This window comes from Salvia splendens, chromosome 4 (genome assembly GCF_004379255.2).
Source record: "Salvia splendens isolate huo1 chromosome 4, SspV2, whole genome shotgun sequence".
NCBI lineage: Eukaryota > Viridiplantae > Streptophyta > Magnoliopsida > Lamiales > Lamiaceae > Salvia > Salvia splendens.
The window spans coordinates 33,274,891-33,346,813 of record NC_056035.1 but is presented as its reverse complement, the minus strand read 5'-3'; the positions used below and the strand labels follow the sequence as shown (position 1 = coordinate 33,346,813).

The window sequence follows — 71,923 nt, the reverse complement described above, 5'->3', positions numbered from 1 at the left end:
AGTAGATGCAATCATAATATATGAAAGCACCAGATGATACGACCTTCAACGTATCGAATTAGAACCCCCTTTAACACAATCGCAGGTGCTGAATCGAGATTATGAGCTCCTGTGCTGATTCGTGAGATCGAGGGATTTGCATATCAAGCAACAAAAAAAAAATAGGGATCAGGAAAACCCTAGCAGGAGAGAAAATAATTGTATGTATTAAATTTCTTAATGTTTAAAGAAAAAAAACGTGCTTATTTATAACCTATTAAACGGCTCAACTCAATTATAAAAATAAATTACAAAAAGAATTACTCGTAAGAAAACTGAGGATATATAGCTTTTGGGTATGCGTAGTCTTGTAGATACTTGGGTCTTTGGGTGCGGCGATGTGTTCAGAGGGTTATTGGTTCTTCCCACTCCGATGGCGTCTAAAGAAAGGTCCAACTCTTCCTCTTCTTTTGAGTCCAAAGCTTCAATTATCTATTTCTCCCTCTTCTTTTGAAAATACAGATTAAAATTGATGTTTAAAGATTAAAATGGTCAGAGAATAATATGATAGAAAATCAATAAAATAAAGTTTATTCCTAAAATAAATTTAACTATATTAGGACTGAAAAATAATATGACTTCATTATTTTGGAATGAAGGGTGGGAGTAGATGATTCCTTCTATAAACAAAAATATAGGAATACAATGAAAAGATTTGTATCCAACTCTACACATATTTAATTAATTTATATAATAAATCGAACCAAACCATGAAAAGGAAACGAATTCGTTGGACCCCTACTAAGTTGTCCTGCCCACCTTATACCGGCCCAACTATATATGTAAGAATATTTTTATTCTTGTGTGACATATGTATCTATTGATTTAATATTATGAATTAAGTTCATATTAAAAGTTAAGAATTCTAATATAAAAGATGATACCGTGATGGATCGGTGTCAATTAAAGAATTAGAATTCGGGTGTATTGATAACCCTCTTCTCTTACCTCTAATTATTTAATATAATAGTATCAATGTATATATGTATGCATAATGTTTCATTACAATTATAATACGAGAGTATTATAATACTTATATATGAAAAGTATTGATTACGTGTATACATATGTGTAAGTATGTTAGCATGTGAGATTGTTATACACATATATATATAATATTATATATATTAATGTGTATGTATGGTACGCATGAAATTATGAAGACAACTTAATAGTAAACTAATTCATAAACTATCAACCGATGCATCTCTTTGTGGGAGTCGGTTGTAGTGAATAAAGTGCATGGCAGCAGTTTTGTGCTAAACGACGCAATCTTACAGAAACGGTGTATAATGCCTATATAAGAAGAATGTTTTCAGTCATATAAAGAGATAGACAATTACCGAAAACATATGCACATAAAAGGCATACTTACGGTATATACATATATTATATTATAGAAGATTTTGATTCTTTATCCATCAAAAGAATCAATAAAGACTTGAGGTCAAAAGGGAATAAAATCAATTGGAGAATCCAGTTAAAGAAGATAAACATCAAAAGATGAAGTATGTAACTATTCCAATGGGACGATAGCAATGACTGGTATTTGCAATAAAAGGCAAACAATCATGATATAATCTTTTTAGCCTAAAAGCAATCCTATGACTGACTCTAAGAATTACTAATTCCTTAATTAAGAAAACAGAGGGGCGTTGTATTGCTAACTATTTATTATGATTTTTCCAAAACACGTATGAAAAACGAAAGGGGTCATCTTAACTGGGACAGAGGGAGTATTTAAGTTGCTAACTCTGCTAACTCATCAATATAATGTATTAAAAATGTTAATACGGTGACATTAAAATGTCAACACATAATATCAACACAGTATATTGAAGTTCAACAAAATTAGGTGTTGACATTTTTAAAACACTACTGTGTTAATGAGTTAATAGAGTTAGCAACTTAATTAATTAGCAATTGATCACATTTCTAAGAAGAAAACATGTATTTAGGTTGAGGTGATTAAGATGATTTAAGTGACTATTCTCATTCTTATCTTAGTCCACATAAGCATATAATACTATTCACATATTACTATAACGTCATATCTTGACATTAATTATCACACTTCATATTATATATTCATATCATATACGCTCAGAGAATATCATATAGCAATATAGGACTCTAAGTTATGTCAGATAATACCACTTACCATCAGAGGATATTATTAAGCACTTGTTGCACCACTAATATGTTCAGTCTCAAAACGGAAACACAGACGATAATCAGAGTCATAATACAAATAATGCAGAGGCTCCGAAGAGCAAATCATGTCAGAGGCTCCGAAGAGCAAATCAGAGGCCTCAAAAGGGCAGTAATCTTATTGATTTCCCCGCGTGGGGACCGATCGACATTCATATTCTATTTCCGCCGCGTGCGGACCGATCGAAATATTTTGATGCACCAACATACTTATCAAGTTGCCACCGCGTGTGGCCCACTCAAACATATCATACACTATTTCCCCCGTGTGGGGACCGATCGAACCCAAGTATAATCTTAGGCATGTACCATGGTACACAAATATTTCCATCGCGTGTGGACCGATCGGACTCGAGTATAAAATTCGAGCCTGCATCATAATGCACTACTTATTTCTCCCGCGTGAGACCGATCGGGTCCGAGTAGAACTCGGGACTACACCATGCTGTACAATCATCCTATTAACTTGCCATCCGTACTTACTAAACCTTCTCATTACCCCTCCTTATATTTACTTTTAACTTATTTTATTCAGATACCACTTCCAAGTGCCATGTACCACTTATATTATATATGTCGTATTACACATATTCATATTCCACATAATTACATTTTTTATTATTCTTATAACAAATTATTTTCTTAACATGTTAATAATTATTGTCACTTCTCGCATCTATTCAATGTTACTACTATTCACAACATATTTTCATCAAGTTAGATAGTCTCAGTATCATAATCAAATGATCTCTAATAACTCCCAACTTAATATTATACTCTTGTCTATCATTAATTCGCCCAATTACTATTCACCGCTTCCATCTAGACTCATTTAAAAGGAAATATCCATAATTAATTCCACGATTAATTATGTAAATCCCATGAGTCCTTATTTCATTCACTCCAAGATTTCATTATTATCAAATCATTAAGTGACCCTCATAAATTCATTAACCTTATTATTACTATTCTCAATGTATATGTTTAGTTAGATTAATTTTACTAAAACCACTAATCTTATTTAGATAATTTTCGTATAGTCACAATCTCACTTATACTACTTGTTTCAAATCCTAATTTCATGATCAAATAGTAGAACTTAAGCATATTAGTTATTTATCCATAATTTACTAATTAACTCACATAAATTAAGCAATGTAACATATCAATGTAATTAAAACATAATCCCTTAATTAGACGAAGGGGGCCAAGCCGCCCATGCTAAAAAGGGGTGGGAGTCGAAGTGTCTCATAATTATCATAATAAAACTCTATAACATAATTATCATTGACAATTCAAACATGATATTAGAGAAGAAGACTCAAGACTCAAGATGCTGCCATGCAACGACGTGAGGATGACTTAGCTCGTGAGACTTAGCCGTCTATACAGCTGTCACTGAGCTGTAATTAGTCGTTGGTTAGTTAGTTAGGAAGTTGAGTTAGTTAGTATGGAGTTGTAATCGTGTGTTCCAGTTGCACCTACACCACCGTTGTCATAGTATATAAGGTGGTGCTTTTAGTTGTAATCATTCAATTCAATAAGAGAAAAGAATTCAAATTCTCCAAAATATCTTCTTTCTTTTTTAAATGCAGCAATGCTGCATTCATAACTTTGTTATGGTACCAGAGCAATAACTTCTGCTACTTCTCTCTGATCTATCTCTTATCATCTTGTTTCCTCAATTTTAATCGATCAAAATGAATGCTCGCGGTGGTCGTGGTGCTCAACCTCCACCTGAAGACACCTCTAGCCCATACTTTCTACATCCAAGCGATAATCCTAGTGTTATCCTTGTTCCACAGCAGCTCATTGGCTCCAATTACACTACTTGGAGTCGATCGTTCACAACTGCTCTGCTTGCTAATAACAAGTTAGTTTTTGTCGATGGATCTATTCCCAGGCCTAACCGAGAGGATCTACTATATCAACCGTGGATTCGCTGCAATAGCATGGTTGTAGCTTGGCTGCGAAACTCGGTTTCTTCTCAAATATGCTCAAGCATCATGTACTTGGATGATGCCTATGAGATTTGGTCAAATCTTAAGGAGCGTTTCTCTATTGGAGATTCAGCTCGATTGTATCAATTGAGGCAACAACTCATGTCTCTATCACAAGGAAATTCTGATGTTAGCAGTTATTTTACAAATTTGAGGATCGTTTGGGATGAATTCAAAAATTCTCAGCCAATCTCGTGGTGTACTTGTGCTAGATGCACTTGTAATAGTACATCACGTTGGCATCAACACCAGGAAAATGACTGCACCATGCAGTTTTTAATCGGTTTGAATCCTTCATTTTCTCAGATTAGATCTCAAATTTTTTCTATAACTCATCTGCCTTCACTTTCAAAGGTGTTTGCCTTGGTGATTCAAGAGGAGAGGCAGCGACATATTGAAGGAAATCAATCCACACCTCCAGTTCCTAGTGAGCAACCGTTTGCAAATGCTACTTCAAACTATGGCAGGGGTTTAAGCAAGTTCCTTTGCACTCACTGTGGAAGAACAAATCACAGTGTGGATAGATACTTTTATTTGCATGGTTTTCCCCCTGGTTTTGGCCGAGGGAAGAACAAACCATCAAATACAACTGGCTCTGGATTTTCTGGTGTTGCTGGCTATGGTGGTGCTAGTGGTGGATCTAGTTTTTCAAAACTACAACAACACAAATCAGTGAATTTTGTTGAAGAGAGTTCGTCTAATTCTGATTTGAAGATGTCTCCTCTTACTGCTATGAATCTACCTAGCATGGATCAGTATCAACAACTTATAAGCCTCTTGCAGAGCCAATTGCACACTCAAAACCCCACTTCTACACCTGAGCCTGCAGCACAACCTCCTAATACTTTTTTTGGTACAATCTCTTTCTCATCTACTGTTAATTCCATTAAATCATCATGTGCCAGATCATCTACTTGGATTTTAGATACAGGTGCTACTCACCATGTATGCTATGACCAATCTCTTTTCTCATCTGTAACTCCAATCTCTAATGCTTCTGTGAATCTTCTAAATGGCCAAACAACACCTGTCACACACATAGGTACTGTCAAATTGACTCCTCTTATCACCCTATCTTCTGCTCTATATGTTCCTTCATTCTCTTTCAATTTGATCTCGGTAAGTGCACTCACCAAAACCTCTTCATGCACTGTCTCTTTTACTCACAATCAATTCCAAGTCCAGGAAGCTTTACAAGGGACTCTGATTGGGATGGGTAATCGTGTTGGAAACCTATACATTCTTGAGCTTCCAACTTCATCATCTGCTGTTGATCACAATCTGAAACACACTTCAAGTAATGCTCTAGAAAACTCTTCTTTCACTCAATTGGCTTCTGTAAATGTTGTAGTAAGTGTTGATATATGGCACCAACGTTTGGGCCTTCCATCTCTCTAAATAAACTCAAGTTGATATCAGACACTTTATCTCCATCAAACACACATCTATCTACATGTCAAATATGTCCTCTAGCTAAACAAAAAAAGCTGTCTTTTCCCTTATCCACATATAGCTCATCAGCTATCTTTGATATGATTCATTGCGATGTTTGGGGACCTTTCTCCACCCCACACACACTGGACACAAATACTTCCTCACTATAGTGGATGACTATTCTAGATTTGTATGGACTTTCCTTCTCTCTCAAAAATCAGAAGTTCCATCCATAATGACACAGTTTTTCTCTACTGTGCTTACTCAGTTCTCTAAGAAAATCAAAATCTTGAGGAGTGACAATGCACCCGAATTTAACCTCACTTCTTTACTCTCAAAATATGGAACTATGACTCACCATTCATGTGTGGAAACACCTCAGCAAAATGCGAGAGTTGAGAGAAAACACCAGCACCTTTTGAATGTTGCAAGAAGTTTGTTGTTCCAATCCCATCTTTCTTTGGAATTCTGGGGGGAGTGTATACTCACAGCATCTTTTCTCATAAATAGACTGCCCTTTTCTGTTCTCCCACATAATACAACCCCTTTTCAAATGTTATTCCACAAACCTGCAGTCTACTCCAATCTCAGGGTGTTTGGGTGCCTTTGTTTTGCTTCAACATTAGATAAGAGCAAAAACAAATTCTCTCCAAGAGCTATAAAATGCATATTCATTGGATATCCCTCTGGATATAAGGGGTACAAAATCATGGATTTGGAGACTCATCACATTTTCATCAGTAGAAATGTGATCTTCCATGAGACTGATTTTCCTTTATCACATCAGTCACCATCCTCTTTCCCTGAACAACATTCTGCTACTTCTTCCCACACTGAAATTTCACACCCCATTCTGCCGCAGCATAACACTCCTCAAACCACACCTCTTCAATCTACCTCTGGAAGAACTATCAAAACTCCTTCTCATCTTGCAGACTACATATGCAATTTAGTAGTCTCATCTTCAAAATATCCCATCTCTTCCTACTTCTCTTTGGATAAACTCTCTGAGCCTTATCAAAAGTTCATCATACTTCTTTCAATTCTCACTGAGTCATCTTCCTATAAACAAGCCGCACAACACCATGAGTGGGTTTTGGCTATGCAAGAGGAACTGCAAGCTTTGGTGAGAACCGATGCATGGCTCATTACTACTCTACCACCAGGCAAGATTCCTATATCTTGTAAATGGGTTTACAAGATCAAATTCAAAGCAGATGCAACGGTGGAGAGATACGAAGCGTGGCTAGTTGCTAAAGGGTTCACACAACTGGCAGGGGTGGACTTTCATGACACATTCTCACCCGTTGCTAAACTCACTACAGTCAAAATGCTACTAGTCTTAGCTGTTGTAAATGGTTGGCATCTTGCTCATATGGATATTAATAATGCCTTTTTATATGGTGAACTTAATGAGGAGATATACATGACATTGCCCACTGGATTAGAAGTTCCACAATCAACTCCAGAATCTGGAAGACTTGTTTGCCGCTTAAAGAAATCACTCTATGGCTTAAAGCAAGCCTCTAGGCAGTGGTATTTGAAGTTCTCTCAAGTGCTATCTGGTTTTGGTTTATCACAGTCCGCATCAGATCATTCTTACTTCTTCAAGAGATCTAAGGATTGGAATTTCTTTAGAGTAGTGATCTATGTGGATGACATCCTTATTGCTAGCAGTGACACCACACTTATTACCAGCTTTAAGGAATTCCTTGCAGATCATTTTAAGTTCAAGGATCTGGGTAATCCCAAATATTTTTTGGGGATTGAAATTGCAAGAAATAAGAGCGGTATATTCGTTTCACAGCATAAATATGCTCTAGATCTTGTCACTGATGCTGGCCTTCTTGGCTGCAAACCTTCCACTACACCTATGGATTCAAGCAAACAATTGCAGCAAGAAGAAGGTGAGCCTCTTGCTGATCCAACTGCTTACAGAAGACTGATAGGTCACCTTGTGTATCTGTGTATAACTCGGCCAGATATTACCTTTGTTGTTAACAAACTTAGTCAATTTCTATCAAAACCTCACACTGGACACATGCTTGTTGGTGAACGAGTCCTGAAATATTTGAAGGGAACCATTGGTCATGGCCTTTATTACTCGGCCAAATCTGATATATCTGTGAGTATATTTTCTGATGCTGATTGGGCTGCTTGCCCCGATACTAGAAGAAGCATATGTGGTTTTTGTTTGTTCCTTGGCACTTCACTAATATGTTGGCGCTCCAAGAAACAACACACTATGTCCAGATCCTCAGCAGAGGCTGAGTATAGAGCCATGGCTCTTGCTTGTTGTGAGGTGGTGTGGATAGTGGCTTTACTTAATGATTTCGGCATAGAGGTGAAACAACCGGTGCCTCTTTACTGTGATAATCAAGCTGCCGTTTACATTAGCTCCAATCCAGTCTTCCACTAACGCACTAAACACATTGAAATTGACTGCCATGTTGTTAGAGAGAAGCTTACCGAAGGAGTGATCAAGCCTTTACATGTGTGCAATGATCTACAACTTGCAGACATATTCACGAAGCCTTTGGCAACGGGACCCTTCTGTGACATGTTGTTCAAGATGGACTTCAAATCTGTTTATAGTCCATCTTGAGGGGGGACTATTAGAGAAGAAGAATCAAGACTCAAGATGCTGCCATGCAACTACGCGAGGATGACTTAGCTCATGAGACTTAGTCGTCTATACAGCTGTCACTTAGCTGTAATTAGTCGTTGGTTAGTTAGTTAGGAAGTTGAGTTAGTTAGTATGGAGTTGTAATCGTGTATTCCAGTTGCACCTACACCACCGTTGTCATAGTATATACGATGGTGCTTTTAGTTGTAATCATTCAATTCAATCAATAAGAAAAAGATTCAAATTCTCCAAAATATCTTCTTTCCTTTTTCAAACGCAGCAATGCTGCATTCATAACTTTGTTACATGATTTATTAAAAACATGAATTAAACTATAATAACACTCATAATTAGACGAAGGGGGCCGAGCCTCCCATGCTAATTTAGGAGTGGAGCCCTACAACCTTTTTAAATATCACATTAAAATTCTATCACATGACTAACATTAATTTATAAATCATAATTTATTAATTAAATTAACCAAATTAACTTAAATAACACTCCTTAAGGTGGCCAAGCCAACCATGCTAAGAAAGGAATGGGTGCCAAAGCCACCGAAAAAATGAGGGTGTTGGGCTATTTATAGCTAACTCCAACTATTCTAGAAAATTCCATTTTTCTTAATTCTTTATTAATCTCTAGAATACTCTAGTTTTATATGGGGTGTTCGGTTTGCAGAATTATATCCCGAGATTAAATATGTAGTGTGTTTAGTTCATGAGATTCAATACCACAACTCAATGCTAGATGAATAATCCTGGGATAATTAGTCATAGCTAATCCACTATGACTAAAATAATATCACAACTCAATTTTAGATTATATCTTGATATTATTTTATCGTGGAAATCGAACACCATCTATGTACATAATTAAATAATTAGAGAACAAAAATTAGATCACATGTGCAATAAATTTCCGTACAATGCTTCTTCCAGAAGGAATATTTTTATATTATTTGTAAAGTTGCTAATTTGCTACTTATTAATATTTACAAAATAGTTATAATTGTCATAATCCATATTATACGATTTTATTTCTTTTTCTCATATATAATATTTATGTATACAGCATTTGTACCTACATTCCAGTTTAATAATAAATTACTGTTAAAACACTACTTATCTTTTATTCTATCGTTTTTCTAACACGTTCTATTTAATTATTAATTTTTTATATATAATTCTTATTTAATTTAACACTCATTTATACTTTTTCTTACCTCCGTGATCTCATAAAATCTTATTGAATCATACTAATTAATTCCATGCAATATTTCCAAGAGTTTTGCCCTAAATCGCCGAATTTCGTGTCAGAAAATAATTTCTGACTAGGCCCTGCCCTACTTCAGAATGTTACATGGAGTATCTTGGAGCTAATCGAAAAACTGATAGTTCATTATTAGAGGAAATCCTATCCTTCGAGCTAACGGTGAAGGAATACTAGATAACAAGCATCCTATAGGATTCCATAAAGAAATGACAAAACAAAGAGAGTAACACATGAAAATTGTATCTTCAAAATCCTTCACTTCACTAAAAGAACTAGCACAAACATAAACACAATCATAGCATACCTTCAACTAGAGTCACTTCATGAGTTCTGTGCCTTGGCGTTATAATAGCCACAAAACCACTTTACCTAAACAAGTTAGTCAAACTAAAAATACCGGTTCAAGATGATATAACAGCATTGGGTGAATACACACACATATATATTCTCCCAACCTTAGCACACGGTGAAACTAACCAGGGATAATATGGATGCTGATGAACAAGATGCATGGTCGTCTCCCTCTCTCCCGTGCGAGCACACAACACGCAACAGACAACCCATAACACATGCATCCACATAATTGAAATTGAATGTCCAGAACAAGCTTACTCAGAAGGTGGTGTATTGGCCAATCAGATTATTCAAATGGTATAGGCTTGCAATTGTCCAAAAGTTATTGATTCAACATTTACATTCGCTTGTTTCTCCGAAAACAACTCAAACAAGACACTTGCAATAAAAATGAGAGACAATATCTGTACAGAGCAGCAAAGAAGAACCTCAGACCAAAGTAATATGAAGCTCCACATACACTTGGAAACCACGAGGCTTTGCATCATCAAAACCTCCATATGGAGAACTGGACTGAAATAAATGATGATAACATTTTGTTATGACCACCTAACAAAATGTACTTATTAGCTTCCTACTTACAATGTTCTTGGAGCTGAATATCTTATTATATACTACATTTACACGTAGATCTATATAAACAAAATAATAGTAGCAAAACAAACCCACAAAAGGAAAATGAATTTATGGCCATGTAAATCCAATCATCCCATGAGTCACCCGACTAGAATATATGCCCAGGGATACTGTATGGTTTGGTAACATATATGCCTCAAGTGAGAGCCATTGTTTTCTCATCCAAATGAATCTTGTAGTATCACATAGTTTCAAAACTCTTTTTTATCAAAATTGTAATCATGTCTTTTTTTTAGAAACTGAAGAGAGTGTAGTAGAAGACCTTTTGCCTTCATTTTCCACAAGTAGAAACATAAGAAAGATCAGAAAAGGAAATTAAACCTTGTACATCCCACCAACTTGTCAATAAATATCAGATAATGCTAGCATAATCACTTTCTCATGCACCTCCCGATGAGAATGTACCTCTTTTCTTCTGTCAAGGAAGACACTGCACTTCAGGATTTCCATGTACACCTTCAGCTCATGCTTGAGAATTAGACTACAAACAAACCCTCAACTTGTTGTGATCTTAGTTTTTGGCCCTTCCTCCTTAGATTATCTAGATCTTCCTCTACCCTTTTTCTCAAAAACCTAATAAAAAGAAACAGCCGCAAGAAGTAAGAAAATAGTTTTCCTATGTAAACTGAAATAAGATCTATATTAACCCTGAACACCTTTCTTTCGCTTGATCTATATGCATCTCAGAACGAAACACTCACTCCTATCGACTTGGGCCTGTGCTTCTTCAACTATTACCCTGTCTCTGATCTGAAAAGCCCTTCAACTGCAGCCAAAAGATCATTAGTACATTCAACTAGAGTGATTGACACTGTTTGTGCCACTCATACTACATGATCTACAATTCGGCCTGCCTTGAAGATATACTCCCTCCGTCCCACCACATGTGATTTCTTTTCTGCATGGGATTTAAGAAATGATAAAGAGGATAAAGCAAGAACGAGTAAGAGAGAATAAAGTATGAGAGAGGGTAAAATAAGAGAGATTAGATGTTTTGTTTTTAGCTAAAAGTGGAAATCAATCACTTGTAGTGGGACAACCAAAAAAGCAAAAATCATTCACTTGCAGTGAAACAGAGGGAGTACAAATCTATGGTTTTCTTTGTATGTACTCCTTTTGTCTCAAATAATTATCCCCTATTATTAATACACTTGTTACCAAAAAAAATAACACAACGTTAAACCATTCAAGCAAGCATATGGTAGCCTTCCGAAGTCCCAAAATTACATAGTTTTCATACCTTGATTACTTCACATACACGGATCTACCTCAGTGGTGCAACCCCCATGACTGAGAGCACATCGAAGGCATACTGTGGTGTTATTGCATGAAAGTATGCCAGCAGAAGAACAAATGTGTTGAATGCCTGCTTGTTGTGTATTTCGGTGTTTATGTGCATGCATATGTTGGATTGCAAGACTTTTGAATATGTGTAGTTATTATAATATGTTAAAAATATTGCATTCTTTACAAGACCATCATAATTTTACAGCATCATAATCCATCAAAGCAAAATATACAGCAGCACAGCGTAAGCATCAGTTTAAGTCTTAACATTTTACAGGTGATCATACCACCCTTATGTAGGATGCTTCATTCTGCACGCCGATAATAATATCTGCACAGAGAAATATATTACTTCAATGAGAATCTAACTACCAGAATCATTTATGAGTAAGATCATCAAATCCTGAAAATGAGACACTAATTTATTATCCAGTCATGTCAATATATATGTATGCAGCAGGAAATACAATGTAATACTGTATGGATGTATTCTTATAGATTTTTGACATGCCAATATATCCTTATTTTAATTTCAAAGGAAGAATTTATATATTTGTAAGCTACGAATCCTTTTATATGTAAAAGTCTTTCAAATATGAATCTATTTTGAGATGCACTCCATTATCTATATCTAATTTCAATCCATAACTTTACTATGAAACTAGTAGTCAAAAAAATCAATTACTGAATTGGGATTTGGGAGACTAAATATCAGCAATGAGAAAACGTGAACTAGAGGAAATTTGATTGATCCTCCTTCACCCACCATTGTAATCCATGAAACGCTCCAAACAAAGGAAACAGAAAAAAAAAATCAACCAAAACCAGACCTGCAGAAAGAGAAACTTACACATAAATATTTATGCCATGCATCGCTGCATATTTTCGTAGCAGGCGCTCAACAGTATACCATTCTGAGCGATCCGTACCATGCTGATAATTAATCCGGGGCATGTGGATTGAAGCTGCCAAGTTTTTTAAAGAAAAGGAAAAAGACATCAAAATGCACGTTTATAGATTTTGCACATTAGATTAGAACTTAGAAGAGAAATGAAACCAAATATTAGAGCATCTACAACACTACAGAAATATAAAAAAAAAGAAGTCACTACCATCATGAGCTGTTAACAACATTTGACTGACATTCTTATAGAACCAGAAGGAACTAGTAACACAGGAGTACTTAGATGGCAAGCAACATTGCAATGTGTTAAAACATGAATTGAAAAATCGATAGTTGACTTTGTTTGTATTGCTTGCTTATTCACCTGTTACACTCACCCCTTTATAGGGTGCCATGCAAGGAAAAAGTATGTCTATCTGTTACAAGATGTGATTGAAACTATTTCTAGTATGGATTTGCCTCAATATTTGCTTAGATTTCTTTAATTCCTTTCCCTCATTCTAACAATATGCAATCCATCCACCTTTTAGGAGTAATTTTTATGACTAGTTCCAAAAATTAATCAGATCATTTTCTGTCTAAATACCAACTAAAATACAGATAAAAGGTTTATGTGTTTGATTATATTTTAGCTTCATTGTCTCACTCCCCGTAAGAAAATTTAGGCATCTACCTGTCAAATTGATAATCTGCATATCCAAATTTTAGGTAGAAAATTGTAGCTCATAAATGCAATTTGACAATCACTTAAAAAAAGTTTAGAGAATGGGAAAATCAGTCTAGTCTCCTGATATTCTTACTCATTCTCTAATCCAAGAAAAATAGGAACCAGTTCTTTCATTCTGAGAGACTTGGATTGGTACTCCTACACTCAAACATCAATTCAGTGGCCACTTTACAGTCCATTACTACTAAAGAACGCAAACCACAAACAATGATTTTCAAAAAGAAACCAACATTCTACCTGAATATTGAGCGGCTGAAAACGATGCTTTTGCAAGGCAAACTTCCAAATCAGCCGTAGAGATATCACCGCGAGGGACTTTACGCCTCAGATTATATGATTGCACAACAGCTAAACCGACCCATTGACGTGGATCAGTACCAGTACCCCGGTCACCGTGGTCCTCTGCAGAAAATGAGTGAGAAGTCAAAATTATAAACAGATATCTGCGAATAGAGATGATTGACAATTTTGCATTCTACTTGGAAGAACTTAACCCCTGTTGACTCAATAATAGAAAAAACCCTTTAGCGTGAAAAACACGAGATGATGAAAAAGTGGTAATGTGAAGTATAGGAAAAACTTTGAGAAACAGAATGAATCTATCTTAACCAACGTTTAAGTCATTGAACAGAAGTTCAACACTTTAAAGATCTTTTAAAGAGAAACTCAGTTAGAATACAGGGCTCAGCTCACCGGTAACTTCTATGAGATGTAAATCACCCAGATGGATATCTCCAAATTCTGAAGCCCGCTGATACGCATTGGGAATAGATGCTGACAGCCTAGCCAGTGCATCAAACAGACCCCCATGCCCCCAATTGCCAGAATCATCAACACAACTGCCAGAAAGATTTCAACCGGTAATTTTTTTAATCACAAGTATATTTTAAAGGCAAGCTATTACACACTAAAATAGCACCAGATATATATACATAAATACATATATAAAGGTTAGAGAAAATCAATGAGTAAATGTAGGTGATCAGTCCTCAACTCTTTGTCTTATGTTCTTCAAAATCCTTCTTCATTGGTCATAGTGATCGGTCCTCAACTATTTGTTCACTTAAGATTCTCAAGATGGAATATATATGAGGTCAATATCTATGGTGCCGTAGGCTAAAGATTAGTACAAATATGTTCAGACCTCACAAATTTGTTTAGAAGAACATATGATATAAGATCATATCCAGAAATATAAATGGTTAATATGTTTTGGGGAAAAAATTATAAGTGCTTACAATAATTATTTTATGGTTGTGTGGGTAGGTTTACACTAAAAAGAATACGTAAAAGCTGAAGTTTCTATCTTTTTTAAGTGTTCAATTTCACTTTTTACCGTATTTTGATTTTCTTGAGGCTCAAAATGTCAAAGTATGTACTATAGTCTATAGATCTAATAAGCTCTAATTTTTTAATGAATTGTACATATAGAACATAAGCCAAGCCAAACTAGAGTTATATCAAATTGCATTTAACAGCTGTAAACATGAGAGGCTCTATTGGGTAAGAGAAGAAAAGATTGTGAAGCCACACAAATCCAAACAGTAAATTTATTGATCAGATAGTGAAGCACTTCACATCAAGCATGCACCAAGAGCAAAAAATTGTAAGGGCTACATGATACGAATGATTTACCTGAATATAATTGTGGACTCGGAAGGGGTAACTGCTGCAGCAGTTGTGCAGTCTCCATAAACAAAATGAACTGAGCCAGCATCTGACACCTCATCCTGATTGACTGGACTGACATGATTGCTGACAGCAAGTGAGTGATATCCTAGTGTTTCCCATTTGGACATTTTTTTCTCCTCTGCCTTCCTTCGAGCAGCTTCCGCTTTGAGATGCTTCTCATCAGGTAAGCATCTCTTATTTCCTGATTCCAGTATGTCACTGTCTTGTTCTGGAGATGCTTGCTTAAACTTCTCGACCCATGCCATGTATGAAGCTTCATCGAGGTCTGGATCAAAGTCAATAGACTCAGAAGCATCTTGCTTCATTAAATTTTGATCATTCGCCCGATCCATTGAATTGATTTCAAGCTTCCCATCCCACACATCTGATTGTAACTCATGGCGGGACACAATGACCTTATCAGCTAAAACAGCTAGTTCGCTCTTATCTAATTGGTTATCTGATTTATCTATATTCATCTCCATGGGATCAAAGATATGCAAACCAAATATGACAGATTTCAAATCACCAGCTTCAGTTCCTCCATTACTTCCCTCACAATCCAGCATTCCAGCTCCTATAACATTATGACTGAGTTGTAGCTTCCTTCTTGCTCTATTGACAATAACCTGCACCGTTCTTAATCAGCATCTGAGAAATGTGATTACAAGAAAAATTAATAACCTTACCTCCTCAACTGTACGCCCAGTAACCAAATTAATAGATAGCACATGATTGCTCTGGCCAATTCTATGTGCACGCTGCAAAGCCTGCTTATCCACTTGGGGATTCCAGTCTTGCTCGTAAAATATGACCTACAAAACACAGAATATTCATCTGTTACAACTTACAAGCACACAAGCCAATCAATGCATGACAACCCTTCGCGTCAACAAAAATATAGGGCTTTTGTAATTGCAAAATCTTTGAAGGTTGAGGTTCTAATTAAGATTATTAAAAAGTCCTGCTCTAATTTCTCAGTAGCATAAAAGTTACTATGGATTTTAAGGCACTCAACCCTTCAACTTTTAATCTTTTTAAATTCTTCGACAAAGATTTTCTACTTTTTATAGTAGTTCATCAGTGATTCATTAACATATTTACTTTTAAGCCTCCACAAATAAATATGAAAAAGTTACAGTGCTAACATTCAATACTATAAAGTAAAATATGCTAAAACTACTATAATGATAGTCGTTATTCATTACAATGATAGTCGTCGATGCCTAGAACTAATGGTAAGGAGTTGATGAGGTGAGGTCCATCCATTAATGGTGTGTAGCTAGCAGTTGTTAGCAGAGGGGCCTTGAGGCCCTGGTTTTAAATTCCAAAATTGTTTGAGTATCTATACGAGCCATGAATGTTAAGGATAATAGTAATGGACCAAAATGATTCTCACTGCAAAAATAAATTTAATGCATAAAAACACAACAAAAATCCGAAAATTAACAGACCCTTGTTTTCATTAAAAGCTAACAAATAGTAGTTTTCTTGTTCTCATCAAGTGCCAACTCCAAAGGCTACAACTACAAGCCTACCCAAGCAATTAAATCACCACCAATTCCAAATAACAATTCTCCAATTACGGAATAAATATCAAAGGTGAAGAAGTATAAACATCTATCAAAACTTAACAGTTCATTATCCAAAGTTGACGGCCACCTTAAAATAATAGTTTAGGGTCACAAAACAAGTACTAATATTAAGAAACTAAAAGCAAGCTTACTGTATCAGCAGCCACAAGATTTAGTCCCACTCCCCCAGCTCGTGTGGATATCAAAAAGATATATGGTGTGCTCTGACCAGAGTCAATATTAGCACTTGATTTTATGCTGAAATTTCTAATTGCAGCAAATCGCTCTTCTGCTCGAATTGAACCATCAAGACGCTCATAGGTATATTTTCTCATTTCTAAGAAATCCTACAAGATATAAATGTATATTGGAAGACATAAATGATTAATGTAATGTCAATTAGATGCTATAGATCCTAACCATATACAAATAAAAGATAAAATTCACCTGCAATATGTCAAGAGTATGAGTCATTTGGGCAAACAATAGAACGCGGTGCCCAGCATCATGCAACTTCATAAGTAGCTGATCTAAAATTAGAAGTTTGCCACTAGCCTGATCAAACATTAATTGAGGTGTAAAAAAAGCTCCATTAAATAATCATTCACAAACAAAATAAGAAAAACCCAACTGAAGAGTGAGAGATATGTACGAATGCCGAATGCACGTGAATACTGAGGGATGAGAAGTTGTATTATTTTATTTTTAATTATTCATTGTGTCAGGCTGTAAACTTAACTGTTAATGGCACAAGGTTTAAAACATCATCCATAACACTAAAATCTGCACGGGGTAGGTTACCTGAACCAGGTGCTCACCCTCCTGATATGGTTCAGGCTCAATACCCGGGAAAAGATATGGGTGGCTACATGCTTTCCGGAGCTGAATTACCTGAAGGGGAATTGGAAAGTAACAGCATCAGGCTTGTATCACCATTTTGTACAAATAATGTCATGAATCAACATTTAAACAAATAGGCACTGATTAATAAAAAAAAGTATTGCTCACAATATTTTGCAAAGATGGAGCATTTGTTCCTTTAGAAGCAAGTGCAAGCAGCTTTGGAAGTTCCTTTCTGATTATTGACACATAAACCTTTTTCTGCAGTGGAGACAAAGGCGCCATCCTGCCAATAAATATGAGTAATAAGATAACTTAGATTCATGCTCCACCAAACTTTAGGGAATGAATAGATAGCAACAGTATATAACATATGGAGTAAAAAAGGCACAATAGCTTTTTAACACTAACACAGTGCATATAAAAGATACAATTAATTTTTAAAGAAACTAACACAGTTATTTCAGTAACAGGAGGCAGTAGCAGGGTGCCAGACTCCATAAGTGTAGATTTGGTCCTTCGAAGCATAAATGCACCCAGCACATACTTTAAGATCTTAAACGGTTCCTTCACTTTTTGTGCACCTTGACCTGCTAAAGAAGAAAATAAGAAGCGCCTGCGAGTAGCTCAATGGTGATACCTAAACTACATTACAGAATATTACATTTTTTCTTCAAAGGCCGAGGACTTTGGAAGATTTCAGCAAAATCCAATTTACCTCATTAGCACTAGAAAAGGAGGGACCTATATATTTTGAAAAAGACAAACATAGAACGTAAATATATGCAGACAAATTACATGAAGGATCTCCAGCTTCCTTGAAATCAGAATGAAACTGCTCCAGTTTTCCAAAGATCAATGGCATACAGAAGTGCATCAGAGCCCAAAGTTCAGTAAGATTGTTTTGAACTGGTGTTCCAGTGAGAAGCAATTTTCTTGGCATGACGAATCGTTCTCTCAAAATAGTATATAAGACCTGTTATAGTACAAGAAAGCTGTAAGAGAAGTTAAAAAGGCTAAAGAAATAATTTAAGAGATAAAGCAGTCAGAGCCAGCTATTATATATATCCTCAATACCAGATTAGAACTACATAGTACAGAAAGTACTTCATTCTCGAGAAAATACTTCTGTGATAATGGATGTAGAATCCAGACACCCCATGCTGACAGAGTGGTGAAAAGTTTACATTAAGCTCAAAGCAGTAACATAGAATAGAATAGCATATTAAGGCCACTAATTTTTTAATGTTAGTTCATAATACAGATTCTCAAAAAATGTTTGTAATACAGCATAGCATATAGACCTAGTATCCAAGAAGCTGTGCTGCAAGGGGAAAACATATTAACTTTACCTCAGGGTACCAACATAGCATAACATAAAACAAAATCACTATGTTACCAGAGAGATTCATAAATCAACATAGCATAGAACAGATAAATATATAGTTGACTAATATGCATTTTGCAAAGACTATTTGGCTATACTGTGGGGAGAAATTAAAACTTCTCTCACAATATAAATAAACAAAACAAATTATACAGCTATACTTGCAAGAACTGATGGCTAAGAGGAAAGCCACATCAAGCAGAATCTTAAACATACACTGGAATGGTTTTTAAGTCTCTGTGCTTCATCAACTATTGCATAATGCCAAGGGAATTGGGACAGAAAATCCTGATCAATCAATGCTATGTCATAAGTTGTCAACAGCACATCAAACGGAAATGATGGAACCTGCAACAAACACCAAACATTGATAGCATATAGCAATATGTTACCTCAATTGCAGTAACTAGGTGCATGTAGTTTTACATAAAGAAACGGTAAACAAGCACAGAATTACTTACGCGATATGAGAGTAGACTTTCTTTTACATACTCACTCATCTCCCTTCGCAATTTGCGTCTATATTCTTTTTCCCCAACATAACGAAGCAATCTCAACTTTGGAGCGAAATTCGCCACTTCTGAGACCCAACCATCAGTTACACTGAGAGGGCACAAGACCACTGCAGGTTGAATTCAACATCTTTAGTGCAATTATGATTAAAACATTTTCAAGGACAGAAAATCTCAATATACATCTTTAGTAAAATCTATTTACTCACGGAATGGCCCAGAAATTTTCAGGATTACTTTCAGGTAACTCAAAAGTGTCACAGCCTGCAGTGTTTTCCCCAGTCCCATCTACAGTGAAAAATCATTAGCACAAGAAAATCATTATAGTTTGCTCAACTTTCCATTGAAATTGTCAGGGGAACTTCTCAAACTGTGAATTAGCAGCTATATATATTAACATTAGGAATACTACAGTATCTAAATAATCATGCTATGAGGTGCCATATTCCTATAATGGTCCAACTCTACAGCTTTTAACTCGCCTCACAAGATGTACTCCATTAGGTATCAATCTGCATAGGTGTAAGATGCAGTGAAAAAGGATTACTCTATTTGAACTGTATTGCATATAATTCATTGAATTTATCACTGAATACAACATAAAATTTTTCTTTCCCCAATATATGGTATTCTGAATTATAAAATGTTACATAACAGAAGACTGACAAGCAAGAATGATACACGCGCTTAGGAAACTAACTTCAAATATTATCCATTATGACCGTCACGATGGACCAAACTGCCCCCTCTTCCAGCATAAATAAAGAAACAGAATGTTGCAGACTGTCCAAACCCAACAGATTGCATTAGAAGCCGATAATCACGAGTGGAAAAAAGAATGAAAAAAATGCTCATTTGATTTCATAATTCATAATCACTCAGAAGTCACAACTACAATTCTAAGATAGCTCTTGTGCAAAAGAGAGATAATTTCAGCAACTCCAAGCACTGCCATCATATACCATTGCATCATAAAAACAAGTTTCTCAATTAAAAGAAAAGAAATTCGTTAAGAACGAAACACTAATACTCCATCAATACGACATTTTCATATCCAATTGAGCCAAGTTACAAGTCTCACCTCGTCCCCTGCAAAACAAACGTAGAGGGGAGGAAATCACAAGCGCTCGCGCGGTAATTGAATAAATTCGAAGTAAAAACTTTTCGAAATTCCAATAGTAATATAACTTCAAAAATTTCCACGCGGAAAACGGAAAGGTAAAGGCTAACAGTACCAAGTATGGCGTTGACGCCGAGGTGGTAGCGGCGGATGAGCCAGGACACGCCTTCGACTTGGTGCGGTTTGAGTGCGGCTTGGATTCCATAATCCAAGGAATCAATAGGCGCTTCTCCAGCAGCGCGAAAATCGCCGTCGTAGACGCATTTCGCCGCCGAAATCAGCCTCTGCTTGTAGTCCATGTTTCTAGTACTACAACGGTATGGCGGTGGCGGTGGCGGTTTTTAAATTTGGAACGAAAGTTACTATAATGCCCTAATCTATAATTTGCCGTTACAAAATCTATATTTTGTGCATGCTCCCCACCTCAAGAAATTTGTAGATGAAATGACAAAAGGACCCCACCCTGCTGAAAATGGAGAGAAAAGATTATCAGGTTTCTTTTGAATCAAATTCCGTTTCTCTTTTCATTTATTAATACGAAATTTATGATTTATTCATTAGTTATATGATGATAACTGGTTTGAATTAACAGGTTAAAGTTTGTGCTTTTAGTTGAAAAAAGGTACATATGTGAATTATATTCCATCCGGACTTACCGTTGTTGTGTTGTGTGCATTTTGTTGTGCATGATGTCATTTCATAAGCTCACAAGTAGCAATCAAGTACTGCGATGAATAAAAACAAATTTGAGTTACTACCACATTCGTCCAATGCAATAGCTAATTACTCCCTCTATCCATGAAATATTGTCCAGTTTTTCCATTTCGGTCCGTCCGCGAAATATTGTCCACTTTGATTTTTTTTCCATTTTTGGTAAATGGTCCTCACATTCCACTAACTCATTACACTCATATTCTATTATAAAATGAATATACAAATATGAGACATACATTTCATTAACTTTTTTCATTCACTTTTCTTTACATTTCTTAAAACTCGTGCCGAATCAAACATGGACAACATTTTGCAGATGGAGGGAGTAGCTCTCAACTGGTAAGTGTCTCCATCATTCATCCTACCAAGAAGGGCCTAAAAGATAGCTCTATCTCTAAGACTCAACTTATAACAAGACTCTTGCTAACAAAAAACTGTTAAATAAAAATTAATAAAACTGTACTGCAGATCGAGATCGCTCTCGCACTGAGATTTATTATTATTTTCCTGTGCTCTGTATTGGCAGTACTATATTGTTCCAATCCTCCAACAGTTACAATTTCTTTTGCAAAGTTGTATGGACTATGGACTTGGGTCTTGGAACTGCTGTTACCTTGTTTTCTTTTCTTTGGCAGTTATATGGAACCACTGCCACTAGGATCAGGAACTAAGTTTGAGTTTGAGAATAATCTTGTTGGACAAGCTATACCTCCAAAATCTGTCCCATCAATTGAAAAAGGTTTGAAGAAAACTGTGAACACTACGTATAAATAAATCCCAACAACTTAGTTTTAAAGTGGGCCTTATAACTCTGTCCCATTTTTGCAATATGAGAGCAACAATTTAAACAACGTTAGCATTTATGTCCTGCAAATATTAGTATTTGAAGTATGCCTGGTTCAACTAGCAGCACAACGCCACTGCAAAAATCTTAGCACAACATAGATGCATTCAGACTCATTACCTAGCAATATAAACTCTACAGACACAAGTCAGGCAAGTAGTAAAATGTTTCATTGTTGATTTTGAGGTCTCTGCTGCTGAAAGTTGGGATGATTCTGTTGGGTGTTTTGCATGGTCATCATGCCCGGTTGCATATTCTGACCACCTTGCTGCATGTTGCCAAATGCTCCTTGCGCGCCATGTTGCTGCTGTTGCTGAATCTGCATCATACCACCGCCTGTGTTGGCTGCCCCCATGTTGAACACTGAAAGTAGTACAAACTTGGAAAGATTAGCAGCAGTCAATGAAAAGGGACTCAGATTGCTGTTTAAGACGGCACGAGATCTATTTGAAGTGATAATTCATCTCCTTTTGGGAAAGAGTCCATGTAGTGTACTAAATGACATAATCATTATATGTATTGACGGTATGAAACATGATACGATAGAAGAAGGTGACCCGTACTCTGGTCGCTCAGATTTTGGGGAGGTAGAGTTCGATTGGCACCGGACATTGCATACTGGAAGCACGGGAGCGTAAACACTAATCAGCAATGAGTTGTAAAACAGTAATCCCCTATGCTACACAATTATGCATAATCCTAAACTGCTACTATTATCAAATCAAGATTATCAAGTGCAAGCATACTGCATTTCACATCAAGTAAAAGCTCTTCATTTAAAAATGATGGCTGTTGCCAGTGCCTTTATATGTTGAATTTGGTGTGATCTTCTGGCATAGGAAGATTTTGTATAACCATCAAATCCAAGTCTTCGAGAATTTAGGAAGCTAACCTGCATTCTTGGCATAACTGATTGTGATGGCATCATAGCTGACATGTTAGGGATCTGAATTGAAGGTTTACAAGGGTAAGACAAGAACAGAAAAAATCAAGATCATAGAGATATTATACGCAATACTACTGAGTTACATGCAAAAAGACATAAACCAAACAAAAAGAGATCATCTTTTTCAAATACTTGGGGCTCAGACTCGGACCAAAATAATTTCAAGCTTCTCCCAGCAGTTGGGTGGAAGATTTTACTTGGGGCTCAGAAAATCACCAAAATAATACTCCCTCCATCCCACCATAAGCGCAGCGCTTCTTTTAAGCACTCATTTTGGGAAAGAGGGAGATAAAGAAAGAGATAGTGCTTAAATATTATTTTCCAAAAACGAGTGCTTAAAAGAAGCACCTCGCTTATGGTGGGACGGAGGAGTATTAAGTACCCCATTGAAGAAAACATTTGTTAAAAGTATCAAACTCAACAATCAATAAAAATTAGTACAGTCAGCAACTAATTTGGAAAAGGAAAAGGTAGAATGGTACAACAAAAAGGCAGAAGATATCTGACCATTTGAGATGTAGGTGTCGCCTGGGCCGCATTAAAGAGGGCACTATTTGCTGGGCTAGAGAACTGATTTAACTGACGATTCAGCTGATTCCCTTGGTTCATTTGGTTTGGGCTCATATGCTGCATTGCAGCTGATGTAAGCTGTCTACTCTGCAATTGCTGGGCTCCCAATGGCTGCGAAAACTGCACATGATGCTGACCATGCATCTGCTATGAGGCAAATCCGAAATGAGTTAAGAGGAGAATCCTCAATATCAATATAAGTATGGATACGGATTTTGTTATAAAAGCATATTCTCTCAGGAAAGATGTGCAAATTGTTGCTAGCCAGGTAATTAGGAAATTATTACATATGGCGATTATATGAATTTTACGGCCTTTTGTGAGCTTTCTTGCAATCAGATCAATGATAGCAAACATGGAAGAACTTTACTAAATGGTGATAATGTCAAGAGTTACATGCTAAATCCATCATTTTGCCACCAATCTTATGGAAGTTGTCACCCAAGTTAAGTGCTTGATTACCGACTGAAACTTTTGTTGTGACTGGCTTGGCATCTCATGCAGCTGCGTTAGTTGATTCTGAAAAGATGATTCACAATAATTTCAAGTGCTGAAAGATGAAAAATTAAATATATGATGGCATGCATTAGCTAAACCCAAAAAATTAACATCATCTTGTAATCTGTACACACATCAAAAAACATTATGCAAGTCGACAATCGTCATTTTTGCTTCATGGTGGTAATAAAGGGGTTGGATTGGAGTGATGGAACAAAGAAAGAGAACTTGAACCATAATAACTTGGTCTATGAACATATGCTTAGGCCTTTCCTGCATGTATTTTACAGTGAAAAAAAGGATTTCTGCAACAATAGAGAGATTGCAAGTCGTAATGAAAATAATAACTTCCAGTGTGGAACAAGATTTATATATGTTGCACGATTTATATAAGTTGATACCCTTCAATCTCTAAAGAGGGGTACAGGTCCACACCTGACCAAGGACAGGCATTGAGGAAGGTCTTAGCTGCTGTTGACTCAGAAGTTGTTGCTGCAACATTTTCTGCCTCTGTTGCAGATGTTGTTGTTGTTGTTGTGATTGTTGTTGCTGAGGAGATGGAGTGTTCATAATATTTGCACCAGATCTGGGTGAATTGGCATATTGCATAGGAGACGCTGTTGTATTATTATCAAAGGAATTGCTTCCGGTAGGACCAGAAGGGGAAGCTGCTGGTCTTCCAATAAGTTGTGCTCCTGAAGCCTATTGGGAACAAAATGTAATAAGGCATAGAAAAGGTTCCTCCAGAAGAAGATCAGATGCAGTTTTACATGGAAAAGTTATACAGATATATTCTGGTTATCATGTGATCCTCATCTTCTTAGTTATCTGAACACTGCACCATGTCTAACTTACATGACACCCATTACAGAGTTAAATAGATGACACAGTCAGCTTGAAAAGAGGGCATCTGTTCAGCTCCTTACAGGCAACGAAAACACATTTGAACGGGAGGGGCAATGGTAATGTTAACCGTTTGATTAGTATGGGGAGTGAAGCGGAAAGGAGGTCATTATTACTTACTTTGATTCCAAAGCCCAGGCCAGGCAACATAAATGGGAAGGATTCCCTTCTCATCTCAGTCCCCTATACTATTACCCCCAACCAATCACCTCCCAAGTAAAGCCGTAGAAACTGGACTTAGAAAAGGTTTCAGTTGTCATAATCATAGCAGGGTCTTATGATAATAGCTACTATGATTACCGAACAGAAGTAGGGAGACACTCTCCATAGCAATATGAATGTATAGATAGTAGTTAATATTTTCTAAGCCAGAGGTTTTTCTATAACAAACTAACCAAAGATCCACAGGAGTGTATCATTTTAGGAAATGTGTAAATGTAAGGCACAAGAGTTAAGGCCACCCAGGGCTAGTAATGTCTTTGCACAAACTATAATGATGACTACGGAATTCTTAACTACATAAAAACCCAAAATAATCTTAGTTAGAAAGCTTGTGTAAAATGATTAAAATATTGACCTGTAGCAAAGAGCCCTGATTGTTAATGGCAGTAGTTGACATAAGTGGAGGCGTACTCTTCTGGTACAACCCTAAAGTGTACAAACATAACGCGGTCAGCAGATGCATCAAATCCTATACTAACAACCCAAAAGACAAGAAGAAGAGACAGAATGATCCTGAAGCAAAGAGGACATAGAAATTGCACACCAGATGAATCCTGGAGACTGTCGTTGGTAGCAAGTACATCTACCAAGTGCATCGGGAGTGACGATGCCACTTGTCTTTGGTCTCCAGGTACTCGTAATCCTGCATTTAAAATGTCAAAGAGAAAATCCAATTTAAGAGATATGTATGATATAGAGCTTAAGGTGCAGCATACTTGTGGGTATGCAATTCTTGCAAATGCATCAAACACAACTGAAACTGATCAAGGGGCACACACATTCATAACATATTGAGAGCTGCTGAGTAAAGAATTTGCACCTTCACCATGATTGACAGCACTACGAAGCAAATTTTCTTGTTCTTGTATTTTTGCAGCTTGAACCTTGTCAATAGTTGGAAGAAGATTTGTCCCATGTCGAGTACTAAAGTAGGACTTACGTGCATCAGCTATGATCTTCTCAGCACTTTCACAGGCTGCTCCTATCATATCAATTCTAGTCTGCAATCAATCACACATACATCATTAAAGGAACATCCAGTGATGTACATATATATTCCAGTAGTACGACTGCACACCTTGAGCTTGTCAATTTGTGCCGCCACTGGCAGGCCATGCATACCGTGTAACAGCTGTTCTCTCTTAGTGTTGTCTTCCGTCTCCATTTCGGGCAAAAGCTTAGATGACAGCATAACAGGCAAAACTGCAGCCAAATAACACCCAAACTTAATACACGAATTTGAATCCCCACACTGCACCTCTCTTACTCATCAACATAAAATCAATATAGCGGAATTATAAAGAACCCAGCTCTGCATTTCTCATTCCTCATTCCTCTTTTCTCTTTCTCCTTCTCATAGCCTTTTTATGCCTTGAAGTGATGCAATCTTATTAGCCAACATTTTGACAAACTCTTAACCACCTTATAGCTATGAGCTACCCCATGATAAATAATGTGAATGCTTAATCACAACAAAAAAATAAGCCGAATTAAATGACTGCAAGGTTAAAGATTAATCCACTTTTGCAGTGTACCAGATAAATCAACAAATACTAATAGCATTCTCATCATTAACCGACCCCATGATAAATAATGTGAATGCTTAATCACAGTGAAACATAAACTATTTAGAACGACTGCAGTGAAAAAGGTTAATCCACTTTTGCAGTGTACCGGAGAAATCAACACATACTAGTAGCATTCTCAGCATTAACATTCTTAGGATGCACAACGAAAGCCTTGGACACATTCTTAATATCTTCAACAATATTATATAGCTCTAAATTCACCATCGAGAACTGCCCCAAAACATCTTGCCTGCACAAACAAAACCCTAATTGATCAATTGCAAAAGAATTTGCTCGACTACTGCAGAAAATGGTTGAATTGAAATGGCATGCTCATACCATTTAGGGGTGGCATTCGCGCGCGCTATTGCGTCCAATTCTTCTAGGATGCGAGAGATGGCTTTGAACAGGCTGATAGCGCGAGTTTTTACAGAGTCGAGATTGAGCTGCTGCTGAAGCGCCGGGTTCAGCCGCTCCACAACCTTCGCCGGCGGTTGCTGGTCTTGGCCTGCTGCTGCCGCCGCAGCTTCCATAGCTGCCATTAATATTTGATCGGAGTTCCGACGTTAGAGGTCGGTGTGGATTTAGAATTCCGCTGAAATAAAGTACTCCAGCCTTTTGTAAATGTTTACAACTATACTTGAATAGTATTCAATGAAATGTATATTTGTAATCTTTCATTTTCGTAATTACTTCGACTTAATTTATACTACAGTAGTACTTAAAAGGGACCGTTGGATGAAAAAGACGTTTGTGCCCTTTTTCGAGGAAAAATGGAAAGATGACGCGCAAAAGATTGATAAATAAAATAAACTAAATTTGCTGCAATAAAATACTCCCTCCGTCCCGGACTACTTGCACTTATTTCCTTTCTGGGCGTCCCAAGTTATTTGCACTCTTTCCATTTTTAGTAAAAATTATCACCTACAGCCGCAATTGTTGACTTTGCTATACACTCATTCCTTAATCTCCGTGTCAAAAAGGAAATGTGCGAGTAGTCCGGAACGGAGGAAGTATATGAATTCTGTTACAATGAAGTTTCACTTCCCAAAGCATCATCGATAGAGAAAGAGAGAACTCCTTGAAAGTTGTGTTGCTGCAATGGAGCTTCCCAAATAAGTTTCAAAACTCTAAGAATACAGTACTCATACTATAGAATGCAAACAAGAATTCAACAAGCTGAAACAAAATGAAATATTATTACATCAAATCAAACCTGAATACCTGATCACCCAAGAAATCGAACAAGAAATTCGAAGCAAATCCAGAAATTCCGCGGCGAAGCAGGTAGGCGGAAGAAGACGAGGCAGGTAGGCCGGCGAGGTGGGTGAGGCGGTAGGGGGGGGGAGAGAAGAGGATGTGGGTGAGGCGGTAAGAGGGAGAGATGGGAATGGGTGAGTGCAGCAGCGAGGCAGATCGGTGAGTGCAGCGGCGGTGATGTTTAGGTTGGGCTTTTTGTATTAAATTCAATAATTTGGGCTTTTAACAATATAGACAATATATTTAGACTTTTAACAATATAGGGGTTTTTTCTTCTTTTGTACTAGACAAAAGATATCATTCCTTGTTTGTACTGCACTTTTTTTTTGTTTCGGATTTAGGAGAGACGCATGACCCTCATGCGTCTCTTTTTAATGAGACGCATGACTCTCATGCGTCTTTTATAGAGACGCATGAGAGTCATGCGTCTCTCTTTTTTTCCGTTTTATTTTAACGACGCATGAGCGTCATGCGTCTCTAGAAAAGACGCATGAGACTCATGCGTCTTTTTTTTTTTTTAAATTCCACCGACGACGCATGAGCGTCATGCGTCTTATGGAGAGACGCATGAGGCTCATGCGTCTCTAACTTGCTTAAATCTGCAAATCCAGCCAGAATAGGCAGACTACACGAGAGAAAGGGAGGAAGGGAAAAATTGGCGATTTCCTTGGCGATTTCTTGGCGATTCCCGTCGTATTTCGGTAAGTTTCCTTCAATCTTTCAACATTGCTCCCTTATTTGTTGTTTATATGCATATTATTAGGGTTTTTGATAAATTTATTGTAAACTTACTATATTAGGGTTTATTGAAAAAAATTGTCTTTAATTGTTGTATGTATATTTTTGCAGAAATCATGCAAGTATTCGTGAGTTTATATTGGGGTGGAAGAATATATCAACTTCCTCATGTGGGCATTTGTTATGATCCTCCTCGTGCGAGAGCTTCCATCGTATTAGATTCATGTGTTTCATTATCTGAATTAGTTGCAATGATATGTGCTAAGATAAGAATAGATTCCAACCAACACTTCATCGAAATATCTTGGAGGCATTGTTTCTTGGGTACCGGTACGAGTTATGTATGTACTGCGGTTGACAGTGATCAAAGTGTGTTTTATATGTTCAATGCGGCTCTAAATTCTACTCGGCATATTGAATTATTTGTTGAGTATTCGTCTGTTGGAAATGCCTACATCCTACCAATTGTTGATCATGGTGTTGGATCATCTACGAGGTTTGAACCTATGAGCATCGATTGCGGTATGAATGAGCAAACAGATGCTGCAGATTTTGCAGATGTTGGATTGAATACTCAAGAGAATGTACAAGAGCATGCTGATGTTGATGTTGTACGAGGAGACCTTGCAGATCCAGAATTGTCGTCCTCATCGTCTGATGATATTTTAAGTGATGATTCTGGTGCTGACTCTAGTGATGAGGAGGTAGTGTATAAACCCGTCGTACAAGGTGAACAACCACTTCCAGAATATGTTCACACTGGGTTGAAATATTTTCGCAAACTGCCAAGTGGTCCTACTGAGGTACCTGAAGTTGGTAATGAACGCAGTACCATGTACTGGGATGAAGAACACCCATATCGGATTAATGCTGGAACAAAATTTGATAGCAAGCTGCATGTGAAGACTGCTATTACTATGTGGAGTCTGAGGCAACACCGGCAATTTAGGGTGGTTGAGAGTAAATTAAGAAGGTGGCATGCCGTGTGCAAATTTCCTAATGGGAGGACAGAAGATGGGACAGCTATTATCAGCGAGACCGACGCTGACAAAGCGAATGAATGTCGGTGGGAAGTTTCTGTTACACACATGGCCCATGATGATATGTGGGAGATTAGGAAGTGGCGGGGACGCCATAGTTGTGAAGGTCATCGTAATGATAGAGGACATGCTAACTTTTCATCACCAATGATTGCTTTGTGTATTCGCCATCAGTTGCTAAAAAATTCGCCATCACCAATGACAAATTTCATGTGGTAGTCAGTTATAAGAAGGCATGGTATGCACGGAGAAGGGCTTTAGAGATTGTATTTGGTGGATGGGAGGAGTCATTTAGGGATTTACCAAGCTACATGCTTGAACTGCAGTATAGGAATCCAGGCACCATTGTTGAGTGGAGGCATAACGAGTTGTTGAGCCAGGGCCGTACTAAAGTCTTCTATTACGTGTTCTGGGCACTTGGGCCTGCTATACATGCTTTCCAGGAGTGCCAACCAGTTTTGACAATAGACGGAACTCACCTCCGAGGAAGATTTAAAGGTAAGGTGCTTGTTGCTTGTGGTGTTGATGCTAACAAGAAATGTCTGCCTATTGCATATGCTATTGTTGATGAAGAAACTGGCGACAGCTGAGAGTGGTTTTTGGATCATGTCAGAATTCATGTGGTGAAGTACGAAAGGGAGGTATGCATCATTTCGGATAGGCACAAAGGAATCATCAAGGCTATGCGTTCTGATGAATGGAAAAAGCCGCCGATATGTCACCACAAATTTTGTTTGATCCATGTGAGGAAAAATATCTTGTCAAAACTTAAGGGTAAGGGAGGTAAAGCGAAAGGCATGATACGGGCATTGGGTGTCACAACTCAAGTACGCAAGTACGTGAGAAGGCGACGTGCACTACGGGAGGAAAGTCTTATTGCGATACACGAGCTCAACAAAGCCAAAAAAGAGAACTGGTCTCTTTGCTATGATGATGAACTGAGATGGGGGGTGCCCTCAACAAACATGTCAGAGAGCTACAACAACGTACTAAGAGGTGTAAGAGAGTTGCCAATTAGAGCTTTGGTTGATCTGACATTTTGGCGAACAGTTGAATGGTGGGCAGATAGAAAGACTGAAATACAACAAACCGAAGGTCGGTTGACCCCCTGGGCGAGGGACAAACTTGTTGCGAATGATGCGAAGGGGCAAATGCATTACTGTTCAGTAGTCGCCCGAGAATTAGGTCATTACCAAATTCGTAGTCGTCCACGTGTTGAAAATGGAAAGGCAAAGGGCGATAACAAACAAGATGTCGAGTTTATGGATTCAAAGTGCAGTTGTGGGAAGTGGCAGATGTGGAGAGTCCCTTGTTCACATGCGTGCACCGTTGCCAGAGATCGAGGTAACTCTATGTTTGAACTCATTGATAAACACAACCACAAAGCTACATGGGAAGCACAGTACTATGGTGTCTCATTTCAAGCACCAAGACACCAAGACTATTGGGCAAATCCTGGATGGAAATTGCGTATCACCCCTGAGCAGTTGCTTCCTCGAAAGCGCGGACCAGGCAGAAGAAGGAGGATTCCTAATCAAATGGATGTCCGCGAGGAAGATGAACCGAGAGCTCCACGCAAGTGCAGGAATTGCGGTGTAGAGGGTCATGACCGAAGAAACTGCACAGTCGGTCGTGTTATGTAGGGGTTATTAACATTTGCAGTGCAGGTATTTTTTTACCTCAATTTTTTTATGTTCATATAATTTTGATGTTTAGTTCTATGAGAAATCATACTCTTTCTGTTGTAACAGGACTTGTGTAGGTGAAGACAAGTGTTGGACAAAAAGCATGAAACAAATTTGAAGACTTTGGAATGAATTGAAGATTTGTTCCATTTTGTATTAACTGAATGTTGTAACGTTTGAGAAACTAGGCGACTATTGCAATTGTTTGTTAATTCACTAGTTTGTTTCAATTAATTGCTATCACAACAGCATGTTTCGATTGATTGTTGGATCAGTAGATGAGTGTATTTCCGCATGTTCTGTGATTTAAGCAAGTTAGAGACGCATGAGGGTCTTTGGATGTAAACGTACGTAGGTAGGTCATCACCCAGTGGCATCCTAGTCTGGTTGATGAGCGCGGTCATCAGCAAACCGCCTTGCTTTGTCTCTGTGGATGAATCTGGTATCCATCCCAGCAGATCGCGGCACTTGCTGGTCCAATCTGGAAAGTTGTCATGATAGTCACGCCCTGTGAAAACGAGACCATCCGCCCTCAAGCCCCAGATGGCTTGCACATCTTCCAAGGTGATCGTCGTCTCACCGATCGGTAGATGGAATGTGTGTGTCTCCGGCCTCCAACGCTCAATCAACGCCGTGATCAACTCATTGTCGACCTTCATTGGCTTCCCACAATCGATCACGCCTTTGAAACCAAAGACGTCAAGCCAATATCTTACATTCTCATGAATGTCGACGTCCCAAGTCTTACTTTCAGTCCTTCTGACTTTAAATACTTGGGTTGTTCCCTCTTTCATGAGTTTATTTGAAATGTGATTTTTTTGCATATTTAAGACGGACGGGTCTTCGGGTCCATACAATAACTGTCCGGTTGAACTTGAAGTCGCCATCTAGTATAAGTACATATTCACAAAACAACAATTACAAACTCACAATGGCATGTACAAATAACATAATATAACAAGAGAACAACGAGTGATAGGGTTGCAAGTGTAATGAGTTAGGTTATTTGTTATAAACCCTAATTTACAACCAAAATCACAACATCAATCATCTAAAACATACCAATATTATACAATAGCATGAATTTAGCCACTAAAATCCATTACAATTAACTAAACAACAAAAAAATCAACCAAATTGGAGCTATTTGTTATAAACCCTAATTTACAAATATTAGGGGAAATCTAATCAATCTATTCAAATTAACAACAAATAAGGAAGGAAGGTAGAAGGATTGAACGAAACTTACCGGAACACGAGTGGAAATCGTCTTCTTCGCCGAATCAGAAAGAAAAAATTGCCACCAAGTTTCGCCTCTCTACGTCGTGAATGAGCTACTGCCTTCGCTGGTGTTTTAATTCGAAGTTAGAGACGCATGAGCCTCATGCGTCTCTCTATAAGACGCATGACGCTCATGCGTCGTCGGTGGAATTTAAAAAAAATAATAGACGCATGAGCCTCATGCGTCTTTTATAGAGACGCATGACGCTCATGCGTCGTTAAAATAAAACGGAAAAAAAAGAGAGACGCATGACTTTCATGCGTGTCTATAAAAGACGCATGAGAGTCATGCGTCTTATTAAAAAGAGACGCATGAGGGTCATGCGTCTCTCCTAAATCCGGAACAAAAAAAAAGTGCAGTACAAACAAGGAATGATATCTTTTGTCTAGTACAAAAGAAGAAAAAACCCAACAATATAGAAAATTTAACTTGGACTTTTAATATGTTGCTGTCTATAAATTTACTTTATCTGTATTTAAGTATATTAGTTTGGGTAAATATACTAAAATTATTAAAATTAGTATGCGTAGTTATATTGAGTGATTTTGATTTATTCTAATGGTATATAACTTTGAGTCCTATTTCTTCTTTTTATGCTTTTTAAAATATTATATTTATGAATATTATCATGTATTAAATTTAATTTTGGTAAAAATGAATTTAATAATTATGAAAAAACTTTTATTTTGGTATTCATTTGCTCTGGTTTAATATAATACTCTCTCCGTCCGCGAATAAGAGTCTCGTTTTTTTTAGTCCGTCCATGAATAGGAGTTTCGGTTCACTTTTACCATAATTGGTAACGGGGTCTCACCTTCCACTAACTCATTTCACTCGCATTTCATTTAAAACTAATACTCCCTCTGTCCACAAAATATAGGACACATTGTGAACGACACAAGTTTTAACATGGAATTGGTAAATTAAGAGAAAGGAGAAAAAGTAAGAGAGAAGTAGTGTTAGTGGATGTGGGGTCCATATTACTTATTAGTTTGAGAGAAGGGGAAAAAGTAAGAGAGAAGCTGTTGAAAACTTTTCTTTTTCAAATGTGCTCTATTTTTCGTGGAAAACCAAAAATGGCAAATATGCTCTGTTTTTTGTGGACGGAGGGAGTATATACAAGTGGAGCTCATATTCCACTAACTTTTTTACACACACTTTTCTTAACATTTCTTAAAAACTGTGCCGCCAATAAATGAAACTCCTAATGGCAGACGAAGGGAGTATGTGACATATGAAAGTTATGACAACATAAGTTTAATACTATTAAATTTTTGGGAGGGACAAAAATGGTAATAAGTGACAAATTTTTAGAGACGGATAGAGTATATTTTAAAAAATAAACATATTCAAATCAACAGATGATAATATATTGTTGTGTAGGATAATAATTAGAAATAAATACGTATCATATATACAAAACAAGTACTACTTTAGATGAAATGTCATATAATATTATTTAATTGTGTTATAAATATTTTTCTAAATATATTATGATTCAATGAAAGACCTTGTTTAAAATAATTTATTTTGGTGACAAGATTTTGATATTCACTATCTTGCATTGATAAACTATTTATTTATTTATACTGTTTTTTCCTCTTTGATCCTTAATCACAACCTATGAGCATATCTTATTATAGCTAAGTACTCCCTCCGTCCCATAAAAATATGTACTCTTTCATTTTTAGTTTATCCCATAAAAATATGCACTCTTTCATTTTTAGTCCGTCCCACAAGAATATGCACTTTCTAATTTTAGAAAGTCATTTCTTTCTAATGAGGTGAGACTCATTATCTACTAACAATACTTTAATTACTTTTTCTCTCTACATCTCACTTACTTTACAAATTTTATATTAAAACCCGTGTCGACCCCAAAGTGCATATTCTCTGGAGACGGATGGAGTACTATTTATCCATAGTTGCACATCTCCTCTTCGTCATTTGTTTTATTTTATTTTATTCTACTCGTATCAGAAATTAAACTGTATAAAATCGTTTGTTGAATATGAAATATTTAATTTAGAGTGGATTGAGAGATGTAAATTTTTCTTTTTATTATTGTTTATAATATTTTTAATTGTTTATATGTCATGAATACTTATTTTAATTAACACATATTCTTAACTATAAACATCATTATATTTTCTTTATCCTCAATTTTTAATTTAAATCTACTTACTTTAAAATTTATCTTCTTTATTTGAAAATTATATCTCTGTCAGAGAGGGATGGAGGCGTTAGGCGCTGCGGTGTAGGGTTTGGATATTAATTTGTGTATTATTTGGAATTTATTTTAGGTTTTTAGTGGGCTTTTAGTGTATTTGGATTTTGGAGTATACTTTTGGATTTTAAATAATAGTAGACTAAAATTACGTAATTGATATTTTTTTAATTAAATAGAGTTTTAATTTCGATACTGGATTTTATTATTATCTTTTAAGCTAAATTTTAATTTAGACTTCCAATTTATTGAAATTTGTATAATATACTATATTTTTGAAATTAACTTTATTTTTATTATATAATTAAGTTATATACAGTTAGTATTGAGTTGACTTTGATTCACTCATATTTCTATGTTTTAGACTTTTCAAAAAATTGAATATGTATATATATTATCATGTACTACGGCGGGTGGATTTTATTATATGTTTTAAGCTAAATTTTAGTTTAGACTTCTAATTTATTGGAATTCATATAATATACTATACTTTTAAAACTTAATTCATTTTTATTAAGTGATTAAATTTATATGTAGTTAAAAAATTGAATATATCATATACTCCGTATTATATTCAAATTTTGATAAACCAAATAATAATAATAAAATATCAAATAATAATGATAGAAAGGAAGACTAAATTATTGTCAATATCAAACAAAGAACAATATTGCATTACAACAACATATTTTTAATACGAACACATAGTATGTATTTTTTTTCTTGATATTAGAATTAGATCGTACATTTGGTGCTACTTCAACTCAAGAGAGAAACTAAAATTTTCATGTCTATTTTACTTTTTCTTAGTTTTTTTTTGTTATGGATATTTTCATGTACTATTGAATTTAAATTTGGCAACAATGAATATATTAATTGTGAAAACACTTTTATTTTGATATTTGTTTGCTCATGTTGGCCTATTTCTTAAGAGATAGTATGCAATTAATTGTATGTTGCAATTGCAAGAGTCACGAGTCCACCAATGATTAAAAGTTTTAGTCTATAATGATAGGGTTGATGATACTTGTGATGAAAAGAAATATTTAAAAGGTTTAATAAAGAAAATATATTAAATTTATCATCGTTGCTCACGACTCCCATCGTTGCAATATGAAAAAAAAAATATTTAAGAAGTTTGATAAATTATCTTTAAATTATTGAAAAATCTCTTATCACGAAACTCATTCGTTATTTTCGTCAATTTAATTACTTTTATAATACGATTATAAATTATTACTAATAATTTTGTAATATTTCTATAAAAAAATATGTTCCTTTAGTTTAAAGTGTTACTATATACTACTCCCACCGTCCCCCAAATTTTGTCACAGTTTGACTGAGCACGAGTTTTAAGAAATATAATGAAAAGTGAGTTGAAAAAATTAGTGATGTAAAAAAAAAAAATAAAAAAATTAGTAGGATGTGAGTCATACTTTTAAAGTATTAGTTTTATAATAAAATGTGAGTGAGAATAAGTTAGTGAAATGTGGGGTCCATTACCAAAAATTGTAAAAAGTGAAATGTGACAAATTTTATAGGACGGATGAAAATGAAAAAATGTGATAAAATTTCAGGGACGGAGGGAGTAATAAAATGTACATATTCCAACAATAACTTAAACGATATTCAAGACTGAATTTATTAAGTTAGTGGGTGCGAATATGAGTCTCATTTTTTCTGAGTTTTAAGAAATGTTAAAAAAAGTGGGTGAAATAAAGTTAGTGGAATACGAGTCACTTATTTTAAATGATATGTGAGTGGAATAAGTTAGTGGAATATGTGGTATTTGGACCATTTATAGTGGTTGAGGACCGGTACTCCTATCTGCAGATGGACTAAAATGAGAAAATGAGACTCCTATTCATAGACGGATGATGTATTATTTTAAATTTAAATAATTCAATTCATTATAATGTATATCATATGCTTTTATATGGAAGTTATATCATATTGAAATTATGACAACATAAGTTTCATATTAATTTAAATTTTTCAAAAATAAATATATTGAGATAAACAAATGATAGTAATATAGTGTGGTGTGAGATTAACAATTAAAAATAAATACAGTATAATATATTTAAAAGAGATATATTAGATGAAATATCTTATTTAATTATGACATAAATATTTTTCTACATATATCACGATTCGATGAAACACCTTATTTAAAATCATTTATTTTAGTGACAAGTGCTACATATTCGTCATGCGCATGTATATTGCATATTAGATGGACTTTCGGATAAAATAAAATATATTTTCAAATTATATTTGCATGTGTTACATAAAAATTACAAAAATAAAATGAAAAAAACATGCTTTTTTTTAATGAGACACAATGCAATTATGCAAATTTGTAACTACAGATAAGTTATCTCAAGGATGTATTTTGATTTGTAAAAAGTAGATCTCCAATATTAAAAAAATGCATTTGGCCTTTGGCTATGCATCCTTAGTTGTATGAATAAGAATATCCAGATTCCTAATATGACATCTCCTGAAGTCCCACATTAGTTGATATTCTCTAAAAACTCGAACAGTACTCATTATTTGAAAAATATACGGTCATATAATTAATGCTTGGATTTTTCCTCTTTGATTTTTATTCACACATTTCCTTTTATTTGTACTATACTTATTCTAACTAACTCATACTCTATGATCCTTATTCACACATCTCTCATTTGTTATTTGTTTTACTTTATTTTACTCCACACATCTCTTTTTGTTACTCCTATTATTTATAATGTTCTTAGGTGTCTATAATATTGTGAATACTTACTGTAATTAACACATATTCTTAACCTTATGCATCATTATATTCTTATTATCCTTTAAAAAAAATCTATTTACTTTATAATTTATTTTTATTTTTTAAAAAATCTTATGCCCCGTGTATAGCACGGATGATAACACTAGTAGATCAAAACGTTGAGGATTAATCACACTATTATAAATGAAAGATTTTTACGATTATATGACATTTTTAAGTAAAAGGTTTAAGAATGTAAATGGCATAATATAAATAAATTTAATTAAAAATTTATGCTTCAAGTTTGGGCGGCCTTCTGTTGTCAAACTCTTTTAAGAAAATTTAAAATATCCTTCTCCAGTAACGTGAACTTAGTTTTTTTTACGCCACCGTCGCCGCGCCGCCAGTCAATACCATCCCTCAGGCGGCAACTTACGAACAATCCATTGCAGTCACCGCAACAGTCATTCCACACCCCACCGCCGCATAAAGGCCAAAGCAGACCTTCAAATTAATTGTGGAATTATATCTAGTTTTTAACTCTCAACAAATAAGTTGAGTAACAGGTGCGGTTTTGTTCCTTCAAACCCTAATTACTGTCTGTTCAACAATTTTCGCTGAGACATTTAATGCGTTTTGTAATTCTAATTCACTATATTTCTCATTATTCATTCGATTTGATTGTTTAAGTTTACTACAAGATCGATTGTTCAATTTCTGGATTTTATTGCTTTCATAAGAATACAATGGTAATTGGAAAAACAGATTAAAGTACTGAAGTTTGCTTCTTGGATGGAAATACATTGCTCATTTAGGATTCTTTTGGAGAAAAAAACACTTTTTTATGTTTTTTCGTGCTGCGTCTTGCTGAGAGTTAAATTATGTGTACCGGTGTGGTGTCAGCCTGGCCAGGTCTATTTGTTTGTCATGTTTATTTCCATGTCATCTTCCTTTATTTCTCACATTTGCGAATCAATAGTACTACTTGTGTATGGTTGATGTGCAATATATACTACAATGTCGATTTTGTGATCAACATTTTCAATTTACATCATATCTAGCACATTACACCTCAAGCAATTACTCGAACTGGGGCATAATGGACGAAAACAAAATGCTGGATCGATTCATTGATGTTGAGATTGAAGCTGAAAAGCTCTTATTGGGACGCCATGAGGTAAATAGACTTGATTTTGTCGTGCAATCTGCAATTGTTATTTTCATATTTGATGTGTATCATGTGTGTTAGTATTTGTAACTGCAGCCGGTTGAAATCGACAAAATGAGGAATGGAAACAGGGAAGCTTTAACAGCTCTAAGAAAGAGGGCTAAAACAACAAAAACCAGTGTCCCTTCATGTTAAGAGTTAAGGCCGCCGATCCTATGCGAGCACGAGATATGCTCGACGAATTGACACACAACGTACTCACACACCAACTGTTTGGTAAATTGCCACAATGAAATAACAAGAACCTTTGGGAATTGAACTCTCGGCTTTATCGAAAGAAACTGAATAGCAAAACAAGAAAGAGAGATCCTCCGCAGAGGCCTAATCCTCACGAAGGAGGCCTACGAGAAAAACTCGTCCAATAAACTGATCTCTCCAAGATGATTTTATCGTTGTGGAGACTTATATTTATAGGCTTACAAGTTACAAGTGAGAAAATATAGCAACAAATCTAATCCTAATTTAAATAGTAACGTAATCCGAATAATAATAAATCCTAACAAACTTAATTCAAATAATAATAATAAATCCTAACTAAACTTAACTAAGTATGCATATCCTACGATATGTATATCTGTATCAATTGCCTCACTCTCGAAACAACCTTGCCCTCAAGGTTGAGCTCAAAATTGAAACCAATTACTTTGTTCGGTGGAGGCTCCCATTCATGCTGCTGGACAGGAGGTGCAAAGCTGAACCAAGGAATGTACCCATAAACAAGAAGAAACAGATACATGAGTGTGCCCTGCTCTGCAGCAGCCGCAGGAACTGTATGTCGCCGCAAAGGGAAGAAGGGAGGCTGAAACTGTGGAATATCAACGCTCGACTGTGCTAGAAATAATTTCCGTTGCGGCAGGGGCAGTAGCATAGGGGCAGACAACAACTTAGGAGTTGCCGCAAACTGTGGTTGTGGTCAGGGACGGATGTAATGTATAGTGAGAAGGGGCAATTGCCCCACCTTAACTTTTAATTGACATGTATATATATATATAAATATTATTATAATATATATTCTAACACTAATTTACCCCCCTTCCTAAAAAATAAAAAAAGTCATTTGCCCCTTCTCGCAAAAAGTCACGCCACTTTCCCACTACAATAAAATATTTATTTTCCCTTTCCCCAAATTAAAATACACAAACCTTTTACATAAAGCCTTATAAATTAGAAAAAAACCTAATTTGGCTTTATTTGAACCTTTTGAAGCCAGCCGCCGTTTTTCAACTTCTTCCTCTGTTTTCCCTTCCATTTCAGAAGCTTCAAGCAATACCTCTGATATCATTCTGGCCATACTTCTCACAGGTAACTCTTATTACCAAATTTGATGTATTTGGTAATTGGTATAATGGTATTAATTCATTTTTGTTCAATTGTTCTTATATGGAATATGTTTGTTTGGTTATTCTCTGTAACTCTGTTAATTCTTATAGACTAAAGTTTTAGTCTTATTTATTGCACTCATCTAAAATTTTTTATTTGTTTGATTGAATAACTGATTCACTAAATAAATCAAATATTTTGAATTGTTAGTAGAAGATGGATAAATTTCTGAAAAGAAAATTAACGGTAGAAGGAACATCTTCAGTCGGAAATAGAGCAAGTGATGATCTTTCAAAAAGACAACATGTGGAAATCAATTTGGATGCTCTACCTTCTGATCCTGGGCTCAGGGAGAGAATTTCCAGTTATCATCATAATGATCGTGATTGAATTAGAAGACACTATTTGCAACAAGGTCCATGTCAACCGAAGGGACATGATTTTCCTTAGAAAAAAATTGGCAACATATATCGACGATTTGTTCCAAAATGGTTTGAGGTGCATGGAAATTGGTTGGAGTATAGCATTGAGAATGATTCTGCGTTTTGTTTGTGTTGCTATCTTTATAGGCCAGATATTGGAGCACAAGCAGGTGGTGATGTATTTGTATCAGAGGGTTATACTAATTGGAAGAAAAAAGAGAAGTTCAAAGAGCATGTTGGAGGTCCAGATAGTGCACATAACAAAGCATGGAGAAATTGTGAGGATTTGATGAATCAACAACAACATATCCGATCTATTTTTATGAAGCAATCAACACAAGCACGAAATGATTATCGCACTCGCTTGACTGCTTCACTTGATTGCATCCGATTTCTTTTATGTCAAGGTCTGGCATTCCATGGCGATGATGAATCTGAAGAGTCTGAAAATCATGGAAACTTTCTTGAGCTTCTATACTTTCTTGGTGATCACAATGAGTATATAAAGAAGGTTATCTTGAGTAATGCACCGAGAAACCATAAAATGATAGCTCCTAGTATCCAGAAAGATCTTGTTCGTGCTTGTGCTATGGAGACTACTAACACTATTCTTCGTGAGGTAGGTGATGAATTCTTTGCAATATTGCTTGATGAATCTCGTGATATTTCAGTGAAGGAACAGATGGCAGTTGTACTTAGATTTGTCAATTCCCAAGGATGCGTTGTTGAAAGATTTCTTGGTATTGTTCATGTGAGAGACACCACGGCTTCCTCATTAAAAGTGGCTTTAGAAGGTTTATTCTTGAAGCATAATTTGAGTTTGTCTAAAGTACGAGGGCAAGGCTATGATGGGGCAAGTAACACGCGAGGTGAGTTTAATGGACTAAAGACACTAATAGTGCAAGAGAACTCTTCTGCTTATTATGTTCATTGTTTTGCTCACCAGCTCCAATTAGCTCTCGTTGCCGTGGCTAAGAAAAAACCACAAGTTGCTGCTTTTTTTAACATAGTGAATAATATTACTACTGTGGTTGGAGCTTTGTGCAAACGCAGAGATCTACTCCAGGAGAAACAACTTAACGAACTTCAAGAAGCACTTGAAAGTGGTGAACTCTTAGTTGGAAAGGGTTTCAATCAAGAGAGAAGTCTTCAAAGAGCAGGTGATACACGATGGGGTTCTCATTATAGGTCATTGACAAATTTGTCGATTATGTTCTCTTCGGTTATTGAGGTTCTCCAAATTATTCAAGAAGATGGTGTTAATCCTAGTCAGAGAGGTGAAGCATTTTCCATATTAAGTGTTATACCTACTTATGAATTTGCATTCATTTTGCACTTGATGATGACTATCTTGGGAATCACTAACAGTTATCTTTAGCATTGCAAAGGAAAGATGAAGATATTGTGAATGCCATGGATTTAGTTAGGGTGGCAAAACAACATTTACAAGATATGCGGGATGAAGGATGGGAGTCTCTCTTGAGTGAAATATCTGCATTTTCTATGAAAAATGATATTGATATCATAAATATGGATGACAAATATGTGACTCCGGGACGACCTCAAAGGAAAGGAGAAGTTTTGACAAATTTGAATTACTTCCGGTTTGAGCTTTTCAATAGCATTATCGATTGGCAACTTCAGGAGCTCAACAATCGCTTCAACGAGGTAAATACACATTTGCTTCTATGTGTGGCTTGTTTAATCCCAAAGGATTCTTTTGCTGCTTTTGATAAGTCCAAATTGATAGAGCTTGCCCGTTGTTATCCATCGGAGTTCACAGAGATTGATCTTCGCTTGCTTGGTAAACAACTTGAGACTTACATTTGTGATTTAAGTTCACATAAAGAGTTCTCAAGTCTCAAAAGTATCGGAGATCTTTCTCAGAAGTTGGTTGCTACAAGAAAACATATTGTATATCCATTTGTTTATTTGCTCGTGAAGTTGGCGTTGGTATTACCGGTTGCAACGACATCAGTGGAGAGAATTTTTTCAGCTATGAAAATTGTGAAAACTCACCTTCGCAATAAAATGGGAGACTCTTGGATGAATGATTGTTTGATTACCTACATTGAGAAAGACATATTTTGTAAGATTGATCGTGAAAGAATTTTGAATAGTTTTCAGGTTATGAGACCCCGTCGAGAACAGTTGTAACGGTTAGGTAACCTTAGTTAACGGTCGATAAACTTTTGTCCTTGTTATTATAATATATTATATTTTTATATTTATTTATTTGTATATTAATATTTTTGCCCCTCCTACTATAATTTCATGGATCCGTCCTTGGTTGTGATTGTGGTGGAGGGCTGGAGTGCAGCAGAGAAGTTGGTTCAACAACAGAAGGTTGAACCACACGTAACAGAACGTCCTGAAGATGAGGTTGTGGTGGTGGTGCAGGCGGCAGTGCGGCAAATGGCAACTCATCAAGTGGATTTGTTGACGCCATAGCTGCTAAGGGAAATGAGCTGGAAACAACAGCTGACTTTGCTGCTGTGTGTAGGTCAGCAGAGTTCTGTTTGGCACTGTTGGGTGGGCTGGTGTGTAGAGTATTCTCCTGCTTGGTAGTTGTATGCGGGCTAGAGGATAGCAATGGTGCTATCACCATTGCTGGTGTAGGCAGTCTGATATGAGATGGTAGAGTTATATAAAATGGAGGTGGAATGGGATGCTGTTCTGGCAAGGGCAGGGGCAGTGGGGTGCTATTGTATGTCGTGGTATCGAGATTAGGGTGGTTTGTTGACGTGTTAATAGCTGGTAACTCTTGCAGGGCTGTTGTAGGTGGAGAAGAGGAAGAGGACATCAATGGTGTTGTCACGCTGGGTAGGGAGGGTAGGATAGCTGCGGTATCCCCGAAACGTTTCATTAACTCCCGTGCGAACTGGGCCCACGAGAGATTTGGAACGCGTTTCCGCAGCAGCTGGTACTAAGGAAGGGCTGCGCCTGCCGGGGCCACCATGCTACGCCCACCCGATTCTCGGGCGCAGTCTCCGAGGTAAAAAAATATTGCTCCGCCCTTGCTAGCCACGCGAGGGCGTCAGTGCCATCAAAAGTCGGCATAGGTGATGTTGAGTTGTTGCCGGCTGACACCGAATTCGATTCCCGATTTTCAGAGGACGCGTCGTCCTCCGGTGGTATTTTGGATATGTGATTGAGGGTAGCGAAATCCGCACGCATTTCTACTATCAAGGCGTCTAGTTTCGACTCCAACGCCGAGACCCTTTCGTCCGTCTGCTGGAACTGGGCGTTTGAGTGCTTCGGTAGCCTTCTCCAAACCGTCTAGGCGTGAATCTCCCTTAGAGTTGACCATCGTTCACCGCACCAATTGTTAAGAGTAAAAAGGCTAACCCTCAAAAATATATAAGCACGAGAGGTGCTTGGAGAAAATAACTCACTCAAATGAACTGTCAATCTGAAATAGGAAATAACTCTCGGCACTTTTATTGAAAAGAAAGAGAACAAATACTGAAATATAAATCCTCCGCAGAGGCCTACGGCTACGCCGTCATTTTCTTCCCCAAGATGCTTTTCAACGTCTGGGGTCCTCTCTATTTATATGAAAACTAATGCAACAAAATAGGAATAAAGAAGCTGAAATAACAACCTAACAATCTACTGATTTGTCTCCCCCATATCTCTCCATCGGTTAGCTTGCATAGCTGACCAAGTCAGCCATCATTTGAGGGACTATTCTGTTGACTCATACTTGGCCAAACCACTTCCCTATTCGTGTGCTTGTACAATCTCCACTTCGTATCAATTAGTGAACACTCTCAACGGATTGGAGAAGGCTATAGCAGGGATGAAGCTGCAGTCCCAAAAGACGGCAGATCGAATCGAGGTTTTGAGTGCTAAGTTAGACGACTTCATATGTGAATTTCGAGCTTCTCTTGCTTCCCAATTGATGACCTTTCCGAAGTTATCCAAACACAGCAGTGAAGGCCCTATTGCTGCTGTCCGCATTGCCGAAAAATAGCCAAAAATCTCACCCACAACTAACAATATTACCGCAGCAGCAGCTGTTAGCCCGTATCCTTCAGCAACCATGGCGTCAAAGAACCCACCATATGAGGTTCCATTCCCCAAACTGTCTGTTGCCTCTAACGGACAGCCACCTAAGGAACATAAAGTTTCAATCCTTGGGGAGACAACATCAGAGTGTGGTTTGAAAATGCCTGTTTCGGCGCCACCAGCACCTCCCCTGCCCTCATCACCTGTACTCGAATTCAACAGCTCATCTCATGTTTCGTCGGAACGACAGATGAAGCATTGTGCCAAGGAATTGTGTTTCTCTAGGTCTCTATTCGGTGCCTCTTCACACAAGCCAGGGAATCAACTAGGGCATCGACCACACCGACAGATTAACATCTACAAGCTTGAGTTTGAGCCACCACCTGATCTTTATCTGTGAATTTGTCTAGCCTTGAGGACAAGGCTGTTTTGAGGGGGAGGCAGTTGATACGAAGTGGAGATTGTACAAGCCCACAAATAGGGAAGTGGTTTGGCCAAGTATGAGTCAGCAGAATAGTCCCTCAAATGATGGCTGACTTGGTCAGCTATGCAAGCTAACCGATGGAGAGATATGGGGGAGACAAATCAGTAGATTGTTAGGTTGTTATTTCAGCTTTTTTATTCCTATTTTGTTGCATTAGTTTTCATATAAATAGAGAGGACCCCAGACGTTGAAAAGCATCTTGGGGAAGAAGATCAGTTTAGGACGGCGTAGCCGTAGGCCTCTGCGGAGGATTTATATTTCAGTATTTGTTCTCTTTCTTTTCAATAAAAGTGCAGAGAGTTATTTCCTATTTCAGATTGACAGTTCATTTGAGTGAGTTATTTTCTCTAAGCACCTCTCGTGCTTATATATTTTTTAGGGTTAGCCTTTTTACTCCTATCACTTCACCTTTCGAATCTCTGATGAAGGATATTGAGGCCACTGGTGAAAGAGGTTTGTGTTACATGTGGTCATCATAATGCTAGAGAGAGCACATTGCTAATGTTCCCTGGAACTGACACCTTTGCAACTATTCCGTTTCATGCTGCTCATACCATTTTGGAAGAAGGTAGCTCTTTCTCTGTTTAAATAGAATATATGTTTTCTGCAATATTTATCCATAAAATTGCTAATAGGAGGATCTCTGATTATACTATTTTGTTGTAAGATGCTACATGAATACCTGACTTGGAAATCCAAGTTCCCTTTTTGATGATGAGTGGTTCAAGTTAGGTATGTAGGGTATATCTATTTGAGTTTTCTATAAATGATTGATGGGTTATTGTAATTGTTTCATAATGGTAATTATATTGCAAAATTGTTTAATTGTGTTATTACTACTTGGATGCATCATTTCATAAAGCAAAGGGCAAGTAACTATAGGGATTATAAATCTGTGATGTATGAGCAAAAGGTTACCGCATACATACATATGGTTGCGGATATTATAATTGGCCATATCAACATATCTCCTAATGTCAATAAGGCCAAAATGTGAATGGGATGTGATGTTGGGAATAACACGAACTAACCTTTCATCATTGTCTGGAATGTTAAGGGCTATCAGATGCCTATTCAGCCTTTCTCTTTCATTTTGGAGCTACATAACTGTATACCAAATAACCAAAGTCTAACTTATTGTTTACACACACTAACGCTACTGAGTATTTATGTACCTTGAATGTACTATGCTCGCTAATAGATCAGTTTGTCCTAATTTAACTGAGCTTGGATTAGCTTCAAAGCTTCCACTCCTCTAGTGTCAGATAATACTAGAGTCTCCTCACAATTTTTTTTTGAATTATTTTGCCATGTTTCGCGTTACTGATGGATTCTTATATTTTCTTATTGGAGATCAAGCACGCCTTGATTTTGATTCCAAAAAACTCCAGAGCTTTGTAAAAGAGCAATCACTAATTCTTTCAGAAAAAGGTGCTCTTTCTGACAAGATAGGTCCTGGTGTGCTAAAATCTCTGGTGGCCTTATGTGACAAACCAAAGTAATAATTTACCTGCTTAAAGAATCTAAGTATCCCAGTTCCCATTTTATGTCAAAGAAATTACATTCGTATATTGCTTCCGTTGAGGATTGATGTGGAAAATTGACAACTCTCTGCAGTGATGGAGGAGAAGTGAGTTATTAATCTATGACTATGTGTTTTCTTTCCTTCTTGATTTATTTCTAAATGCAGGAAGAGGAGAGGTTGCCAGCAGTCAAGTTATGTGATTTAGATAAGTTAAAATGTCAATTCAAGTGTACAGCTTGATTTTTGTAGCCTTTCTTTTAAAATTCCATGTCCCATTATTTAGAGTTAGTTTAATATTGAAGCTTTTTATTGCCATTGGGCACTCTCTGGATGTATGAGTAGATGTTCTGCTTGATCATTGTTGGCAGTCCTTCATATTTATGCATCAGAAAAAGAGAAGTAATTTTATAATAATGTTGGTGAATGTTTCTTGAATATAATTTAAAGAAAAAGGTGAGGAAGATGTTCGTCTTAGACAGATAAAGAAATGTGAAATCCGCCCTCCAGTCTGTTTCATGTTATCCTAACCAAGCAAGACCAATAACTTCATTGGTGTAGCAGTCTTTTATGATGTGCTATTAGGAACCTTGTGTCAGTGATTAGGATTGAAGGAATTTTATGTGTTTATACCCTTTTGGTTCTGACACTTATGTCCCTGTACCAAGTAAATGAAAATAGAACTGAGATACTTCCACTTTATCAATTGAAAGATACAGTTACGACTCATTTCCAATTTTACCCTATATAATTAGCTTCCATAGAATTTAATAGTAGTATCTCCTCTATTTTATATTCTCCATTATTGATTGTTGCATCAAAAGAGAAATTTCTTCAGTATTATGGATGTTGGCTTTATGGGAACGTAGCTTAAAGTTCCATCAAATTATGAAACATCCATCAATATTTTTAGTCTATTCATTAGCACTATTTTCTTTAAAGCTTTTTATCACTTCCCTTTTTTGGTGTTTCTGGTCCCATTAGCAATAGCTTCTGCCCTTTTGCCTTCCCAGCCAATCTTTACTTTAGAAACCAATATCCTCCATTGTCTCTGTTAAAACATTGCTTATCTTTATGCTTGATGAAGCCTTTGATTTTTTAAAGTAAATGTGACTGAATTGTTTCTTCAATTACAGGTGTAAAATTCTGCACGAAGATGACCAAACACATGTAGAGTAGAGCACGAAAGACAGCGACTTGAGAAGCTTCCTAGTTAGTATGATAGGCTACTACAACTGACAAGGTTGCTTTTCTTGAATCAAGCCAAAAAATGTGTCTTAAAGAAGAGGCTCTTAGCACTCTCTTGATTATGTTAGAAGGTCACACTTGGCCTGACTATATGATGAAAAACTTTGGGGTGTGGTGGCATACCTTACTTATGCCAGAGTCGTTGCTCTCTTAGTCTCTTATCATCCGATAACAAAGGTTTGGCTATGACACTTTACTTATTTGCTATCTTCTCTATTTAAGACTTGTTTGTGCCTTTTTACTCTCTGATTAGCACTAGTGAAATAGCTTTATGCTGGAAATATAAGACTGTGTAAGCACCCGAAACTCTTTGAATGGACTGGTTAACATAAAGGTTTTGGTAGTGCAGTAGTAAAGCACGCGGTGTAGAGGAAATGGAGGAGCAAGAGCATACTTTTGGGACCCAGACGTGTAGGTACATTGGTATTATGTTTTTGAAACAAAGCATCGTCAAACATTTCTATCATATGCCTTGCTCGTAACATATCATCGTCTGAGTCTGCTGATAACTACGTTGCCGAATGTCCTCGAGCTATTTTGTGCATCCATTGAATGTGGTTGTATTATTAGCTTCAAAGATGGGGAAATTGTGGGCCGGTTTTGTGGTGAAGTGGCTATCAATTCGGTGGACATGATTCTTGTTTGGGGACAAAGTTTGGAATAATTAAAGTCGAATTAAAAGTTAGTTTTTGTTGGCCGTTTTGATTTTATAATCCCAAATCAATGTATTGTTTGCATGTGTTATCGTTGTCATTACTTTGATGATTAGAGTTGAGAGATATTGACAGGGCAAAGATAAAAATCGTTGCTGCTAACGACTTGTCTACATTAGTTATTGTGTAATAAGGAACGAAAATGTCGTGCAATTATGGAGGCAGCCACTATTTTTGTGCAATTATTGATTGTTGGTGTAGGAAAGAAAATTTTCCTTAGGTTGAGTATTTATTACTAATTGAAATAAGACCAAAACTCATTAATTTTATGTATTCGTGTCGAAAATTGTAGCTATTTGTGTCAGTAACTCAAATCAAAATTAGGACAACGGCTTCAATCTAGCAAAATATGTCAAAGGAGTGTATGATGATTATTTTCGATGTACCAATATAAACTTTTTTTTTGGCTGGGTATTAATGTACTTATTTTTCAAAAATGAAATTTTGGCAGTGAATTGAAATTGACTTCACGGTGGAATTGCATGTGGCATAGTCAAATCGTAGGAGTGATAAATATTTGGATTTTGTGAGAAGATAAAAAAGGGGTAATTATTGGGGGAATACCCCCTCAAGTTGATGGTACCCAAAAGAAATAAGTAGGTCTATGAACATGTGCAACAAGTTGCTGTCAACTGACAAATTAAATGAGAACTCTTGAGGTTTGCTGGCATCTGTGAATGTTCATTTTCGACAAATAGTAATAAGAGCATAGGCGCACTAAAGCCCGCCCTATGCACAACCACGTCAGCATTTTATCCTCCTTCCCTTTCATCTGGGCGCCTTAAACATTTTACTATTGTTTTGTTAATTAATTTAAATGTTTTCAAATATATAAATGCAAACTTAAAAAAACACAACGATTAACTAAGAACGGAAAAAAATTCATTGATTATAAAAAAAAAGTTACACGGGTTAGAAATAAAAAAAATTAACTATCCTACAAAAGCCACAACTTCCGGCTCAACGCATCGATCAACCTCTGGAGGAATTCGGCTCTTGCCGGATCCGTACACTTCATAAGGGCATTGTGCGTATCCAACAACGTTCGTGCCATCGAGGGCGTACGAATCCGTACTGAAGTCCGGGTCGTACTGCTTGTTGGCGTCGAACGACCGATATTCGCCAGGTTGTGTACCCGGCCACCGTTCGCCATCTCCAAACATCGGGTTACTAGGACTTGAGTATCCACCGGAATCTATTTTATAGCGTAATTTGAGTGTTTAAAAGTTAATCGAAAAGTTACAAATGAAAAGTGAAGCTGGGGTATATATATAACAAAATTTTCGAATTTATATAAAAAAAAACTAAAACGCGTTGCATCATCCGCGCCACCGTCCACGTCGCCCACAGTGAGCGGACCATGGCGCGGACGATGCCCTATCGTCCGCGCTTCGTTCGCGGACTAAGCGTCGGGCGCGCTATCATCCGCCCCACTGTAGATGGCCAAATGCCTACAGCCATTTCTCCATTCATTCTCATCTCTCTTTATTTTCTAACCAAGTTTGATCAGGAAACCCACCGCCGCTATCTGAACGGACAAAGCAGAGCCACTAAGGAAGATATTCGTCTTATGAAATCATGATATTATTGGTAGTATTTGTTTGTGTACAATAAATTGCGACCACCTTGGAATATTAAAATTATTTTTTTGGGTTTGACCACAGGTGTGCCGAATCCTCCTTTGGCGAAATCCGTCTAATTTTGCTCGACCGGATTTGCGGATTAAGGCCGAAAGTCTGCTCGACCGGATTTGCGGAATCCGTCTAATTCTGCTTGACCAGATTTGCGGATTAAGGCCAAAAGTCTGATTGACAGGATTTGCGGAATCCGTCTAATTCTGCTCGACCGGATTTGCGGATTAAGGCCTCAAGGTCATCACAGCTCCGCGCTGCCAACTGCGCTACAATCCGTTAGCTATTTTTAGATTTTTCTAATAAATTATAATAATATTGATATTTGAAATTATCCCCCCTCTGTCACTACAAATAAAAACATGGGCTTTTGCGAGCAACTATTTGCTCTATAATTAAGGATCGAACTTTTGTCGAGTACATACCGAGCATACATTTTAGTTGATAATCAATTTTTCGGGATATTTTGGGATGGAAAATAACCGAGTACAAAATAACACTCGGCAAATAACCAACTCTTTGATGCCGACGAACTTGATTGAGTTTTCGATGACAAAAATTGCTCAGTAAATGAAAGAGTAATTTTTAATGAACACTAGTAGGGTGCTCGATATTTTGACCGATTATTTTATAATAGTATTACCAAGTACATAGCGTGTCCTCAATATTTTGGTCGATATTTTATATTAACCTTTACCTAGTAAATGTCGTGCTTGACAATGGGCAACCCATCTCAACTTCCACTTATTTGAACTACACTTTAAACTTGTTGAGCACCTCATTCTTCTCTTTAAATAATGTTTACCTATATACTTCTCTTTAATTATCATTTATATTAGACAAAATACTTCTTTTTGTGATTTCTTAGTTTTGAACTTCTTGATAGCCAGGCCTCTTGATGCCTAGAATTGATTTCTGAAGCTCCTTAGCTAGAAAGACATACTGCACCTCATCAACATCAATGGTTATTTTTGAACCAATCGAAGGTCAAGTAAATCATTTAAATTGAAATAAGTATTCACCAATCATAACTTCTCAATCATTCGTGTAATAATCTGTCCACGCGTACCTAAATTCAGAATGCGATGGAGGATGGTTGCAATAATATATCAATAATACAGTTCCGGTGAATACTCTTACTCCAAATTTCCCTTTAGATGAACTGCACCAAATGACCCTAACTTTTCGCTGTGTAACGGCAGAGGCCCCTAACTTTTAAAAATCCCACCAGAGGGATCTAACAAAATATGTAATCACAAATCGTGTATTTTCGGACCATAATACCCTCAGGGCTTGGAAGGGCAAAACCGGCCTTTTGTATGGCCGCCACTGCTGCATGGACTGTTGATGGGACCTGCGAAAAGATTTGATGTGACTGCAAAGCATGGTTCTTGTCCCCTATTATTTTCAAACCCTCGGACCTGCATTGTAATTTCCAATTTTGTAGTCATTTCGCCAAAACAATTAGGCGGTAGTTTCTCTTTCATTTTTCCCTCCAATCCACTTTAACTGCATCATTTTCGTTTGGATAACCGTATCTCACCACAATTTTCTACTAATTCTCGGAAAACGCCGCTGCCTTTCACGACATTTTCATCAATGCCTCCAAAACGGAGACGAAGTTCCGGCCGTAGTTCTTCAAGGGGCAAAAAGAAGCCGCCAACACCATCTTCTGCGTCACCATCACCTCCGGCATCACCTGGATACGGTAGAAGGGGTCGACCGGAGATAATCGACGTAGACCCAGAAACGTGGAGCATTCGCGATCCTCGGCTGGATTTCTTTGTTCCGGAAGACGAATATAGTAAGTTCAAATTTAAAATTCCAAGCAAGCGATTTTGACTGTGATTTAGGGCTCCGAAAATTGGTTGTTTTGTGAAATTGTTTTGATGTCGTCACGTTTGAAAAATTAGGACTTTATATGTGAAATTGTTTGGTTTAAATTTGAAAGTTTTCTAATTCTATACAAACCCCTAACAGGGGACCATGTCGGGATGTTTTCCGTCGCTTTTCATCACGGAGGGTCAATCTTCGAAATCAATGGACAGAAGAAGTATGTTGGGGGGCAATTGACATTCTTCGACTATTGCTGGATTCGCCAATTCGAGCTCTTAGATCTTTCCGCAATGGTGTTGCGGTTGGGGTACAATAGGAAAACCATCTGTGAGTTCTATTACGTTCATCCAATGTACAGTTATGGTTGTATGGGCGTGGACATAGGAGGTCCATTGCTTCCCATTACGGACGATCCACATCTGGCCCCTTTTCTCAAAGTCGCGGCTACTAGCACAAAGCTTGTTCACATTTATCTCGTGGAGCTGACAGAGGCGGCCGCCTTGCTCAAGAAGCGGAGGAGCTTCTAAAATTTGTGAACGCTTGTAAAAAAACCACTGTGGTCATTGAAGAGCTTGACGAACCGGACCCAATTGCGCCGAAGAGTAAGAGTAATCCGAAAAGGAAGAAACATCAGCACGAGGAGCAGAGGAAACCATCGGCACCATTATTGATGCTTGAGTGGTACCCCAGGGATATCGAGTTTGAAGAGTATTTGACCAAAAGCTTAGAAGACAAACGTCGCGAATGGAAGAGGGAAGAGGATGCAGCAAGTAAGAATTTGATGGATGCATTTGCATCATGTAGTGCAGACCAAGCAGAAGCTGTTGTTGTGGAGGTTGAAGAGAATGATGCAGTCGATGGAGTTATTGGACAAGGAGATGTCCATGAATGCGAAGATGAAGATGAGATTGAGGTAGAAGATGGAGATGAAGGTAGCAAAGGTGAACACGTTAAATAACATGAGGTTGAGGTTGAAGCAGTTATAGACCATGCAGAGGTTAGTACACCACTGTGGAATATGTTTGTGATTTATTGTTTATGTTTGGTATTCATATGTGATTCATCTTTTGGTCAGATTCTCCTGCATGAAAATGAAACAATTGTAGACCATGCAGAGGTTAGTACACCACTGTGGATGCTTTGCAGACCGAGTATCCCCAAGCACATCAGTGGCTTTCTGGAGTTGCTCCCAAAGAAAACTGGGTTAAGGCATTTTTCTCTCCACACACTTGTTGTGATGTGCTCCTGAACAACATTTGTGAGACATTCAATTCGAAGATTACATTGGCTCGAGAGAAAGCAATTATCAGCATGTTGGAGGAGATTCAAACAAGTCAAATGGAAAGAATTCAGATCAGAGGCCAGCGGATCAAAAGTTACAATCACGCAGTCCCTCCTGTTATCAAGGAGATTGTTGACAAGTGGTACGCGAGGGCGTCATCGTGGAGGGCTACATGGAACGGACAGTCTTCGTACCAAGTAACTGGGCCGTCTGGCCAATATGTAGTCAACATGCGTGATTTCACATGCTCCTGCAGATTGTGGCAGCTAACCGGAATCCCATGCACGCAAGCTATCGCAACAATCAACAAGAATGGCGACGACGTGACGCGATTCGTCTCCCGATATTATTTGAAGTCCACAATGATCATGCTGTACGAGAATGTCCTTTACCCCATCAATGGGGTGGACAATTGGCCCAAGTCTACTTGTGCTGGTGCGTTGGAACTGGCGCCCCCCGCGGACAAAGCGACAACGTGGTAGGCCGAAGAAACGGAGACGTGAGGAGCCCCAGATTCGTCTTCATGCGGACGGAGGTGAGTCATTGCGTCGCACCTTAGTGATGAAATGTTGTCGATGCGGTCAAGAAGGTCATAATAGGAGGACATGCAGCAATGATCCTCGGACAGACGCCCGTTCTCAGGTTGGGGAGACTTCGCGGCCCAACGGGTCGCATGAACGTGGTGAGAGTACTTTGCCAGAATCGTCAAATAATTGCCGAGAGGTAATATGAAATAAACATATATTCTCTAATTGTACACAGTGCTTTCTCGTATATACTTACTATACTGTTAAGTGTTGCAGCCTAATGTTTCGAATCCGGGACCAAGCACTCGGACCAGGACTCAGCCTCAGAGATGTGGCCGCCGCGGTGATCAAGATTGACGGGCTTTACTTAATCTTAAAACTTGGTGTTTGTTTGGGATGGGTGAACAATTTACAGTGGCAGTGTTGATATGATGTGTATGGTAACTACGAGTTTGTATATTTTGGTGGCAGTCATGATATGATATGTATGTTACAGACTAGTTTGTAACAAATTACTCTAGTATTTTGGTAGAAATGATATCATGACATATTTTGGTGGTATTTGATAAGAGTACTTCGTCGGTTTGTATCCATTTTTTACATAGTATGTGATAGTGATTTCAATCATAGTTGGGTAACTTCATTCGTGATTTCAGGCATAAAGAAAACAATCATCATCAGACATTTGTGATTTCGGTCATATTTTACTAACCTCAGTCGTGATTTCAGTCATAGTTGAGTAACCTCATTCGTAATTTCATGCATAGATTAAAACAAAGCTTTGCAAAGCGTATTCAATCCACAGCAGAAGATAACGACGGAGTGAACACGACATAGCTATGTTATAACAGTAGAAAAATTACAATACATAAGAACAAGATAGTGATTTTTAACCTTCGGAGAGTTTTTGCCGTTTTACCAATTGTTAGCGCCAAATCGTCACACTCTTCAGTTTTCATGCCCAGTTGTAACTTCAAGGTTTCAACCTCCTCAGTTTTCATGCACAATTTCTCCTGCAGAACACCTTCAAGTACCGATTTGGCTCGAACTTCATATTCGAATTGGTCTCGCTCAAGTTTCACTCTCTGAAAGTAACTATCTTGACTTGGGGATAGACTCGCATCAACCCATCGAAAAAACTTGCAATCATCTTCCTGCATACTACTTCCTCATTAATCTTTATGCCAAGAAAATTAATGGAAAAAGGACCAAAATACATGGTTTTAACCTTCCATATTGGGCAGCGATAGTAACGTCTACCCGGGTTAGCAGCCGTCCTAGATGTCACAAGCTCAGCCTCAAGATCGTGATTACATTTCACAATTTCGGGACGAGGCCAATTCCAATTGAAGCTTGAGCCGAAAGATTGAGAAGAAGAAGAAGACATTGCAACACGACCTGAATTCAATTTGACAATATAAAATTCAAATCAGCAATGCAAGAATTCAACACGGTCTGAATTCAATTTCGTCGAAAAGATAGCTCATAGCACATAGCACAAAAACTAAAATTTCCGCCCAACTGTAAACTTCAACCAAGAACAGCAAAATTTTCCACATGCCCCGACTGTAACCCTACAACCATTAAATTCGACCAAGAATTGCAAATTAGTTTTTCAGATGCTAACCCTACAACAAAAAAATCAACCACCAATTGCAAAATAAAATTCCAGCTGAAATCGCTTAAACCCTTGTGGATACCTTAAATTCAGCGAAATCCAGATGAAAACCCGTAATTTCCAGATGCCGAACAGATGCCGAACCAGATGCCGAACAAAATATAATCGCCTATTATGTTAGAGAGGGAAATATGAAAGACGAAAATGAAACGGATAGGGAGGGAAAGGAGAAAGAAAATAGGAGAATGGAATTATGACGACTATACTGTTTGACAAGACAGCCCCTGCACATGCAGACTATGTGCAGGCATAGGGAGCAGGTGTAGTACGTAAAAGGTCTAAACTGCCCTTCAGCCCATTTGGGCATTTTCGTCCGAAAAATGGCAAAATATACACGTTTTGTGATTACATATTTTGTTAGATCCCTCTGGTGGGATTTTTAAAAGTTAGGGGCCTCTGCCGTTACACAGCGAAAAGTTAGGGCCATTTGATGCAGTTCAGTCTTCTCTTTATGGCTATTACAAGGAAACACAAATGGCCTGCCATTTGTTTTTATAATCGTTCCACATAAACTTTTGACTTAAACCACTACACTTGTTTCAGAACAAAAGTTTCTAATTATTTAAAATGTCTCATTTCTCGTTTCTTTTAATAATCCAAAAAAATTAAGTCGAAAGTACACGGAAAATCAATATCATCAGAACAGTAACAGCACAATATGTCATATTTCTAATGAATCATATAACATGCCAATTACATGTACCCTATATGGATAATATTTAAACAGTACATCATACACTTTAAAATCCGTATTGCAAAAGTATACGACACCCTATTAGTTATATATATGTATGTAAAACAAAAGTTTAAACTTGATTGAAAATAGAATACTAGTAGCATAAAGAAATAAAATAACAAGTCATAAATTATCGAATTGAGAGTAGCAGCAGTAGGAGGCAATGTTGGAGTATGGATGGGGAAACCCATCATCGATTATTATCTCCGGCGAAGATAACCGCTCTGTTTTCGACCTTTACTCCTTCTCCGACGCCGCCAACTTCGCTAATCCGGACAACCACATTCCCTTCTCCAACGCCCATTTCACCAGCTTCTACGACTCACGCGCCACCGCCACTTCATACAACCCGACCCCGGCCTCCTACAACAGCCCAATCGGGCTCAACCTCGGCGGCAGGACCTACTTCGCCTCCTCCGAAGACGACTTCGTGAACCGCCTCTACCGCCGGTCCAGGATCATCGAGCCCGGTTCAGCCAACTCGCCCCGCTGCCAGGCCCAAGGCTGCAACGCCGACTTGACTCACGCCAAGCACTACCACCGCCGCCACAAGGTCTGCGAGTTTCACTCCAAGGCCGCCACCGTCGTCGCCGCCGGCTTGACTCAGCGCTTCTGTCAGCAATGCAGCAGGTCTCAAAATTACAAAAATACCCTTCCTTCATGCATCGCATTTCTTCGAAATTACATAGCGATCCCGAGGGCATTTCCGTAAAAGTGATTTCATACTTGCTAATTTCAGATTCCAGCTGCTCTCGGAATTCGACAACGGCAAGAGAAGCTGCCGCAAAAGGCTTGCCGACCACAACCGCCGCCGCCGCAAATCCCGTCCAAAAATCACCTCCGCATCTGAAAACCTTGCAGGTGGTAAAATACTTCACCTCTAAATCCTCACACAATCATACTGCTCTTTATTAACAAAGTTCATTTTCTACACTCATTTAAAAAAAATAATATTAATAAATAGTTAAAGTTAATAATAGTAAAGTAAGAGAAAATAATGTAGAGAACTCTTATCTACATTATTCTTTTTTTAAATTTATTTTTTCTTTACTTTAACTCGTTTTTTCAAAATGAGTGCAGAAAATGAAATAACTCTACTATTAGTAAAAATAGGTAGACTGATTTTGACAAAACTTTTTTAGGGTCACCGCCTAATTCCGGCCCACACTCATCGTCGGTGACGGTGGCCATCTCGCCGCCTAGAATCTCGCTGGATTGCTTCACACCAAGGCGTAAAAATTAGGCAGCAGTATCTTAATTGCCATCACTTTCAAACGTAATTTGCTTTTTTAAATTTTATTATTACTATGATTAATTATGGTCACGTACTTTGTTAGCCAAATATGAACAATGTACCTTCATGTTTCAGGGGATTCATTTCCCACTTTGCATGCCTAACTTCAGCTTTGACTGTTTTCATATTAATGAGAAAAAAGAGTTTTTCATGAAAATTCCAATATCTGCATTCAATACTAATTTCCATATTGTGTAAAAGGGTCGGGTTTGGCAGAGAGGCACTCATGCAGGCTCTTACTATTTACAGTTACTGCATTATTTTCTTTTTGTCTGTTGCTCACTGATATTTCCATACGGTACAATTAAGAATGAGGGGTAAAAAAACACAACAAAAAGAGGAGCCCTCTTTTTCATTGATGTAATTATTTGAAAATGAAGTGGTAAAATTTTCTTGGTGAAGAAGATGCCAGTGAGTTGGTCTGTCTCCTGCATGGAGGTGTTGGTTGAGGAAAGCTATATTTGTGGGACCTTTTTTTTATCACTCATCATCTTTCCATCTACTGTTTAGTGGAGATGTATAATGTGTGCGTGTGTGTAAACCTTTATTTATCAAAATTTATACAATATATACAAATTGCATTTTTCATGTAATTTTCTTCATCTGAAGAGTATGTAATTGAGATTTCGTATGGATTATCATAAAATAACATTTAATTTAGTACTATATGGTATGTGAAAATAATTTAAACCAAGAAAGTTGTATAAAATTAATAATTTTTGGATTTTTGGATTTTTGGATTTTTTCTTTTTAGATTTGTAAGGATTGCCAACTGTTATTGAAAGTGATATGTGGATTTAAAAATTCGACAACATTATAATAGCGCATTGAGTTCATTATCTAATAGCTCACGTACTTCTCTCGTGGTTGATAATCCTATTCTAATAGCTCTTGTTTAACTTAGTTTTAATTTAAAAATGATTTTGAAACTCTCTATATCAATAGCTCTTGTTTAACTTAGTTTTAATTTAAAAATGATTTTGAAACTCTCTATATATAAATACCTCCCTACCATTAAAATTGAAACTTGGTTTGAATTGAATGGTACAAAAAGTATTTATGATTCATTGAATAATAAGAGTGAATCTTGTTTCCACCATATTCAAAAATCTCTTTTTCAATTCCTGCTACTATGGAGGGGGACTGTCAAACATACCAAAATTGAAGGACACAATTAGAGGAGAAAGATATGTAATTGATATAGAATTAATGTGTATTACATTATCCTAGAATAGGTTGATCTCTTACCTAAAATACATTGTAATTCACTCCTACATAAGGAGGTAGAACCGAGACATACACATATCAAAACAAATACAATTCTCTTCTTCCAAAAGCTTCTAATATGCATAGCCTTTTCAAGTCTCTCGATTACCATCGTTAAGATGGTATCAGAGCAGGTTTGGGACTCAGAAAAAATTCATCACCGTCCCAGGCATACCTTTCCCAACCTTTGTTAACCTACAAAACCAACAAACATGTCAGATTTTGACGAGCTCAAAAATGAACCCACAGAAATCACCCAAATATCAAACACAGCTTTTCTTGCAGAGATTGCTGCACAACTTATAGAGCTCTTAAGGCTAGGCTTCATCCAGCCACCAAAAACACCATCAACACCAACACCGCAACCAACCCAAACATCAACCCAATCCACTACCCAGCCGGAATCATTGGGGAAAATTCTCCTCTCGGCCAAATTGGATGGAGATAATTACTCCTTCTGGGCAAATCTAATGGAAAGGGCGATTGGAGGAAAGGGCTTAGCATCTCACATCGATGGAGCTCTCGGCCCTCCCCCAACCGACAGCCCAGAAAACTGCTGGAAAAGGGCGAGGCAGGCCCGGAGTGGAGGCCGAGGAGGCGGAAGAGCCGCAGCGGCCGCCGCACATGACCACGCCACCAACACCGATCCTCCAGCGGGCGGCAGCGGTGGCGGCGGCATCACCTGACGGCGAAAAGAGGGCCGCCGGAGAGCCCACAGATAAGAATGGGAAGGCGGCTAGGGTTCCCTCACAAAAACCCGATTTGTGTGATCATCTTTCCATATCCACAAAATCACCCCACATTAAGCCAAAATCCGAAATACAACCCCAACCGAAAAATATCTCCCAAAATACACCCCACGTATTTCCTAAATACCAGACTCACCCCCATCCGAAAACTAACTCCCAAAACCCACCCCATAAATTCCGTAAATACCAACATCCACCCCATCAGAATTATTCTTCCCAAAATCCTCCCCAAACTTCGGATAAATTTCAATCTGACCCACCACTTGCCAAAACTTTGCAAATTAACCCCCAGTCATCAACCCTTGCCCAATATCAACCGAGCATATCGTGTCACAACTCCTTTGACGCATTAGCCTGCTCCTCCACCTCCAATTCCGGCCCAAAAGACCCGCACTGGATTTTTTACTGTGGGGCAACAGACACGATATCGTTTGAAGCCTCAGATTTTGTTTCCATAGCCAAATAAAAAAAATCCTATGTCTAAACTGCCAGTGGGGACCTAGCACAAGTTATGAGGTCAGGCATCTCGAATTATCTTTTTGTTCCGTCTTTATCACATAAACTGTTATCAATAAGTCACGTGACTAGAGAACTGAACTGCAAATTACTGATGCAACCTCGCTTCTGCATGTTACAGGATATCAAGACGGGGACGATAGTTGGGCGTGGCACTGAGCGAGACGGACTATACTATGTGGACGAGATAGCCCAACAGAGTGTTGCAATGATGCTGACTCCCGGACTGACAGATAGACAGGCTTGGCTTTGGCATCGTCGGTTAGGGCACCCATCTTTGGGATACTTTCGTCTTCTTTTTCCTAAATTAGCTAGATCCTTGAACTCCTTTCATTGTGATACTTGTGTGTTGGCTAAGAACCATAGACATTCCTTCAAATTGAACAACACGAGAGTAAAATCCCCGTTTGCTTTAGTACATTCGGATGTTTGGGGTCCCGCTCCTATCACGGGGGGACAAGGTTTTTGTATTTTTTACTTTTTATTGATGACTACTCCCGCATGACTTGGATCTATTTCTTGAAAAATAAGCATGACGTGCTTGATAGGTTCATAGATTTCTATAATCTTATTCAAACTCAGTTTCAACACACCATCCAGATCCTTAGATCAGACAATGGGGGAGAATTTGTCAACAATAAAATGCAAGAGTTTTTTAGGAGTAAGGGATTAGTCCATCAAACCTCGTGTGCGTACAATCCAGAACAAAACGGGGTAGCCGAAAGGAAAAAACAGGTACACATTAGAAATTACCCGAGCTCTCTTAATTGAATCTAAAGTACCGAAGTCTTTTTGGCCAGAAGCTGTAGCAACCGCTGTGTATCTCCTAAATCGCCTACCCACAGTCATACTTAACTTCAAAACTCCCTTAGATATTTTTTCCCAACACTTCGACATCCCATTATCTCTATCCCTGGAACCCAAAGTTTTCGGCTGCTCGGTCTTCGTCCATATCCTTAAACACGAACGTTCCAAGTTTGATCCATGCGCCCTTAAATGTGTCTTTCTTGGCTTTGAAAAAAATCAAAAAGGATACCGATGCTATGACCCGAAAACCCGTAAAATACACACGACCATGAACTGTGATTTTGTGGAAGGGGAATAATCTAGCGGTCAGGGGGAGACACAACCTTTAGACAGTAGTCCAAACAATGACCTTCTAGATTGGTTACCAGATATCCAACTCCACACCTTAGGGGGAGAGCCAACAGGGGAACCACAGACAAGGGGAGAGCCATAGCCAAGTCCTGTCACAGACATTGGTCCACCTGAGGAAGTTAGCAACACCGCCGGGCCGTCAAATCCAGTAATACAGAATGTCGAGCAAGGGGAAACGAACCAGCTGTCAAACCCGTCTTCGATCCCTGAGGTAACTAATTCAGTTCCATGTGATAATGTACCATCGGATGATACTAACATTGATAGGGACAATAATGAGGAATGTGGAACTACTGGAAGAAGTAGAGACCCATACGAGTTGCCTCCAAGGATAACAAGAGGAGTACCTCCTCGACGATACTCACCAGACTGGAAGGGTAGAAAGGCAAAGTACGCAGTATCCAATATTGCGCAAAGCCACCTATCAGAAATGGCCCTGGCCTTCGAAACTGCTCTATATGAGGAAGATTCCAGTGACATTTTAGGAGGCAAGCAAACATAAGCACTGGAGAGAAGCCATGAAGAAAGAGATAGATGCCCTAGTCAAGAATGGCACATGGGGGAAATGTACATTGCCAAAAGGAAAAAAACCAGTTGGATGTCGGTGGATATTCACCATAAAAAGAAGAGCAGATGGATCAATCGAGAGATATAAGGCGAGACTCGTGGCGAAAGGTTACACCCAAGTCTATGGGGTAGATTATGAAGAGACATTCTCTCCTGTGGCTAAAATGAGACGGTGCGAACACTGCTATCTGTTGCGGCATGCAAAGACTGGAATCTACACCAGTTCGATGTGACTAACGCCTTCCTCCATGGAGAACTGGAAGAGAACAAGGAAGTATACATGGAGGTCCCACCAAGTTTTTCTGGAGAATTTGGAGATGGAGAAGTATGTCGGCATCGGAAGACCTTGTATGGGTTGAAGCAGTCCCCACGGGTCTGGTTCGGCAGATTCTACCAAGCCATGCTCAAGCACGGATTTCAACAAAGCCAGTCCGATCACACACTCTTCACAAAAAGAAGAGACAACAAGGTAACTTGCTTGCTTATCTACGTTGATGATATGATTATCACGGGAGATGACGTAGAGAAAATCCAGAGGTTGAATGAGAATCTGTTCAAAGAATTCGCGATGAAAGATCTAGGAGCACTGAAATACTTCTTGGGGATAGAAGTGTTGCGATCCAAACACGGAATATTCCTAAGGCAGAAAAAGTATGTTCTAGATCTATTGGCTGAAACAGGTCTCCTTGAATGTAAGCCCGCAGACACTCCAATGGTTCCTAACCATAGTTTGAAGATAGAGGAAGGAGCAGAGCTCGCAAACAGAGAAAGGTACCAACGGCTTGTCGGAAAACTCATCTATCTCTCACACACCAGACCCGACATTGCATACGCCGTGGGTATTATAAGTCAGTTCATGCACCTACCTCAAGCTAATCACATGGAAGCTGCATTGAGGATCGTGCATTATTTAAAAGGAACTATAGGATATGGGGTTTTCCTAGCAAAGAGAGAAGACTTGGAGATTGATGGATACACTGATGTCGACTGGGCAAGCAACCCGGTGGATAGAAAATCTACGGGAGGCTACTTTACTTTCATAGGGGGAAACTTGGTGACATGGAGAAGTAAGAAACAAAAAGTTGTAGCACTGTCTAGTGCTGAAGCTGAGTTCCGTGGAATGAAGAGTGGACTCATGGAAATCCTCTGGCTAAGGAGGTTGCTCACAGAAATTGGGTTCCCACCTACTCGAAAGAGTCAGTTGTTTTGTGACAACAAGACCGCCATAAGCATCTCAGAAAACCCAGTGCAACACGATAGAACAAAGCACGTGGAAGTGGATCGACACTTCATCAAAGAAAAACTAGACGGCGGTGTTATCGAGTTTCCGTTTGTCCGTTCTGAAGAACAACTCGCGGACATGCTCACTAAAGCAGTTCTGCCAAAAGTCTTCAAGGAAACATTGGCCAAGTTAAGCATTGGAGATACCATTGCTCAACTTGAGGGGGAGTGTCAAACATACCAAAATTGAAGGACACAATTAGAGGAGAAAGATATGTAATTGATATAGAATTAATGTGTATTACATTGTCCTAGAATAGGTAGATCTCTTACCTAAAATACATTGTAATTTACTCCTACATAAGGAGGTAGAACCGAGACATACACGTATCAAAAGAAATACAATTCTCTTCTCCCAAAAGCTTCTAATATGCATAGCCTTTTCAAGTCTCCACCTTTGCAATTTGGTAGATCGTTTTATCATTTATACTAGTACACTATAATATCAACCAATGTTCATTAATTCTGACTATTGCACGATATAACATTATAACTGCATATTTATTTGGTTTTTAAATGATGGTGTTAGAGAAGGCTGCAGTGAGCAAACTGGAGTTGCTTGCAATGCTGAGCTGAATGAAGATGATCCAAGTCACTGCCATGTGAGCAAGCTTGAGCACGAGATAAAGTCAAGATTGTACCACTGCCAGCTGGTGAAGATCAGAGAGATGTTGTGGTCTTGCCCAATAAAAGTGAGGACCACAAGTGTACTTGGAGAGACATAGTTGTTAAAGCATTGATGAAGAAGAAAGCTTAGTGATTCTGTTATGATTAGTGTATGTAATCAGTTTGTACAAGATTAGTGAAGTGTTCTAGATCCTTCCTAGTCTGGATATAAATTCAGTTTGTATGTTACATTATCATCCATCAATGAAACAGTAAAATTATCTGATTGCAGAGATTATCAAATGTCTTGTTCTACTTTCTTCTTCATGTCTTTGCTTGATTGTTTTCATGGTATCAGAGCAGGATCTTAGTGATCATGTCTCTCCTACCCTCCGATCCTTTTCTTTTATCTTCAAAATGGCAGAATCAAACGATTCCAATGCTGCTTCTATTCCCTTATCAGCATTGCCTCTTTTCTCTCAACTTCCTCCCATTTCAGTTAAGTTAACTAATGGGAATTTCTTGATTTGGAAGCAACAAGTAGATGTTGTTGTGTATGGATACGAGCTTGAGTCATTTCTCACTGGAGAAGCCAGCCCACCACCACAAATGATTGTTGATCCAGCTGTAGGATCTCTGGTGATTAATCCAGCATTCTTTGTTTGGCAGAGGCAAGACAGGAGAGTTGCAGGATGGCTGCTCTCTTCACTGTCTGGGGGAGCTCTCTCTTTGTTGTTGGCCTCAGATCCGCAAAGGACATATGGGGAGCACTAGAGAACAACTTTCCTAGCCACTCAACTGCAAAAGTTATGCAATACCGGCAACAGATGCAAAATCTCAGAAAGGAAACACTCTCAATGAGTGAATATCTTGGTAAAATGAGGAACTATTTTGACCTTCTCAATTCAGTTGGTTGCATGGTCTCTGATGGAGAGCAGATTCTACACATTCTTGGAGGCTTAGGTCAGGAATATGATCCAGCTGTATGTGTTGTCACCTCCAGATCTGAACCTTGGGCGATTGGTGATGTATCCTCATTTCTTCTCAGCTTTGAGTCCAGAATGGAGACAACAAGAGCAAACTCTTCCAGCACTGAGGGATCTCAACCCTCACTCCACTTGGTGCAGCAACAGTCAGGGCCAAAGAAAGATCTACAATCCTACAACAACAAGTTTGACACAGGTGGAGGAAGAGGTGGATCTAGGAATCAAAGAGGAGGTAGAGGTGGCAGAGGATTTGGAAGGGGAGACAATAAAATTGTGATGAACAAGAATTGAAAGCAAGAAATCTGAAGAACACAAGATCAAGGAAAGGAAATCTTATTCAATTTTGGGAGAGAGAAAACGGGATTACAGATGGTGTAGAATACAATGAGTCTTCTGTTAGCTAACTCATTTCTTAGCTGCTCAACTAAAATCTAACGGCTAAGATTACATCATCTCACTAATCTACATCTAACGGCTCAGATAAGTCCACACAGTCCATGCATCGATCCTTCACACCAGCAAACCAATGAGCTCGATTAAGCTCAACAATAGATGCTACAATCAATCACTTAACAGTCTCCACCTTGATTGAATTGAAGCTCAATCTGCCTTCAACTTACAGATATTCACCAAAGTCTTGCATTTCTCAAACTTGTCTTTGAGCAATGGCTTTGTCAACATATCTGCTGGATTGTCATCTATGTGCACTTTGAAAACCTTCACTTCTTCCCTCTCTATGCCTTCTCTATTGAAGTGCAAACGAACATTAATGTGTTTGCTTCATTCATGATACACCTTGTGCTTTGCCAAACACAATGCGCTGTTGTTATCACAACCAATTGAAATAGCTGCCTGCTCAAAACCAAAATCAGTAGCTATGCCCTTCAGCCAATAACTCTCATTCACAACTGCAGTTAAGGCCATAAACTCAGCTTTTGTAGTTGATAATGCAACTACACTTTGGAGACTTGACTTCCAGCTAATGGCTGCTCCAAACATTGTGAAGACATACCCAGATTGTGATCTTCTATTGTCAATGTTCCCTGCAAAATCAGAGTCACAAAAACCAACTATCACATCACCCTTATACTCATGATCACCTTTGAACAATATACCAAAGTCTCCAGCCCCTTTCAGATATCTCATCAGCCATTTGAGTGCCTTCCAGTGCTCCTTTCCATGATTGGCCATGAATCTGCTGATCACACTAATGGAGTGAGCTACATCTGGCCTTGTTGAGATCATAGCATACATTATGCTCCCAACTATATTTGCAAAATGAATTCTCTGCATTTCAGCAGCTTCAACCTCTGACTTTGGTCTCTGCTCTATTGACAACTTGAATTGTTAGGCTAATGGAGTTGCAGTCTCCTTAGTATTCTCCATCTTAAACTTCTTCAAAAGTCTTGACACATAGTCATACTAAGTCAGCAAAATTAGTCTTCTCTGTCTGTCTCTGATAATGTTCATACCCAATATTCTTTTGGCCGGACCCAAGTCCTTCATATCAAAAGCATCTGTCAAATCATCCTTAACTGACTGAAGTTCTTTCTTGCATGCTCCAGCTAGCAACATATCATCTACATAAAGTAGAAGGTAAGCAACATGTACCCCATGTTTCCTCTTGATATACACGCATTCATCATACAGAGACTTCTCAACACCACAACTGATCATGTGATTATCAAATCTCTTATGCCACTGTCTACTTGTCTGCTTTAATCCATAAATGCTCCTCTTGAGCAAACACACTTTTCCTTCATCTCCTGGGCTGACAAAACCCTCAGGCTGAGCCATATAAATTGTTTCCTCCAGCTCACCATGCAAGAATGCAGTCTTAATATCAAGTTGTTCCATTTCCAAGTCCTTTTTAGCAACCACAACAAGCAATATTCGAATGGAAGTATGTTTTACAACTAGAGAAAATACCTCATTGAAATCCACACCTTGCTCATGTGTGAAGCCTCTGGCAACTAGTCTAGCTTTGAATCTGATATGGTCACCTTGTGTTGCTGACTCAATTTTCTTCTTGAAAAACCATTTACAACTCACAACCTTTCTGCCTTCTACCCTTTCAACTAGTATCCAAGTTCCATTCTTGAGAAGAGATTCTATCTCCTCCACCATAGCTAGCATCCACTTATCTGCTTCTTTGGACTGGATTGCTTCTCTGTAGGAGATAGTTCACTATACTCCACCTCCTCAGCAACACAGAGAGCATAGAAAGGCATTTCTGAGTCAGAGTATCTTGAGGGTGGCTTCACATTTTTTCTCCTCACTCTATCTCTAGTAAGTTGATAATTTTCCAGACTTTCTGTACTAGCACTTGGATGACTATGATCAGTATTATTCCCATGATCTTCACTGAATTCTTGATCCTTATTAGGACCTTCAACTTCAGGTGGTGCACCCATAGGCTCCACCTCAAAATTAGTAGTTATATTTCTCTGACCATCTTCAGTATTGCTCCTGAGAAATGGCATCTCATTTTCCCAAAAAATCATATCTCTGCTGATGATGATCTTGGCATTCCCAGGCTCTACACAACATAGCCTGTATCAAGCCATGCACACGGGTCGGAAACTGCCGGTTCCAATTCATGAACCGGTGGTTCACGGTTCATCATTCCCATGAATCGGAACCGGCCCGCCAAGGGTCCCGGCGGTTCCGGTTCAGTTTCAAAAAACCGCCGGTTTACGAGGCGGTTCAAAACCTCCAGTTTTTGGCCTGAACCGCCGGTTCCGGGCCGGTTCGGCGGTTCGTCAATTTTTTTTGCATTTTTTTATTTGTTTATCTATGAAATGTGCGTAAATAAAATTAAAAAAAAACACAATGAAAGTTGCAATTTTATTGAGATTACAAGTTACAATAATTACAAATTTCAAAAACCTTGAGGTCTTGAAGTCTTAAACAAAAATTTAAATACAACGAGACTACTAGTCAACAACGAAGCTAATAACAAATTACAAAAAAGACTTAGAAGTTCTGAACAATAATTTTATAAGTATATATACTCTTAGTCGGCGAAGAAGATCTTTCTACATAACTAAATTGAGGACACCTTTAGCAATTCAACTTTAAATGTTGAGTTTAGTCTAACAATCAACAATTATAGTAGAATTGTCAAAAGTTTCCCGGATTTAGCCTTATAGAGAAATCTATTTCATCTACTAGAGTATATACAAATACAATTATTTAATTGTATTTGCATATTTTTAAAGTAGAAACAAATGGGGAAAAAAGGAAATAAAAGAAAAAGGACTTGAGCTCAACTTAAATTTAAAATTTAAGTTGAGGTGCCTACGTATCCCCAATGCTCATTTGCATTAGGGAATCAAAGCCCACGTAGTTCTCTTACCTTACTTACCTATTTGGCTTGGCCGGCGGTTGACGGTTGGCCTACGATTCATCCCCTGTGAATTCTTCTTGTGATCCCTCCTGACGATCATCCCAATCATTTTCTTGTTCTCTGACGTCAGCTTTGGCCCAATCATCAAGTAACATCACGGCTTCCATATTTTTCGCGGAGAGCTTACTTCTTGATTCATCCAACACACGCGAGCCAACACTAAAAGCGGACTCGACGGCGACAGTGGAAGCCGGGATAGAAAGAATCTCCTTGGCTATTGACGCAAGTATGTGAAAATCTTTCTCGTGTGTTCCCCACCAATCGAGGATGTCGATTTGGGCGGGAGGAGTAGGACCTTCATCACCAAAGGAAAAGAGTGAATCGAAATATAAATCTAACTCACTTACCATACCCGAGGACCTTCCACCGGTGTTGTAGCTGTATAGGTCGGCTAATTGGGATTGCGCGTCAGGGTCATCATAATCGGCTTGAAATGCGAAGCCAAAGTTATGTTGTTGAGGAGGGGTATGTCTTCTGACTTGGTGGGTACTGTTATACTTGGTTTCATATTCGGTGTAGAGAGCACACAAGTTAAACTCAAAGGTTTGTTGGATAATTGACCGGTTCAGGAGGTTTATTTGAAATGTTTATGAGAGGTCTACTCTGAATTCGTCACTGGTATCCGATTGCAATGCTTTAAGTGAACCAAGATCAATAGAACTCAAATTGTTATAATAAAAATCGAAAATCTTGGAGGTACCGGCTAATTTCCATTTTGGATCCAAGACCTTTGCAATCCAAAACACCGTTGGAATCTTACTGATATACTTAAGCCATTTCTCAATCATATAATATAAAACACACATCAATTCAGGTGAAGAGTAAGCATTTTTCATTGTAGTTTTAAAACCAAGTGATATATACATGCATTGCTCTAAAACACGAACAACAGTGCAATAATAAACACCCGATAATTCAACAGTTGCATTTTTGAAATATTTGAACAATTAAATAAAGCCACGCTATGTTCCCTACAACTATGCGAAAGATATAAATCATGAACGGGATAGGTTCTAAAAAAATCACATAAAGAATCTTTATGCGTCAAAGTAGAATTCAGACAATGATATGTTGAATACCATCTATGAGACACATCCATAGTAAAATTCGTATATCTTACATTCTTTTGATGGCAATATTTCTTCCAAGCTTTGCCAATAGCTGGCTTTTGATGGATTAATCTAATTGCAGTTCTAATAGGACTAACATGTTTTTGCCATAATCCAAGCGCATCTTGTACACATAAATTTAAAATATAACATACGCATATTTGATGAAAATACTTACCTCCAATAACAAGAGCACAAGCCGCAATCAAATCACTAATACTTATAGTGTTAGCAGTTGCATTATCAAAACCAGCAGAAAATATCTTATTGCATAATTGAAACTCATTCAAAACTTGAATAATTAAAGAAGCAATTTCGGGTGCAGTGTGTGATGTCTCAAATTCTCTAAAACCAATTAAACGTTTGTTCAAAGTCCAACTATTGTCCACAAAGTGAACTGTAATGCCCATGTATAAATGCCGGTTAAAACAATCAGTCCATACATCTGAGCAAATGTTCACTTTGTGGCCCAAGTTAAGTAAATAACGTGATAATTTAACTTTTTTCTCTAAACATTGTCTAACGGTAGATCGTTGAACAGTCATTCGACCTACTCTTTTGATAGCTGCGTTTAAACCACTTTGCATAGTAACCTCAAATTTTTTTATCATCATAAACATTAAAAGGAAAATGCTTCATTGCAGCCCATCTAGTCATAACGTCAACAAAATATTTTTGATCATATTTAAAAAGAGGCGTACCTGACGAACCTGAGCCACCAGGTTGGAAGTTTAGTTGGGTTTGGTAGAGGTAGTGCCACATTATACCGGATGCTTTGTCACCAAATGACGACGGAGGGTGCCATATCCCCCACCACTCGCAAATTTGTAGACTTTATCACAATAGTTACAATATGCATGAAACGCTGATGTCTCTTCTTGAGAGTGCGGATCATGAGGACTTGGAATCACCACCGGGACCTTGTTGTAGTGTTTAACAAAAATATCATATTTCAAAGCTTTTGTAGTGTTAGTGGGTGGAGGGGGAGGAGGCATCTTCTCATTTCCGCCGGTGCTAGACGGAATACGAGAATGAGATCTATCATAATTGTTGTCCGAGTCCAACGATATAGACACGTCTTACTCGTCATCTTGTTGTTGGGAACTACCACCGCCCCTCCCCCCCCCACCTTGATGCATTTCAGCGAGTAGCATGGCCATCCTATGATCTTCTTCTATCTATAAATATTATATAAGTTGAAGTTATAAGTAGGAACACAAAATAAATTTAAAAACTCAATCTTATGAAATTATGAACTGTAAAAATAATTTTTTAGAACTTACTTGCATGCGTTCAGCCGCCACTCGGGAAACCTCTTCCATAACTACTCGACGACTAGGTCGCCTTGATTTTGAGGGACGACTACTTTGATCTTGGGCAATTCCTTTGCCCCGATCACCACGTCCTGGTCCACCACGAGAAGAAGACATAGTGATAAATGAAAGTAGTATGGATGTAATATGGAGTATTGAATAAATGGTAAATTACGAACACAACAACAAATATAGTAGTAAGTAGTAACTAGTAAACAACTTGAGCAATTAGAGAGAATGAGGAGAGAACAGAGAAATGAAGATTGAGAAGGAAATCTTTGTTAACTCAAGAATGGGGTGGGTAAAAATGATGGGGGAAGTGGGGTATTTATAGGAGTAAAATTGGAAGAAATAAAAAAAAATTCAAATTTCAAATTCGGCCGGTTTACTGCTTGAACCGGCGGTTCAGTCCACGGTTTATGTCGGAAACCGGTGGTTTATGGCTGAAAACTGGGAGTTTCTGACCGGTTTTCAGGCCTATACACTGCCACCTATGCTCTGCCACCTGAAAAAGCACCGGAACCGTCGGAAACTGCCGGTTTTTCTGCACACCTAGCCTGCCACCCTACGCCCTAGCCAGAATCTGCCCGTTGGGACCGTTGAACCGCCGGTTACAGTTCGCCGTATTCCTGAACCTGAACCGGCCTGCTTGAACCGCCGAACCGTCGGTGCCGGTTCCGGTTCCGGTTCATGAACCAACGGTTCTGAACCGCCGGTTAACCGCCGGGCCGGTTCGGTTTGTGCATGCTTACCTGTATCCTTTTACTCCAGTTTGGTAACCAAGCATTATACATCTTTGTGCTCTAGCTTCCAATTTCCCTTGTCTGATATGAGCATAGGCCTTGCAGCCAAAAACCCTTTATCTAGAATAATCACCAAGTGTACCATGCCATCTGAAATCAGGTATATCACCATCTACGCTTGAAGCTGGGCACGTATTCAACAATTTAACAGCTATGGAGGCAGCCTTTGCTCAAGTGCAATTCAGAGCAAATCAGCCCCAACAGCAGCAGAACTACTACAATCCTTCTGCTCACATAGTTCAGTCAGTGCCAAGATCTCCTACAACCAACTTCTCAGCAACAAATTCCTCTGAGTTTGGATATGATTCTGCTGCATCCTCCAGTTGGTATCCGGATTCTGGAGCTACTCATCATGTCTCCAATGATCTTGGAAATCCGA

The 71,923-nt window shown here is 37.9% G+C and overlaps 5 protein-coding genes and 1 pseudogene across 8 annotated transcripts; 4 read left to right on the top strand and 2 right to left on the bottom strand.

The window, feature by feature from the left end:
- Positions 1-11,992: 11,992 nt before the first annotated feature.
- LOC121800481 (probable helicase CHR10) lies at positions 11,993-21,273 on the bottom strand. Its single transcript, XM_042200049.1, has 18 exons — positions 21,251-21,273; positions 20,710-21,060; positions 20,556-20,563; positions 19,684-19,762; positions 19,424-19,584; positions 19,179-19,310; positions 18,374-18,551; positions 18,030-18,165; positions 17,744-17,861; positions 17,537-17,626; positions 17,183-17,290; positions 16,888-17,082; positions 15,851-15,976; positions 15,126-15,790; positions 14,184-14,329; positions 13,728-13,892; positions 12,710-12,824; positions 11,993-12,190 (listed from the first exon to the last, which is right to left on the bottom strand). The coding sequence occupies exons 2-18, from the start codon at positions 20,891-20,893 to the stop codon at positions 12,166-12,168; spliced, it is 2,631 nt and encodes an 876-aa protein (XP_042055983.1). The 5' UTR covers positions 20,894-21,060; positions 21,251-21,273; the 3' UTR covers positions 11,993-12,165.
- An 877-nt stretch (positions 21,274-22,150) lies between these two features.
- LOC121799528 (mediator of RNA polymerase II transcription subunit 8-like) lies at positions 22,151-28,306 on the bottom strand. Of its 4 annotated transcripts, XM_042198924.1 has the most exons (13): positions 28,084-28,306; positions 27,199-27,394; positions 26,985-27,109; positions 26,370-26,494; positions 26,112-26,292; positions 25,836-25,934; positions 25,647-25,717; positions 24,602-24,868; positions 24,131-24,187; positions 23,606-23,815; positions 23,045-23,098; positions 22,716-22,770; positions 22,151-22,515 (listed from the first exon to the last, which is right to left on the bottom strand). In XM_042198924.1, the coding sequence occupies exons 2-13, from the start codon at positions 27,390-27,392 to the stop codon at positions 22,322-22,324; spliced, it is 1,632 nt and encodes a 543-aa protein (XP_042054858.1). In that variant the 5' UTR covers positions 27,393-27,394; positions 28,084-28,306; the 3' UTR covers positions 22,151-22,321. The 4 variants fall into 4 exon arrangements, with proteins under 4 accessions (XP_042054858.1, XP_042054856.1, XP_042054857.1 ...); XM_042198922.1 differs by lacking the exon at positions 28,084-28,306 and having other exon boundaries at positions 27,199-27,753; XM_042198923.1 differs by lacking the exon at positions 28,084-28,306 and having other exon boundaries at positions 23,606-23,812; positions 27,199-27,748.
- An 802-nt stretch (positions 28,307-29,108) lies between these two features.
- On the top strand, positions 29,109-31,540 carry LOC121801011. The gene is made up of 3 exons (XM_042200488.1): positions 29,109-29,538; positions 30,072-30,342; positions 30,511-31,540. Exons 1-3 carry the CDS (start codon positions 29,109-29,111, stop codon positions 31,538-31,540), a joined length of 1,731 nt encoding a protein of 576 aa, XP_042056422.1.
- Positions 31,541-38,168: 6,628 nt separating this feature from the next.
- LOC121799526 lies at positions 38,169-47,999 on the top strand (annotated as a pseudogene).
- Positions 48,000-56,537: 8,538 nt separating this feature from the next.
- LOC121798857 (squamosa promoter-binding-like protein 8) lies at positions 56,538-57,938 on the top strand. Its single transcript, XM_042198088.1, has 3 exons — positions 56,538-57,117; positions 57,227-57,348; positions 57,630-57,938. The coding sequence occupies exons 1-3, from the start codon at positions 56,651-56,653 to the stop codon at positions 57,728-57,730; spliced, it is 690 nt and encodes a 229-aa protein (XP_042054022.1). The 5' UTR covers positions 56,538-56,650; the 3' UTR covers positions 57,731-57,938.
- A 6,403-nt stretch (positions 57,939-64,341) lies between these two features.
- On the top strand, positions 64,342-65,201 carry LOC121801010. The gene is made up of 2 exons (XM_042200487.1): positions 64,342-64,595; positions 64,670-65,201. The coding sequence occupies exons 1-2, from the start codon at positions 64,342-64,344 to the stop codon at positions 65,199-65,201; spliced, it is 786 nt and encodes a 261-aa protein (XP_042056421.1).
- The last annotated feature ends 6,722 nt before the right edge of the window (positions 65,202-71,923 follow it).

Bases quoted from the DNA above. Each gene is read 5' to 3' on its own strand.
- LOC121800481 (XM_042200049.1), bottom strand. From the start codon at position 20,893: ATGGACTACAAGCAGAGGCTGATTTCGGCGGCGAAATGCGTCTACGAC. The intron at 18,166-18,373 runs GTAATTTGTCTG...CTTCTTTAGCAG, and splicing joins GGAAGCTGGAGATCCTTCAT to GTCAAGGTGCACAAAAAGTG. The intron at 12,191-12,709 runs GTAAGTTTCTCT...TTCTCTGTGCAG, and splicing joins CATGGCATAAATATTTATGT to ATATTATTATCGGCGTGCAG.
- LOC121801010 (XM_042200487.1), top strand. From the start codon at position 64,342: ATGGCAGAATCAAACGATTCCAATGCTGCTTCTATTCCCTTATCAGCA. The intron at 64,596-64,669 runs GCAAGACAGGAG...TGTTGGCCTCAG, and splicing joins GCATTCTTTGTTTGGCAGAG to ATCCGCAAAGGACATATGGG.
- LOC121801011 (XM_042200488.1), top strand. From the start codon at position 29,109: ATGATATGTGCTAAGATAAGAATAGATTCCAACCAACACTTCATCGAA. The intron at 29,539-30,071 runs GTGCTGACTCTA...ATTCGCCATCAG, and splicing joins TATTTTAAGTGATGATTCTG to TTGCTAAAAAATTCGCCATC. The intron at 30,343-30,510 runs GTGCCAACCAGT...GGATCATGTCAG, and splicing joins GCTATACATGCTTTCCAGGA to AATTCATGTGGTGAAGTACG.
- LOC121799528 (XM_042198922.1), bottom strand. From the start codon at position 27,401: ATGGCAGCTATGGAAGCTGCGGCGGCAGCAGCAGGCCAAGACCAGCAA. The intron at 24,188-24,601 runs GTGTGGACCTGT...TCATCTTTTCAG, and splicing joins CAATGCCTGTCCTTGGTCAG to AATCAACTAACGCAGCTGCA. The intron at 23,816-24,130 runs GTAATCAAGCAC...TTTGCCTCATAG, and splicing joins CACAACAAAAGTTTCAGTCG to CAGATGCATGGTCAGCATCA.
- LOC121798857 (XM_042198088.1), top strand. From the start codon at position 56,651: ATGTTGGAGTATGGATGGGGAAACCCATCATCGATTATTATCTCCGGC. The intron at 57,118-57,226 runs GTCTCAAAATTA...TGCTAATTTCAG, and splicing joins TTCTGTCAGCAATGCAGCAG to ATTCCAGCTGCTCTCGGAAT. The intron at 57,349-57,629 runs GTGGTAAAATAC...AAACTTTTTTAG, and splicing joins CGCATCTGAAAACCTTGCAG to GGTCACCGCCTAATTCCGGC.